General features: G+C 50.0%; 2 protein-coding genes across 4 annotated transcripts; one reads left to right on the top strand and one right to left on the bottom strand.

Moving 5' to 3' along the window:
• Positions 1-37,934: 37,934 nt before the first annotated feature.
• On the bottom strand, positions 37,935-39,959 carry PNMA6E (PNMA family member 6E). Of its 2 annotated transcripts, none has more exons than XM_039464122.1 (2): positions 39,810-39,959; positions 37,935-38,924 (listed from the first exon to the last, which is right to left on the bottom strand). In XM_039464122.1, exons 1-2 carry the CDS (start codon positions 39,957-39,959, stop codon positions 37,935-37,937), a joined length of 1,140 nt encoding a protein of 379 aa, XP_039320056.1. The 2 variants fall into 2 exon arrangements, with proteins under 2 accessions (XP_039320056.1, XP_039320055.2); XM_039464121.2 differs by having other exon boundaries at positions 37,935-39,046; positions 39,296-39,947.
• Positions 39,960-52,260: 12,301 nt separating this feature from the next.
• Positions 52,261-67,662, top strand: ZFP92 (ZFP92 zinc finger protein). Of its 2 annotated transcripts, XM_010331760.3 has the most exons (5): positions 52,261-52,586; positions 59,269-59,319; positions 59,632-59,758; positions 61,147-61,251; positions 61,555-67,662. In XM_010331760.3, exons 2-5 carry the CDS (start codon positions 59,287-59,289, stop codon positions 62,544-62,546), a joined length of 1,257 nt encoding a protein of 418 aa, XP_010330062.1. In that variant the 5' UTR covers positions 52,261-52,586; positions 59,269-59,286; the 3' UTR covers positions 62,547-67,662. The 2 variants fall into 2 exon arrangements, with proteins under 2 accessions (XP_010330062.1, XP_074248193.1); XM_074392092.1 differs by lacking the exon at positions 52,261-52,586 and having other exon boundaries at positions 53,574-59,319.
• The last annotated feature ends 3,465 nt before the right edge of the window (positions 67,663-71,127 follow it).

The following is a 71,127-nucleotide window of genomic DNA, read 5'->3' as shown; positions in this document are numbered from 1 at the left end:
GCTGGGCTGTGTCACTCCTGGGATACTGTGCTGCTAGGTTTCTATCCATCCCTGTCCCATCTCCTTTAACAAACCAGCTTCCTCTGCAACTTCAAGTCTGTTCATCCCTTTCTTCTCTATTGCAAATGCTGCAGTCCTGAGGTGTTTCCTCTGGGCCCCTGCAGCCCAAGGGCTTCTGGCACCACCACCCCTTATTGAGCTGTTTGTCACTGGTGTCTACAGGTGTCTCCCTTCCCCACAGAAGTCTTCTTCACCTTTGAACACCACCCTACTGGATGCCACAGGGGCCCAGACAGAGAAGGCCCTAACCACACCACACCCCTAACTGGGAAGAGACCCCTCCTTCCTCTCTGGGCTCCCTGTGCTGCGAGACCCTAACCCCACAGCCTGGGAGGGGCCGTACCCCCAGACTGGGAGCCCCCAAGGTAAGGTGGAGTGGCTCTCCCTGGTCCCTGCTGGGCACCGGGGCCCTGGATGAAGGTGTCTTTGGAGTTCATGAGAGGAATCAGCTCTTCCACCCCAGGGCCATGTCCTTAGGGATGGGACAGATGGGATGGAATGTAGCCTCAGCCTGGGCCTCCCCTCGCCTCCTGCACCCCCAGAAGGAAGAGGTGGAGATGATGGCTCAGATCATCCACTGGGTGCAGGAAGACGTGTCGGAACTGGGCCAGCCCCGGCTCCAGGGGGTCCCAGCCATGGAGTCCATGACCGTGCCCATGATGCTGCTGAACCTGGTGGAGCAGCTTGGGGAGGTAGACAAGGAGCTGGCGGGCAAATGCTCAGAGCTGGGGGACTGGTGCGCCCGGAGGATTCTGCAGCACGTGCAGGTGGGGGAGCCTGTTGACCTGGGGTGGCAGGGGGCCCTCCACTCCCCAACTCGCCAGGGTGCCCTCGGGCTTTACACACCTAGAGGGGGAGACACGGGGAGGTCCCCACCTGGGGAAGATGGAGGGCTCAAGGGCCGGAGGGAGGGTGCAGAGCCCTAGGCAAGGCCTGACAGCAGGAGATCCTCCAGATCCAAGTCCCTCCCAGACCTCTGAGTGGCCAGAACAGGTTGTGTGAGCCCCTTGAGGCGTTCATCCAGTGCTGTTTCAGAGAAATCTCTATTTCCAACTATTCCTTTATGTTGAAAAACAAGAGACAGTCACAAAACCAAGTTGACCTTTTTGTGTTCCTTAAGCCCAGTCGCGAAGGGCCCTCATGACTGGGCCTCATGCCAAACAACTCATTACAAAAAGAACTAGGATCTCAAACTGCGCCGAAGCTTCATGAGACCTCTCCTCATCTGTGCTCAGATGATTGGCCAACTCTGGAGCCCAGGCTGTTGCTTCCCAGTCTGGTGGTGAATCCTCCATAGTCTGGTGAGTGTGAAAAAAAAATATATATATATATATAATTTTCCTTCTTCCCTTCCCATTGTAATTAGCTTATTATATCAATTTGCTTATTATTATGTCATTTGCTTATTATATCATTTGCTTATTATATCTGTATTGTCATTTACACAGGATAAAGGTTGTTTACCCTTAAAGGTATTGTGTGAGTGTCTTTTCTTCTCCCCTTGCACATTTCCTGCACAGAACAATGTGGAAGTGGCTTTGGAACTGGGTAACAGGCAGAGGTTGAATTCCAATGTTTGGAGGGCTCAGAAGAAGACAGGAAAATGTGAGAAAGTTTGAAACTCCCTAGAGACTTGTTGAATGGCTTTGACCAAAATGCTGGTTATGACATGGACAATCAAATCCAGGCTGAGGTGGTCTCAGATAGAGATGAGGAACTTGTTGGGAACTGGAACAAAGCTGACTCCTGTTATGTTTTAGCAAAGAGACTGGCAGCATTTTGTCCCTGCCCTAGAGATTTGTGGAACTTTGAGTTTGAGAGAGGTGATTGGGTGGAAGAAATTTCTAAGCACCAAGGCATTCAGAGGTGAGTTGGATGCTGTTAAAGGCATTCAGTTTTAAAAGGGAAACAGAGCATAAAAGTTAGGAAAATTTACAGCCTAACAATGTAATAGAAAAGAAAATTCCCTTTTCTGAGGAGAAATTCAAGCCAGCTGCAGAAATTTGCATAAGTAACAAGGAGCCAAGTGTTAATCACCAAGACAATGGGGAAAACGCCTCCAGGGTGTTTCAGAGACCTTTGCACCAGCCCCTCCCATCACAGGCCCAGAAGCCCAGGAGGCAAAAATGGTTTTGTGGGCCAGGCCCAGGGTCCCTCTGCTGTGTACAGCCTAGGAACTTGGTGCCCTGTGCCCTGCATCCCAACCACTCCAGCCATGACTAAATGGGACCAAAGTACAGCTCAGGCTGCTGCTTCAGAGGGTGGAAGCCCCGAGCCTTGAGAGCTTCCACATACTGTTGAGCCTGCAGGTGCACAGAAGTCAAGAATTGAGGTTTGGGGCCCAGCACGGTGGCTCACACCTGTAATCCCATCACTTTGGGAGGCCAAGGCAGGCAGATTACTTGAAGTCAGGAGTTTGAGACTAGCCTGGCCAACATGGAGAAACCCTGTTTCTACCTAAAAATACAAAAATTGGGCATAGTGGTGCATGCCTTTAATCTCAGCTACTCAGGAGGCTGAGATGGGGGAATTGCTTGAACCCAGAAGGTGGAGGTTGCAGTGAGCCAAGAGCACGCCACTGCACTCCAGGTTGGCTGACAGAAAAAAAAGAAAAATTGAGGTTTGGGAACCTCCACCTAGATTTCAGAGGATGTATGGAAATGCCTGGATGCCCAGGCAGAAGTTTGCTGCAGGGGTGAGGCCCTCATGGAGAACCCTGCTAAGGCAGTATGGAAGGGAAATGTGGGCTTAGAGCCCCCACACAGAGTCCCTACTGGTCACTGCCTAGTGGAGCTGTGAGAAGAGGACCACCATCCTCCAGACCCCAGAATGGTAGATCCACCAATGGCTTGTACCATGTACCTGGAAAAGCCACAGACACTCAACAACAGTCTGTGAAAGCAGCCAGAAGAGAAGCTGTATCCTACAAAGCCACAGGGGTGAAGCTGCCCAAGACCATAAGAGCCCACATCTTGCATCAGCATGACCTGGATACGAGACATGGAGTCAAAGGAGATCATTCTGGAGCTTTAAGATTTGACTGCCCTGCTGGATTTTGGGCTTGCATGGAGCCTGTAGCCCCTTTGTTTTGGCCAATTCCTTTCATGTGGAACAGCTGTATTTACTCAATGCCTATACCCCCATTGTAGTTAGGAAGTAACTAACTTGCTTTTAATTTTACAGGCTGATAAGTGGAAGGGACTTGCCTTGTCTCTGATGAGACTTTGGACTGTGGACTTTTGAGTTAATGCTGATATGTGTTAACATTTTGAGGGACTGTTGGGAAGGCATGATTGGTTTTGAAATGTGAGAACATGAGATTTGGGAGGGGACAAGGTAGAATGCGATGGCTTGGCTGTGTCCCCACCCAAATCTCATCTTGAATTCCCACATGTTGTGGCAGGGACCCAGTGGTAATTATTCAATTACCATGGGGGCAAGTATTTCCAGTGCTGTTCTTGTGATAGTGAATAAGTCTCACAAGATCTGATGATTTTTTAAAGGGGCATTTCCCTGCACAAGCTCTTATCTTGTCTGCTGCCATGGGAGAAATGCTTTTCACCTTGCACCATGATTGTGAGGCCTCCCCAGCCATGTGGAACTGTAAGTCCATTAAACCTCCTTCTTTTATAAATTGCCCAGTCTTGGGTATGTCTTTATCACTAGTGTGAAAAAAGACTGTTACAAAAAATCTCCAAACCTAACTGTTGTTATAATGTTTTGCTCCATCTTCATTCTCACTTTCCGAGCTGGCCCGCTGGTACCCAAAGCAGACTCCTGGGGTCCCTGTATTGGTCTATTGTCTGCTTCCTGCTGGCTGCCACGTGACACCTGGTGCTCCTGGAGCAGTCAACTGGATTCCAGAAGACAGGCTTCAGTGCTGTGTTTTCCAGAAGGAACCTGACCCCTAGGATTAACAGTTGGGTCAAACCTCAAAAACTCTTTGCTCTTAATTACTGAAAACTGCCAGCATCTATAGCAGTCATAGTCATAGATTTCCTAAAGCATTTTATAAAGTCTGGCTTGAAGTTTGTTTAGTTAAGATAAAAATCTGTTTGACTGCACTCCAACCTGGGTGACAGAGTGACACACGGTCTCAAAAATAAATAAATAAATAAATATGTTTTTAAAAATGTGTTTGAGAACATCATTTTTCTCTAATGCTTTATTTTTTTCTTTATATTTTCATATTCTTTATTTTGGGGGGATTAGAGACAATTTATCAAAGGCACAATTGTACACAGCTTTGGAGTTCTTCCTCCTGGAGTCTCTCCTTTCTTTCTTGCAAGATGAGAATTCCCCATGGTGCTCTTTCTGAAGACATTTATGACTTAAACAACTAAAGATGACACTCCACTTTTAAAGTTCCTTTATTCAATGCTACAAATGCTGGTGTGCTAAATCATCGAGTGAGATATTTATTCTGTTCTGTGATATTATTATTAAAAATGTATGAATAGGCCAGGCACAGTGGCTCATGCCTGTAATGCTAACATTTGGGGAAGCTAAGGTGGGTGGATCCCTTGAGCTCAGGAATTTGAAACCAGCCTGGGCAACGTGGCGAAACCCGATCTCTATCAAAAATACAAAAAAAATTAGCTGGGTGTGATGGCACGCACCCATAGTCCCAGCTACTTAGGGAGGCTGAGGTGGAAGGATCACTTGAGCCTGAGAGGCAGAGGTTGCAATGAGCTATGATTGCACTACTGCACTCCAGCCTGGGTGACAGGATGAGACTGTGTCTCAGAAAAAATATATATATATGAACGTTGTCTATTTTATATGCAGTTTTATTTTTATTTTTATTTTTTATTTTTATTTATTTATTTTTTTGAGACAGAGTTTCACTCTTGTTACCCAGGCTAGGGTGCAATGGCGTGATCTCAGCTCACTGCAACCTCCGCCTACTGGGTTCAGGCAATTCTCCTGCCTCAGCCTCCTGAGTAGCTGGGATTACAGGCACGTGCCGCCATGCCCAGCTAATTTTTTGTATTTTTAATAGAGACGGGGTTTCACCATGTTGACCAGCATGGTCTCGATCTCTTGACCTCGTGATCCACCCGCCTCGGTCTCCCAAAGTGCTGGGATTACAGGCGTGAGCCACCGCGCCCGGCCCTTTATATGCAGTTTTAATTACACAAACAAAACATGAATATAGTCTCATTTTAAAATATTAAACAAATATGGATAAAATAAAAACCCCTTTTAGTCACTCTCTGGCCACTCCCAATCACGCACCCCATTCCGAGAGGATGTGTCCTGATATTTTTCTGCATATTTACCTGCATATATGTACACATACAATAGACAGTTTATCATGTCATCTGCTTAGCACACTTTCTTCACATAACTAAGCATGGGAGAATGTTGTTAACTACAGCTCAGTATTTCATACCATGAGCATAGTGAAGTTTATTCAACCCTTCCTCTTTTCGGTGAACATGCAGGTATTTTCCAGGGTTTTGCTAATAGGAGCAATGCTGCAAGAGCGTTACTCAGATCTCTTGTGCACAGGTGTGAGCTGTACGACAGAAGCTAAGTGAGTAGAGTGACACTAGATGGCTTCAACAAAGAGACCTGCAATAATGCAGTAGCTTGGAGAAAATTGAGGATCATGTCTCATGGAAGTCTGAGCCGTGTGGTCTTGGTTGATGGGCAGCTTTGCTCCACACAGTCACTCAGGGACGCCAGCTCCTCATATTGCCTTTTTCCTCTCTGTTCTAGAACAGCGCTTCTCAAACTGTTTATGGTGAAAGACCAGTTGATTTCACTCAATTGTGGAGTGAAATTTTTGTAACTTGCAATAAAGATGCCATGGTGATATTCTGTTGCTATAAAAGCCTCAATATCTGTACTAACCTGATGTAAACTAAAAATAAAATCCTAAGTCCCTGGCCGACTGAACGGACCCCCTCTTGGCCAAGGGGACCTCAGAAAACCTTAAAACTGAGTTCACGGCCATGATGAGACAGGAGGTCAGACATGTCTCATTGTACCCCCTCCCTTTTGGAGATTAAACACAACAACTAACCTGCATTCCTGTTAAAAAAAAAAAAAAAAAAAAAAGCGAGCTCATAAGACTGACAGAACAGACTCCTGATGACAATTAGATTCGAAATTACAGACAGGACCTAAGATCATGCACGCAAGGGTTAAGGCCCCTACACTTACACAGAATAAACCGTGCTCTCACTGCCACAAGGTTTTTCTCTAGCAGCTAAACAAGCACTGGCCTTGAGATAAGCAAGATTCTAAACAATTGTAGCTCAGCCAGCTTCAGATATGGATTAACTGAACCCCTGTTCCACCAGGCGTAACTATAGCTTTGATTGGACAAGATTTTGATAACTGATTTCGATAACTTTCTCCTGATAAGAGAACCAGCAGCCACAGGCTGGTTCTTGCCAGTTTACAGACTTCATGCTTGAGTTACTTCACGTCCTGAAAAGACCTTTGGATGTATAGGACCTAACTGTAATACATTTAAATGTTTAAGTCTCCACCCCAAAGTGTACATGGGTCATATGTTACATGCCTGTTTGTTCAGTACACACGTGTCAGGAACCACTTCATTAATATTCGTAGCTCCTCCTGTCATCTGTTGAATATGTACGTTTAGCCCACCTGTCCAGCACCAAGCGCCTAGCCAAACCCCTCCTCCTTTCAAGTGCCTGACTCTGTTCTTGGCCAGAGGCATGCTTCCCAGCCTGCGGGATCAGCACCTTAAAAAGACGTAAAATCTCCTTTCTCCTTTCCAAATTTATAGATTTTTTAAAAAGTTAACATTGGTCATGGACCCACCACTAACAAACAGTCTGTGGCTGCACAGTGGTTCAGGGACCCTGCTATAGCGGAGAGAGGAGCTCGAGGGAGGAGTGGGCACCACACTCACCCCAAGGGATGCTGGGGTCATCTCATCTAGCTGAGCAGCCTAGCGCCCAGGAAGAATATCCATTGGGCCAGGGAGGCAATGAGCGGTCTCACCCACAGATTCCTCCAAAGTGACATTTACTGGGTTCAAAGGGTACAGGCATTTTAAAAATAGATTCTGGCAAATTCTCCTCCAAAACAGCCCGTGCCAAGTGGCAAGAGTTCCCACGTCCCCCCACCTTAGCCAAAACAAATGGACAAAAATGGCAGGTACTCCCTTGTCATTTGCACCTCCCTCATTACTAGTGAATCTTTTCACTATTACAGACCATTCAATGGCCTCTTTTGTGAACTGCTTGTTCATACTCTGCTAATTTCCCTATGGACATGCAGTTCTTTTTATATGCTTGATAGTAATCCTTTGTCCGTTACGTACGTTGCAGATGCTTCTTCCACAGTGTTAATTTTAACTTAGTTAATGGCGCATTTATTGCCCTGCAGAAGTTATATTTTTCACAGTTATGTCCTCAAATGTATCAGACTCGTCTTTTATGGTGTGTGCATTCTGTGCCTTGCTTAATAACATCTTCTTTATCTTCTAGTCTTGTTTTCATAAATCTGCTAGTATAGTTTTCTTTTTTGTAGTTTCGTTTTTTATGTTTAAACTTTTTATTAATCACTCAGGAATGTCATTTCTTCTGTGATACCTAGTTAGAATCTATTATTTGGTTTTCCTTACATGAATATCCAATTGTTCCAACACCATCCTTCTCCCTATTATTTGAAATGCCAAGTTAATCACATAGAAAGTAAGCTCCATGCTTCTGTGAGGGCAGAGGCTTTGTTTTCCTCACCCCTAAAATAACATCCGGCACATCATGATTTGTCAACTGAATGGATGGATGAATCAATGAATGAATGAATGAACTCTAAACAGCCAAATTTTCATGGGTGTGTTTCTGGAATTTCTGTTGTCCTATCAATTAATATGCTGATTCTTGCTTCAATACTCTACTGTTTTAACTACAATAGCTTTATAAGTTTTGATATCTAGTAGGTTCTTTCTTTTAAGTTTTTTTTTTTTTTTTTTTTTTTTTTTTTTTTTTTTTTTTTTTTTGCCAATCTTGTACATTTCTCTTCCAAATTGATTTAAGATTTGGCTCACAGGTGCCACTGAAATTTTGGGGGGGTTATTATTGGGATTGCATTAAAGTTATAGATTAATTTCAGAAGAGCAGATGTCTTTCTAAGTTGAGTCCTTCTATCCAAGAACATAATATATCTTATCATTTATTCAGGCTACTTTTATGTCCTGTAGTGAGTTTTCATACTTCTCTTTATATCAGTCTTATGCATTTTTATACCTTTTAAGTGCAAAGGATCTTATAGTTTGTGTTGCTCTGGGGATTAGAAGGTTTTTTAAAAAATCTTATATTGTTAATTGGTCACTGCTGGAAAGGTAGAGCTTCTGAAAACATATCATATGAACACTAAAGATTCGTCAGGTGCTTCTTTCAGATTCTTTAGAAAATCAGCTCAACATATCTGAATAATTACAGTCTTTTCTCATCCAACATTTATACTCTGTATTTCTTTCTTGTCTCACATTGATCAGGCTGAGTTCATTACAGAAAATTGGCAAGGGTGCTGTGAATAGATGCTGAATTTTATCAAATGTTTTTCCTGCATCAGTTGAGATAATATATTATGTTTCCCCTTCAACCAGTAATGAGGCAACTTACATTAATAATTCCGTTAATATTGATTTATCATTGCATTCTTGGAGGGAACCCGTACTTTGACATGATAAAGGATCCTTGTAATGCCCTTATGGATATGATGTATCTTTGTGTTTTTGTTCATGAGAAAGATTGATCTACACAGTGCTTTTACTGTGCCATCTTATTCCAATTTTGGTATCAGGGTCATAGTAGCCTCATAAAATTGGTTTGGATGCTTTCCCTCTTTTCCAGTGCTGAGAAGGGTTTGTACAATGTGAGAATTACCTATTTCAATTCGGATTTGCAGAATTTAACCATATAACCACCTGGGCCTGATGCAATATCGAAGCATAGGTCTTTAACTATCTTTACATTTTTCCTATGGATAATGGTTTATTCTGATTTTCTGTTTCTTGATCAATTAATATAATTTGTATTTTCCTAGAAAAGTATCCATTTTTCTAGATTTTCTAATTTATCCACATAAAACTGTACTATATATAGTATTCTGGGGTGTTTTTTTTCTTTTTTGTTTGAGACAGAGTCTTGCTCTGTCGCCCAGGCTGGAGTGCAGTGGCGCAATCTCGGCTCACCACAACCTCCACCTCCTGGGTTCAAGTGATTCTTCTGTCTCAGCCTCCCAAGTAGCTGGAATTACAGGCATGAGCCACCATGCCTGGCTAATTTTTGTATTTTTAGTAAAGACAGGGTTTCGCCATGTTGTCCAGACTGGTCTCTAACTCCTGACCTCAGGTGATTTGCCCACCTTGGCCTCCACCTCTCCCAGCCTATATATAGTATTATCTTACAAGTTTTAGAAAAATCGTCTCTGCATCTGAAGCTTAGACCCTGTCCTGTTTCTTATTATATTTATTTGTTTTTTCACCTTCTTTTCTCCTGACCAAAATCTCCATGTGTTTGTACATTTTTAACTATTGGTTTCTTCAACTATTCTGGGCTTTTTGCAATTTATTTCTGTTGTTAATCATTATTTTCAGTATTGGGGGCTTTCTTTTGGTTACTAATTTCTTAATTTTAGTGCTTCAGATTCAGTAAATATGGTTTCTGCCTTTGAACTTGAGATTTTCTTTGTGACCAAATATATGGTCAGTCTGGATAATGTCTTATATACATTTGAGAAGAAAATCTGTGTTATCTGATTGTCAGATGTAGTTATACACACTGTGTACCTCTTAGATCAAGCTCCTGACTTGCATTATTCAGATCCTCTATATTCTTATTTATTTTGTTGTTTCCTTGGTTTGTCAGTTCCTGAGAGAAATATAGTAAGTCTCTTTCAGTCTGATTATGAACTTCTCAGTTTGTTTTTGAACTTCTATCAGGTTTTTGTTTCGCATATTCTGAAACCATATTGGGCACCAAGCCTTTAAGCTTGTGCCTTTTACATATAAGAGTGTCATAGTGGTCCCTGAGAAAGCTTTTTGCTTTGGGCTCCCTGAGTTTACTGGGGGTAGCAGTGTTACAAGTTTCAAATCTACATTCCCCATCCTCCCTTGAGGATGGAGTGGCCAGTAAAATGAGAATGGGAGTCCTTGGGTGGCACTTCTGGAAAGTTCCTGATGTGGGCTGAATTACTAGGAGCTGCCCTTTTTCGTCCCTATACTTTCTCTTTCTCCTAACCTGGAACACATATGTGATGGCTGGAGCTTCAGCAACTATGTTGGTGCAGGAAAAAAAAAAAAGCCAAAAAAATCGTAAAGATCTCTCTTGGCATCCTTGAGGAACTAACCAAAGACAGCAACTGCCTACTTCCAAACATCTCCTTACGTGGAAAAGATAAACTCTTCTGTGTTTAAGTCACTGTTGCTGGTTGTCTGTTACTCCATTGAACACAGTTCGTAATTAATACATTGCCTGTGGAGGCAACCAGTATTACCCAGTTTTTGTTTATTCTTCTAGAGATGTTCTTTTTACTGTCATAATTTTAAGCATATTTTCAACTTTTTATAATGGAAAATTTCAGACATACACAATAAATAGCAAATGATATAATGAACCTCCATGTACCCACCACCTAGCTTCAACAATTATTCATTGGCATGCTATGCGTGTACATGCACATACACACACACACACACACACACACACTCCTGTTTTATACAAATGCTAGCATACTACTCACACTGTGCTTTGCTTCTCTTTCTTAAATTACCAATGTGTGTTGGAGATGGTTTTATATCAGCATCTAATGTCTTCATTCTCTTTAATGTTCATCTAGTATTTTTTATCTTTTCACAAAAATATATCTATAGACTCAATTCCTGCATGTGCAATTTCTGGGTCAAAAGGTAAACACATTTGTAATTTTGATAGATTTGGCCAAATTGCCCCCATAAGCAACATAAGACAGTGCCTATTTGCCCAGACTCTTGCCAACATTGGGTGCTGTCAAACTTTTCTACTTTTGCTAGTCTGATAAATGAAAGCAGGTGGTTTTGGTTTGGATTTCTCTTATTTGGAAGTCATTAAACAATAGGAAAATTAGCCTCCTTGTGTCCAAAAGGAATTGCAAATAATTTTCCTGGTTTACCATTTGCCCTGGACTTTGCTGGCAGGAAGTTTTGTGTTGAAGAAACTTTTTGCTTTTATGTACTGAATTAATCAAGCTTCTCTGTTTTGGCTTCTGTCATATTTTAAAAGGCCTTCTCTCTTTCAACATACTTTTAATGTCCCATATTTTCCTCCAATATTTTTATAGTTTTTTTTTTTTTATCTTTCAATCTGATCCATCCAGAATTTAGTGGGCTGCAGTTATGAGGTGGGATTCAACTTCACATTTTTCCCAGATGGCCACCCACTTGTCCCTACACCATTTATTGAATAACCATCTTTCCCCAAGGAACTGAAATAACATTTCTGTCATATTCTAAATCCTTGTTTGTGTTTGGATGTCTTTTAGGCTTTCTGTTTTTTTCCATTGCTCTGTCATTCTATTCATATATTAGTAGTACATTGTTCTTTTAAATTACTGTCAATTTATGTTTTAATATAATAAGTATTGCATTAAATACTACATCAAACATATATTATTATGTTCTAATAAGTACAGGTATTGATTGACTTACGACCTATGCAACTTACGACCATTCGACTTGACGACCACAATCGCTAGCCACGACTGCTCCACGTCTGGCAGCGCAAACGTTGCCCAGCTGGGCGTACGACAGCACGGACCAGCTTCTGGAAGCACGACCATCTCCACGTGCACCATTTCAACTGTACATAGAGCCTACTCAACTTGCGACCAAATTGTGGTACGACCGTTCCACGGTCCCGACCGTGGTCGTAAGTCGAGCACTAGCTGTATTAGATTGGTAGGACTAGCACTCCTCTCATTAGTCTTCCTTTTCAGAATACTTCTGGCTAATTTTACTCCTTTAATTTTCTACACTAACGTTAGAATCATCTTGACAAATTCCAAAAATTGCTGTGGTTGTGTGTTTGGGATCATCTTTAATTTAGAGATTGATGTAGGGAAAGTTTGCATCTTTATGAAGTTGACTTTTTCAGAGAACATAATAGGCCATTCCATTGATTCAGGCCTTTTTTAATGGCCCTGAGGAACATTTTAAAATTTCTTTACATAGATCTTGCACATTTCTTGTTAAATTTATTATAACGTATTTTATTGTTTTTATTAAATGGCATCTTTTATGTTCTAATGTGTTGTTTGTCTCAATGATTTTGTACCAATACAACTTGCTGAATTCTCCTTCCTCTTCGTAACCTTTTTTAGTAGATTCCCTTAGGTTTTTGCAATGCAGAGACATATAATCTGCAAATAGTCATTGTTTGAATTCTGCTTTCTAATGTTCCAACTTTTCAGATTGTGGAATACAGCACAGACACAAAGGACTGTGTAAATCACATATGTTTTACATGCATTTACTGCACTTTAAAACTCTACAGTTATAAAATGAACACACTCAGCTAACTCCCTGGACCCCAGATCAAGGGCTAGAGCCTTGGCTCCTGCCCCGGCCCAGAGTGTGTCCCTTGCAATACCTTTTCATTAAAATTTTCATAACTTTTTCCTTGCTTTGCATCAGAGTTTTGCCACTGAAGCCGACATCCACCCTTAAATCATATGATTCCACTTTGCCTGTTTTTAAACTTTACATAAATGCAACTGTAATGTATGTTTTTTCGTGTGTCTTGCTTTTTTCATGCATCACTGTGTCTTTAAAATCCATCCTTACTGTAGCATATGTAGAGTATATTCCTTTGCATCCCGGTAGATTATTCCATTGTACAGTGTTACCACGATGTGTTTGTCCATTTCACCCCTGCTGAGTATGTGGTTTATTTTCAGCCACCAAATGCTGTGATGACCCATTGTGTGACTTTCCTGTGGCTGCTGTAATAGAGTACCACAAAGTGGTTGACTTACAATAACGGAAATGGATTCTCCCACAGTTCTGGAAGCCAGAAATCCAAGATCAAAGCATCAGCAGAGCAGCCCTTCCCTGAGGGTTTCAGGAGACACTCTCTTTCTTGCTTCTTCCTCCAGCTTCTGGTGCTCCCGGCTTGAGGCCACATCACTCCACTTTCTACTTCCATATTCACACAGCCTCTTTCAAATGGCCTCGTGCCTTTATCTTATAAGGACGCTTCTCATTGGGTTTAGGGCCCACATGGGTCATCTCCAGATCCTTAACTTAATTACATCCACAAAGATCCTTTTTCCCCAAGTAAGATCCCATTCATGGGGCCTAGGGGTTAGGACGTGGACATATATAATTTTGTTGTGGTTGAGGGGCGGCACCATTCAACCTACTGCAAACGTCTACACACGAGTGTCTCCAGAGTTTGTATATATTTAGCAGTGGAACTGCTGGGTCATGGGGAAGTGTGTCGTCAATATTACTACGGGATGCCAACCCTTTTCCCAACGCACACCCCCATCGGCAGTGTGGGAAGTTTCCATTGCTGCACAGCCTCACCAACTTGTGATTGTGATACTTTTTGGTTTCTGCCAATTGGGTGGGTGTGTAATGGAATCTCCTGCTACGGTTAACTTACAGTTCTGAAATGACAAATGAGGTCGAGCACTTTTCCTATGTCTGTGGGTCATTTGGATTTCTTCTGTTGTGAAGAATTGCCTGTTCAAGACTTTGGCTCATTTTTCTATTGTATTCTATGTCTTTCTCTTACTTTTTGTTCCTTCTATCTTCTAGTTATGAGAACTTAGTTATATGTTTGTTTCCCTTCTGTTCTCCAAATCTCCCATCAAAATCTTTCATGTTGCCCATCTGATCAAAACCTATAGGAAAGGGAATCCTGGAAAACATAGTTCAGGCTTGCCAAGTTGACACATTACAAAGCCACCTCAATCCATTTCTTGAACTCTCGTCAGATTACTCAGTCTGCATGTGACATCCATTTCCTGTAAGGCAGCTGACTGATACAGATGTGGAGCATGTTTTATCATTCAATAAAATATTTCCTAATTCCCATGTTACTGTCCTTGGGCCCTGGGCGATTTCAATGTGCATTTCTTCTTTTCTAAACATGTGGGGATTTTTCTAGTTATCTAAAGTGGGCTTTTTCCTCTCTGTAGTCAGAGAGATGTGCACCATCTCGGAGAAAGTACGTTAGAAAAAAACCTAATCGATTTGGACTTTGGTGGGGTATTTTGAGGAGGGTCTGAGGAAGTTGGGGTTTTCTCTAACCACTGTCAGAGAGTGAGGACAAGCCTATGATTCAGCATCTTAGTAAATCTTTTCTCTGGGGAGGGCTGGAACAAAGTTAAAGCTGTAATTCGTAAAGAAGCAGCAGTCACCCACACTGGCCAAGCAAGAGGAGGACATTTGGTATTTTGTGGGTTGCACATTGACCTTGTTTTTATCTACACTTAGACAAAATAATGAAGTGGCCTTGCTTTGTCTCATTTTCTCATGATCTCCAAGTAACCTTGTCTAAGGTTGGTATTCTGCAAGATTGTTTATGTCCAATAGAGGAACAGCACGGCCTCACTGCGAGCGCCAGGCCAGCTTCCAAATGTCAGGGTCTGCTGTTTATTTTCCCTTTCTCGTGGGTTTCTAGCTTAATTACACTGTGGTCAGAGATCATGCTCTGAATGATTTTAACCCTTTGAAACATGGTAAGATTTGTTTTAAGTTCCAGTTTGTGGTTGGTTTTGATAAATATCCCATGTGTGCCCAAGAGAATGTGCAGGCTGCAGTTGGGTGTGATGTTCCACATATGCTCATTAGGTTAAGCTGCCGGTTGCTGTTCAAAACCGTATCCTAACTGGTATTTTGTTCGCTTGATCTACCAATTACCGACAGAGGTGTGTTAAAATCTTCCAACACTACATATGAATTAGTCTTGCTAAAAAAGCAATGAACTCACATCTGATTGACCTTCTGGATCCAACTACCAATACAGGAAATACAGAGTTTACTACCCTGGAGGGCTGCAGCCATTAATATCCAGACTATGGGGAGTGCCACAATATAAATAACACTGTTTTATTCAACAAATACATTACAAGGGGGAAAAAGAGACAGAGGAAGAACTTGTAGATTAAAAGACACTTAAAACAAGGCCAGGCACAGTGGCTCACTCCTGTAATCCCAGCACTTTGGGAGACCGAGACAGGAGGATCACTTGAGCCGAGGAGTTCGAGACCAGCCTGGGCAACATAGTGAGATTCCATCTCCAAAACAAACCAAAAAAAATTAATCAGCCAGGTGTGGTGGCACATGCCTGTGGTCCCAGCTACTCAGGAGGCTGAGGTGGGAGGATGACTTGAGTCTGGGAGATCGAGGCTGCAGTGAGCCTGGGTGGCAGTGGTACAGCTCTCTAATCTCCCTCAATCCTCACATAAAGCAGAACCGATGGCAGAACTGAAACTCCAAAGACAGCATTTACAGCAGTGCAAAGTGAGAAAGTCTTCCTAATGAGCTCCAAAATACAAGTGGGTGGGTGCAAACCACCAAGAGCCACAAACCCACAGAGCAGCCTCACTGCAGAATTCTGTTTTATGTGAGGATTTGGGGAATTAGAGAGCTACACCACTGCCATCTTCCCAGAATTTCCTGAATTATTTTGAAGCAAAGTCAAGATATCCTATGATTTTGCTCATAGATTCTAAGTGTGGACCTATAAAACATACTCTATTAATATAACTACAATGCCACACTCACAATAAGCCCAGGGAACAAAAGGACAGGTAACTGACCTGAGAACAGGGGACCCCAAAGTAGTCAGCAGGTGCTCATTAGAAAACCAGGCAGGACAATTTGAGAGCAGCACTCAATGTGGGAGGGGTTTTGCTCAAGGCAATGACAAGTAAACAAAGGGGGTCCTTAGTAAGATCTAGCCTCTGTGAGCACCTGAAACCTGTCAGAAAGGGCTCCCTTCTAGGACAGAGCTCCACATAAGGAGAAACAGCTGGAGAGAAGATGAAATCAAGGAAAACACAGATAGCAGAGCCAAAGGAAAAAGCGGCCGGAGGAATTCACCCGGAAGTTTCAGAAGGCACACCACCACATTTTTTATTATCAAAAGAAAACAGTGAAAGAAAGAGGGAGACGGATGAAGTTAGAAAAGCTATCCTGAGCCATGCCTCCTTCTAAAAGTTTAAGAAAAATAATTTCACATGAATAAAGAACAGATTCCTATCTATCTGAAAAGAACAGATTCTTATCTGTAAAGACAGCAAGCACACCAGAAAGCTACGTCCTCAAAACAAATCCAAACTAGAATTATGATTTCCCAGATAAGCAGAAAGAAATTAAAAGAGTAATGAAAGACATGAAAGAAAAACATAAATCAGAATTAGCAAAACTCGGAAATTAGGTGATAGGACTCAGGAAAGAATTAGAAACAAGCTTTTTAAATGTTAAAAATGAAAACTAAATTGGAAGGAACACAAAAATACAACAGATAATGTAATAAGGGACATAAAAGGTGAAAGCAAGGACTTTTTTAGCACAAGAAATAATGAAGAAATAGATTAAAAGGATTTGAGACAAACTGACAAATATCGAAGTGACCTTATGGGTCATCAAGTTAAAATGAAATAATCAGAGTGGACCCTAATCCAATATGAGTCACATCCTTACAAGAACATTATAAGGAAATTGGGGCACAGATGATACGCCCACAGAGAAGATGATGTGAAGAGACATGGGGCGGGATGGCTCAAGCCTGTAATCCCAGCACTTTGGGAGGCCGAAGCGGGTGGATCACGAGGTCAATAGATCGAGACCATCCTGGTCAACATGGTGAAACCCCGTCTCTATTAAAAATACAAAAATTAGCTGGGCATGGCGGCACGTGCCTGTAATCCCAGCTACTCAGGAGGCTGAGGCAGGAGAATTGCCTGAACCCAGGCGGCGGAGGTTGCAGTGAGCCGAGATCGCGCCATTGCACTCCAGCCTGGGTAACAAGAGCGAAATTCTGTCTCAAAAAAAAAAAAAAAAGAGAGAGAGAGAGAGAGAGAGAAAGACATGGGGAGAAGATGGCCATCTACAGGCCAAGGACAGAGGCTTGGAACACATCTTGCTCTCACAGCCCCAGGAAGGAACCCACCTTGCCGATAACCTGGATTCATTTCTGTTGTTGAAGCTCCCAAGTATGTGGTACTTTGTTAGGGCAGCTGGAACAAATCCATCCCTTCCCAAATCTGAGTGAATCCCAACTTTCTGCTCTGCCCACTCTGGTGTTCCACTCATCAATTAAGATTTTATTTCAATGGGCATTTTTACTTTCTACGATTTCACCTTGGCATTTCTTATCTGCCTGTCTTTGTTCGGTGACCTCCTGAATTTCTTGTATGGGTGCTAGTCCTCCTTTCTGTCTTTGGAATTTCCCAGGAGTCTGTTTCAGGGCTCTGGACTTCTGGTGTGTTTTATGCTTGCAGTCTGAGAGTTTGTCCTCAGAGGGAGAGATCTTCCACAGGGGTCCTGGGTATGTTGGTGTGAGGTGGTGGTCCCCCCTATCTGCAGCTTCTCTCTCTACAGTTTCAGTTACCGGTGGCCAATCTTAGCCCAAAAATACTGAGTGGAAACTTACAAAAATAAACAATTCATTTTATGTTGAAGGAACAATTCAATTAAATAAACCACTTTAAATGGCACCCCCTTCTGAGTGGCATGATGAACGCTCAAGCTTGCTCCATCCTATCCAGAGCATGAACCCTCCCTTTTGTCCAGCCGTAATTTCTGCAGCTTCAAACTAGCACAAATTTATTATTCCTTCTTCACTGTTTCATGAATGGAAGATTTGTTCTTACTGCAGCTCTTAGCAACCTCAACATGTATTTTAGGGCCATTATTAGGTAAAAGAGGGGTAACTTCAACACCAGCGCTGTGATACCAGGAAGAGTGGATCTAAGAACCAAGGTGGCTAAGTGGCTAATGGGCAAGAGGGCATTGACAGCGTGGAGCCACTGGACAAAGGGAAGATTTACATGCTGGACGGGACAGAGTAAGACTTCATCATGCTACTCAGCATGATGCACAATTTTCCCCTTTTAATTATTTCTGGATTTTTCCATTTAATATCTTTGGACCACAAGTCATTGAAATCACAGAAAGTAAAACAGAGGAGAGGAGACTACTGTCTTTGGGAAAAGGGTCTTTGCAGATGTCATCAAAGTAGGAATATCAAAATTTGGTCATTCTGGATTAGCGTGAGCCCTAAATCCAATGACAAGGGGCCTCATAAGTGACAGGAGAAGAGAAAGACATACAGCAGAGGCTGGAGTGAGGTGGCCACAAGCCCAGGATGCCTGGAGCCTGCCAGAGCTGGGAGAGGCAGGAAGGAGCCTTCCCTAGAGCCTCTGGGGGAGCGTGGTCCTGAGACACCTGGATTTGGCACTTCCGGCCTCCAGGACTGGGAGAGGATCCACTTCCTCTGTGGTGAGCCACCCGGTTTATGATGCTTTGTTCTGGCAGCCACAGGACAGTAAAGCCCATGGTGTATCAGGCAGAATGGGATATCTACTTGCCAGAGCTGCCCAGTGAGAACTTGAGGTTGGGAGAGAGGCTGATACTATGAGGAAGGCTGCCTGGAAGAGGTAGAATCAGGCGGGATCCTGAAGGAAATGAAGGCTTTGATCAAAGAAGCATGAGCAAATGCTGAGTTAAGCAGGGGTGGCGTGTGTCCAAGGCACATACGTGTGTCACCCTGGTGGCTTCTGTGCACATGAAGGAGGTGGCAGGTGAGGCTGTGGAGGAGTCGAGCCAATTCTGCCACCCCTGGAAAGCCAGGGCAGCTTTAAGCCCAAGAGGGCAGGTGTGGCTCCCAGCGTGCAGGGCTCTCAGTGGCTGCAGGCAGAGGGGTTTGAAGATACTGGCCTGCCAGGCAAGCTGGGAGAAGGCAGTCAGGGTAGTCTGGAAGAGAGAGGGCTGGCCCAAAGGGGAGACCTATGGCAAAGTCGAGTTGGCCAGGTGGCTGGAGAGGAAGCAAGAAAGAGGTCCTCAGGCCTGAGCCACCCTGCCTGGGGTGTGCACACAGCCCTTTAAACACCAAAGAGGGGCCTCAATTTCGTATTGAAGCCAACATGGTTTAATGTGTACTCATCCAAAATAAGCAGAGAAAGCAAGCAAAACAGGAAACACGGCAGTTATGAGAGCTCTCCCCTAACCCCTACCTGGCTGGGCCCCAGGGTAGCTCCTGATGGACGGATTCATCTGCCATGTCACCCCTTTTAGACAGCTGTAGCACGCCTTGCCCTCCATGGGCTCCAGATTAGGCTCAGTGGTTCCCAGCTGGGCCAGGGACTTTCCAATCCTTCCCTGTTCCCAAATAAGCATAATTAAGTCCTGGGTACATTGGACTCGACTGTTACAGGGGTTAAAGCCTCTAGGAGGGCTACCTAGTTCTGACGTTCCATACAGATTGTGCTGCAAATCCCTACAGAGAGCAGAATTTTCCAGAGGGAACAATTCATCCCTGGCTGTGTTCTCAGGCATTTGTCCCTCATGTAAGGCTCAGGGTCCATGTGGCCAAGTTCACTGGACATGTGATGGCCTCCGAAAGATGTTCACACCCTCATCCCTTGAACCTGTGAATGTGACCTTCTATGGCAAAAAGAGACTTTGCACATGGGATTTAGCACAGGACCTCGAGATGAGGAGATTAGTGTGGATTACCTGGGTGGACCCCAAACACAGTCACATGTATCCTTACGAAAGAGAGAAGACCAAGTGATGGAACACGGAAGGTGCTGCTGGCTTTAAAGACGGAGGGAGGGTGCAATCACAACAAGCTAAAAAGCTTCTGCACCGCAAAGGAAACAATCAAGAAAGTGAAGCGACAACTCACAGAATGGGAGAAAATCTTTGCAAACTACCCGTCTGACAAGGGATTAATAACCAGAATATATTAGGATCTCAAAAAACTCTACAGGAAAAATCTAATCAAAAATGCGCAAAAGATTTGAATAGACATTTCACAAAAGAAGGCATAAAATGGCACACAGGCATATGAAAAAGTGCTCAACATCATTAACCATCAGGGGAATCAAATCAAAACTAGAGTGAGTTATCACCTCACCCTGGTTAAAATGGCTTCTCTCCAAAAGACAGGCAGTAACAAATGCTGGTGAGAATGTGGAGAAAAGGGAGCCCTCGAACACTGTTGGTATGAATGTAAATTAGTACAACTATGGACACCTGTTTGGAGGTTCTTCCAAAAGACGAAAAATTGAGCTACCACAGGATCCAGCAATCCCACTGCTGAGTATAAACCCACAAGAAAGGAAATCAGTTTATCAAAGAGATATCTGCACACCCATGTTCATTGCAGCTCTGTTCACAATAGCCAAAATTTGGTAGCCACCTAAGGGTCCATCAACACGCAAAAAAAAATGGATAAAGAAAATGTGGTACACATACACAATGGAGTACTATTCAGTCATAAAAAAGAATGAGATCCTCTCATTCGCAACAACGTGGATGGAGCTGGAGGTTACTACGTTAGGTAAAATAAGCCAGGCACAGAAAGACAAACATTGCATGCTCTTACTTACTTGTAGGATCGAAAACTCAAAATAATTGAACTCATGGAGATAGAGAGTAGCAGGATGGCTACCAGAGGCTGGGAATGGTCAGTTTCGGGGGGGCTGGAGGGGGAGGTGAGGATGGTTAACGGGTACAAAAAATAGTCAGAAAAAATAAATAAGACTTACTATTTGCTAGCACAGTAGGCTGACTATACTCAATAATAGATTAATTGTACATTTTAAAATATCTCAAAGAATGCGATTGGATTGTTTGTAACATGACGGATAAATGCTTGAGGGGATGGATACCCTATTCTCCATGACGTGATCATTTAACATTGCATGCCTGTATCAGAACATCACATGCACCCCATCAATATATATACCTACTATGTATGTACCTACAAAAAATCATTTTAATTACGAAGGAAGGGTCCATGAGCTAAGGAATGTGGCTGTAGGTGCTGGAGAAGGTGTAAACTGGAGAAGGTATGAACAGGATTCTCCCCTGGAGCCTCCTGAGAGGGTGTGGCCCTGTTGGCATCTTGACTGTGACCCAGCGAAACTGATTTGGGACTTCTACTCCCACCCCACCCCGCTGTATGAGCTTAGGGCCCTTCACTGCACAGACTTCTTCTCAGGGCCTTGGAGGGGTCCCAGAAATTTTGTATTTGTAATTTTATATTCCTTTCCTTAAAGAGGGTCCTCCAAATTTATAAACGTTAGGCTCCATTAAACCACCTACCAGCAAACGGAATGAGACCCGCACAGGAGGCTTCTGGTGGTAGGTAGAATTCTAAGATGACCCCCAATTCCCCATCCCATGGGGTGTAAGTCCCATCTGACACCGCAGCCAGTGAATCTGAGGGAGCATCACCCGTATGATTGCGTTATGGTACATGGCACGGGTGACTAAGAAAGGGAAGCTCTCTGCGGTAGGCCTGACCTAATCACATGAGCCCTGGAAATCTGGGTCTAGAGGCCAGACACAGGGAAGTCGGAAAGTCCAGGCATCAAAGGGGTTCAGTGAGACAGCAGCTCTCCTGCTGGCTTTGAAGATGGGGAAGCCCAGAGTGGCACCTGCTGACAGCCAGCAAGGATGGGACCTCAGGCGTAGAGCCACAAGGAGCTGGCCAACAACCTCTATGAACTTGGAAGTGAGTGATTCCCCACGCCTCCACATAGGAGTGCAGCCTGTGAGACCCCGAACCTCGGACACAGCCACTTCACACCCAGCGCTTCTGACCCACAAAAAGGAGTGTTGGTGACAGCTGCTAAGTTTGCTGTAATCTGTCTCACAACAATGCCTAACTAATCCCCTTACAATGGCAATTTGGCCCCTGGCTGGAGGGCTGAGCACGTGGCCTCAAGATGGGATAAGCAGCTGCCCCAAATGCAGATTATAGTGCAAATGTCCCTTCAGGTACGCTTCTCTGGCCTCTCTCCTCCTGGATGACATCGGAATTGCTTTTCTGCCCTCAGAACACCTGGCATTTGCCTATACAACGCCGTCACCATTTGTAATTGCCATGACACTGGGAAGTTGCTTTTCAATGCCTAGATCACCGCATCCCCAAGGTCAGGAAGCTGGCAGACCTGGGCTCACTGCTGTAGCCCAGCACCCAGCATAGTGCCTGGCACACAGCAGGGGCTCAGTGAATGGGGGTGGGGATGGGCGCATTCACTTTTCTCCTCTGCCTGTAGGTCCTTAGCTGTGGTTTCATGGAGCAGCCATGGGGAAGGCAGGGGAACAAGGGGTGGCAGAAAATGCAGAAGGGGGCAGTCCTGGAGTCCACGTGGTGAGGAAAGGAGGCCTGGAAGGGGCTGGGGCCAAGGTGGGCGGGGTCGGGGCTGTTGCTCTCTCCCGTCAAGGTCATGGGGATGTAGAGGAAGGAGGAAGAGGCTTCCATTGAGAGAGGGTGCTTGGGAGTGAGACGTCAGGGGCAGGTCCAGGGTGCACCCATGAGAGTGGGGAACCAAAGGGGATTAACAGCAGGGACACTCCACACACGCATGGCTAGATGGAGCAGGCTGAAGGGCCCGGATTCTACACACAGGGGAGGAGCGCAGTGCTGGACATGACATCACAGGGTAGGGGGTGCTGGCCCCCTTCGCTGTCCCCCTGTGGTATGTGGGGCCAGGGCCCTGGGTGCATGCCAGCCTCACCCAAGGCAGGAGGTGGAGGAGAAGGCAGATGCAAAGGCCAAGGGCAGGGGCGCAGTGAGAGGCCTGGGGGAGGACAAGAGCCCAGGCAAACGTGCAGGGCCAGGAGGGAGTAGTGGGGAGAGGACTGCTGAGTGCCCGCCACCAAGGTGAGGCAGGGGGACCACTGGGGTCACCTGGGGTCCTGCTCAGAGGGCTCCAGATGCGGAGGGTGGGCCCTGCAGGGAGTTTTCCATCTCCTTGGACAAACTCTGAGTTCTATCTCTGTACCATGAGCTCCTAGCCCAGGGCTGGCCCAAGTGGGTGCTCCATGCATGGTGATGTCATTAAACAACACCTACTGCACTCAGGCAGGGGCTAGGGACCGGGGGGGCCCTCAAGACAGAAAGGGATGGGCATCATGCCAGGAAAAAAGTTGGGGCCTGAAGTAATCTTGCTGGTGACAGGAGCTCTGAGGACAGCAAGGAACTGTCACAAAATCCAACACGGTAGAGCCACTCATGACACTCACCAATGTGAGCCTCCGTTTCCTAGCATGGACGAGGCTGGGGCCCATGTGTCCCTCTGCTGTGGAGTACTCTCTTGCCCCACTGAGGTTTCAGCTTCACGGTCGCTTGCTCAGAGCCTCTTCCTTGAGCCGAGCCCCTAGTCATCTTTGTCCTGTTGCATAACCACAGCACTTCCCCCAGTCCATTCTTTTCTGATGACCACCTCTGTGTGCCCCCTGGGCTCTCTGGAACCTCACCCACCCAGCTCACCAGTGTGTGCAGGACCCAGCCATCGATGAATCAGCGCAGGGAACGGCTTGTAAAGAGGAAATGAAGTGAGGAGAGGAACTGAAGCAAGGTGAGGAAAAGTGCCCAGCACTGCATCTGCTACAAAGCGCTGCTGGCATTTCCTTGAACCATGAGATGCAAACAGATTGTGAGTTTAGGAAAGTTGGTAACCAAAGCGGTCGAGCTGAGAGAGTTTCCTGGCCGGCACGCTGTAACCCCTGGCCTGTGCAGCCCTTCCTGGGCAGCCGTGCACAGACCAGTGGCCCTGGCCCGAGTCACAGGAGTCTGAGTTAGAACACGTTTCTGTCCACCAAGCTGTCACCAGGATAACGGTCCTTGTCAGCGCTGGCCACCCTCCCAGTTCTCAACCTCAAGGCCTCGAGGCTCTGCAGTAGAAGCCACCAAGGCAGGGCTTTTGGAAAAGGCTCTCAGGTGGAAGAGAGAACAGCGGGGCTTCAAGGGGCCCCTGAGGGTGGCCTTCAGGCCGAAGCGTGAAACAGAGGAGGCCTGTGAGGGCACCAGGTGCCCAGGGGGAATGTGCCAGGCTATTTGATTGTTTTGACAAAGTCTGTCACCTAGCTCCTCGGCATCAGCAGAAGGGTGACCTCCCCAGGTGACATGAATACAGTGCAGCTGCTCTCACTCTTTCTGTGTCCCCCGGGTCCCCCAGAGACCCATCATCTGCCATTGTCTGGGGTTAGGGGGGACTTAAAACTGATTTTCAAGGTCTCAGGCAGGCACCAAAGGCCTTTTCTCCAGGGGAGCGACAGTGGAGTTGGAGGAGTCCCGGGGAGACGGTTCAGATGTTCACCTTCATGACAACCTCACCCCACAGGCTGGCAGGCCCCGGCTCCTACTTCTCTCCTTCTGCCCAAGCCAGAGGCCTTGGGGGCTCAGACCCACAGACAGCATAATGGCCCCAAGCCCAAGCTTACCAAAATAGAGGACACCCTGCTGCCTCTCTCTGATTTCAGGGGGCCAGAGAAGAGAGGCGTGAGCTAGGAGGTGACGGACATTGATCTTGGGCTGAGAAATTAGGAAAAAGAACAAGATTTTCTTCTAGAACCACCATTCTCCTGCCTTGGTCCACAGTGAGCTCAGATGGACTAGGAGCACCACAGGGCTATGTGCCAATTACATATGTTGAGGGGCACCGGGGCTCTGTGTCTTTTAAGGGCAAGATTCCATATTCCACTGGAGTCAAACCTATTTTATAGTGCAGAGTCGCTGGGCAACTAGTTTTCACTGCAAATCCCATCTCCCATGTCAGATGAGTAGTCTGCTGTTGCCGTGGTGAATCGGTATTATACTGTGACCTTGATTCTGGGCAGAAATGTACGTTGCCTTGACCATGATTACACAAAATACGTTGTCTAGGAAACAGCACAGTTACGAGAACAGGAAGGGCTAGATAATTCTTGGCTTTGACTGGAAGCCACACAGTGTTACCTTGTACCCAGTGGGGTCTCAGCTTTCCTCGGGGGCCTCTCTGCTGTGTGTGTGACACAGACAGAAAGACAGGACAGAGCCAGGGACAGACAGAAAGGGAGAAACGTTGGAAAGTCACAGGCTAGGGTGAGCCTCTGCAGCTGCTGCATGAGAGCTGCTGGGGAGGGGGCCAGGCTTCTGGCCTCTTGCCCAGTCCCTGTCACCCAATGCAGTTCCAGGGCTGGGGAGGTGTGGCACCGGGGGAGGACATCACCCACCTCCAGGAAATGTTGGTTGCCTACAGAACGTGGCCTGGCTCCATCTATGGGAAGCTCTGCAAATACATGTACCACCCTCCACACATCCCCCACACGAACACACACACCACACATAAACACACAAACACACAATACACACATCATACACACCCTACACATGAACGCACAAACATCCCACATACCACATACACCACACATGAACACACATACCACATATGAACACACACCACACATGAACACATAAACACTCCACACACACCACACATGAACGTGCACACAGCACACATGAACACATAAACATCCTACACACACCACACATGAACACACACACACACCACAAACCTCACACACATGAGCGCACACCCCACACACACCACACATGAACAGACATCACACACCCTACTCAGCTCCACACACACCACACACATGAATACATACCCCACACGTGAACACACATACCCTACACATACCACACACCCCACACATGAACACACACACCCTACACATATCACACACACCATACATGAACACACAAAAACCACACACCTCACACCACACACCCCACATACACCACACATGAATACACACACCACAAACCCCACACACATGAGCATGCGGTACACATGAACACATACACACTACACACCCCACACACAAACACATCACACACACCACACACACCACTTATGAACACACACCCACACCACACATGAACACACACAAACCACACTCACACACACCACACATGAACACACAAACAGCACACACTACACACATGAACATGCACAACACACATGAACACACACCACACATGAATATGCACATGCCACACATACCATATGTGAACATGGACATCACACACACATCAACACACACCACACACATCACACACATGAACACACATACCATATACCACCCAAGCCATACACACACCACAAATACCACACACATGAACACACACACCATACACAACCCCACACGTGAACACACACCACACACCACACATACCACACACATGAACGCACATACCACATACCACACATGAACACACACCACATGAACACACACCATACATGAATGCAAACATACATCCCACATGCACCCCACACTCACCCCACATGAACACACAGACACAAACACCCCACAGACACCTTCACATGAAAACACACAGCCCCTTTTCATAAACACACACATGTGAGTACACACCACACACAGCCCCACACATGAACACACACAACACACACAATACACATGAACATGTACACACCACACATGAACATGCACACACAACACATACACCTCAACACAAACCACATGCACCCCACATGGACACACATCACACACATACCCCACATGAACACACACTACACATGAACACGCACACCACACATGAACACACATGACACGTCCCATACATGTGTCCACACACCACATGTGAACACACACACCGCACACCACACACATCCCAGGCATGAACACACACACCACACATGAACAAACACAAATCATACAGACCATGCACACCCCATACACACTACATAGAAACACACAAACCACACATGAACACACAGCACATATACCCCACACATGAACACACACACACACCACTCACCCTTAATACATGAACACAAACACCCCACACACCACACATGAACACACACCCCACACACCACATATGAACACACAAATCACACATGAACACACAGCACACAATATGCACACACCCCACACATGAGCATGCATACCACACACCCTGCACACATGAACACAAACAACCCACACATGGCACACATAAACACAAACACCCCTCACACCACATGTGAACACACACCACACACACCACACATGAACACACACACCACACACATCACACATCCTACACATAAACACACACCACACACCCCACACGGCCCCCAATGAACACACACACCACACACACACCACACTTGAACAAACCACACACATGAAAACACACCTCACACAACCCACAGACAACACTCAGACCACACATGAACACAAACACACCACACAAGAACACACATACCACGCCCCACACAGACCACACACACCCCACATATGACACATAAAGACACATTGCACGTATGAACACACAGAACATACACCCTACACATGAACACACACATCACACAACACCCACACATGAACACACACACCCCATACCCCTCACCCCCCCACACAGCCCACATCACACACACAACACACACACCCCACATGAACACACACACCACACACACTTCCACATGAACACACACACCACACACCCCCACTTGAGCACACACAACACACACCCCCACTTGAGCACACACAACACACATGAAAACATAATCCACACACACCACATGAACACAAACATACCACACATAAAAACACACACCACGTCACACACACACCACATGAAAACATATACACCACACACATGAACACACACAACACACTCTCTACACATGAGCAAACACATTACACAACCCCCACACATGAACACACACCCCACACCACACACATATCACAGACACTCCACATACCCCATACATACCCCACATGAGCACACAAACCACACATGAACACCCATATACCACACACACCCCACATGAACACATAGAGCACACACACCCCACACATGCTCCTATATGAACACATATATGAACACACACCCCACATGAACACACCCACACAAACACACCCTACACATGAACATACATATTATACAACCCCCATACATGAAAACTCATACACCCCACACCCTGCACCCCCATACAACCCACACTACACACACCCCACATACAACACATAAACCACACATGCCACACACACCCGCACATGGACACACACACAACACACACATGAACACACACACCCTCACATGAACACTCACACCACACACACCAAACATGAACACATAGACCACACACACACCACTCATGAACACACACAGCACACATGAATACACACATGAACAAACACCACACCCACACATGAACACATATACCACACATGAACACACACCACATAGACCCCCCCACATGAATACACACACACCAGACACGCCACGCACATGCACACATGCACCGCATGCCAGGGGCAGACTAACATGAGAGCAGCATGTGGAGCCTGGAGTCCATTTGTCCCCCCTTATAAGGCACATACTCCGCCGTCGCTCTCCCAGCATGGTGGCGGAAGTGAGGGCCCGAACCCAGAGGAGAGGGCTGACAAGGTAGGGCCTGTGCCCTGGCAGAGGCTGCCCATGGGGGGACAGGTGGTGCTCTACCTGGTTGACTTCCAGTCTAATGTCTTGCTCATACCCCCCACCACGGGTTCTTCCATGCCGGCAGCCCAGGCTGAATCCCTCAGTGTCATGCAGAACCCCCTACCCCACCCGGCCCCTCTCTCGTTGCTCAGAAACTCCTGCTATCTGGGCCCCTCAGCAGCCCCCACCCATTCACCACTCCTCTCCACACTACTGCCACCTCCTCAGCCCAGGCCCCCCGCCCCACTCACTTGCACGCAGGAGGAGCATGGCGAATACTTCTCGACTCAGTAACTAAGAAGCAGAGAGAGACCACCATGAGCCAACTAGCACGGAGAGCAAGAGAGAGCACGCAGGAAAGCCCAGAGCGGCATTGCGTCCCCTCCACATCCCAGCATGCAGAAATGCCACCATGAACGTCACCCCAGACCCAGGGCTGTGCAAGACGAACAGATTAAGAAACCGGTAGGTGGCAGAACAATTTCCCCCAAATGGGATCATCCAATGTGCTCAGTGAAAGAAGCTGGACACAAAAGGCCGCATACTGTGATTCTATCTCTATGAGACGTCCAGAAGAGACCAGTCCACAGAGATGGAAACAAGTCATTGCTGAGGCCTGGGGCTGGGAGGAGAGGGGAGGGACCCTGCCGATGTGGACAGGGTCTCCTTTAGGGTGACAAAAACGTTCCGGGAGTAGATAGCAGGGATGGTTGCACAACTTTGTGAACATACTAAACACCACTGAATTGTACACTTGAAATAGATAAATTTTATGGTATGGATATGATACATCCCAACAGAAAAAGGATCATTCTATGTATAGACATTGTGTTTAATCAAAAGTAGTATGCTTATCTTATTTGTGGACAAAGAAGACACAAGGCCAGGTGTGGTAGCTCACATCTATAATCCCAGCACTTAGGGAGGCAGAGGTGGGAGGATCACTTGAGCCCAGGAATTAGAGACCAGCCTGGGCAACATAGTGAGACCCTTGTCTCTAAAAAAAAAATGCAAAAATGATCTGGGCATGGTGGCACGCACCTATAGCTCCAGCTACTCGGCACGCTGAGGTGGGAGGATTGCTTGAGCCCAGGAGGTCAAGGCTGCAGTGAGCTGTGATTGCACCATTGCACTCCAGCCTGGGCAAGAAAGTGAGACCCCATCTCAAAAAATTTAAAAAAGGAAACACCCAAAACCTAAAATGCAATAAAAAAAATCAAAATATATATATATATATATATATATTATGAACAAATAAAAAAAAAAGGAAACAAACTGAAATAAAGATGAAAAGATTGAACTTGTAATAATTGTTTCTCCACAAGTATTAATTCCCAAAAAAAAGTCCCACTAAAGGCATAAAACCATGAAAATGTTAAGCTCTTTGAAATATTCTGTTTATAATAATTGCATGTTCTAACACAGTACCTAATGATTCCTTGCTGTAACAGATGAAGAAACCTCTCCTCAGCCTCAGTCCTTCACCTGGGATCTTTGTTAATTTTCCATTGTGAAGGTTTCTCACCTTTACATTCTATAGGAGGTACCGATACATAATTCCACAGTTGTTTAATATTAGATCTGTATATAAATGGATTCAGTGTTCACAATTGTTCCTGCATTTGAGTTCTTTATTTCAATACATTTTTAACTTGGCTCAATTGTATTGTCCAGTAGTAATTTTTCCTTTTTGCTTTTGGACTGAAAAGCCAAGTTGGATGGCTATAACATTCTTGAAGCAAACTGTCTGAAGAATAAACTCTGGACAAACTCCGAAGTTGGTAACCTTGCCCACCATCTTCTGGCATGGAGAAGCGACCTGGAGAAGTTAAAGCCAACATGATTCTTTCCAAGTCTGTTTTCTTCCATTGATTTGTGCTGTTTTTCAGGAATGCCAGACTATGTTTGCCATGTCTATATTTCCATCTTCCATAGTCTCTCTTCTGCTTTGTATCATGTGACTTCCTCAAGTCTCGCCACTAAACCCCTGGATGACCAGTGTGTCTGTGGTTGACTTTCCTGAAATTATCATTGCTGTGCATGGGATTTTCATCCTGGTAATATTTTTATCCTTCTCTTCCACTTTTCTCCCTGAGCTCTGCGACCTCCATTTTATTTCCTTCTGTTTTCTTATCATCCTTCTGTGAACCTGCCTCTCTCCTTTTAGCTGCCTTTTGCTCTGAGAGTCAGGGTTTCGGGACTCTCTCTGAGTCTATGGATGATGTTTTGTCTGGGGGCTTTCTGTGCTTTTGTGTAATTCCCCCTTGTGTGTTTCATCTGCTCTTCGCTTCTGCTCCCTTCCACCTTTATGTGTAAAACCCACACTGGTTTGCAAAGGTGCTGGATTTCGCCAGCATCTTCCCATCGTCTCCCTTGTCCACATCATCTGACTCGGATGTTCCGCCACAACCGTGGCCTGTGGCCTTCAATCTCATTAATCTAGCCGGAGGTTTGTTTTCAAGTGCTCTATTACTTTGGGGACAGTGACCCTTAGCTTGGGGGCGATCTGATTTCTGCCTCAGTTCTGCAGAGGCATTGCTGACTCGGCCCAGCTTGTTCCCTATTCCCTGTCCAGACTTAGCAATGTGTGGCTGGGCCTCTGGCTAATTTGTGGTCTGAGGTTGGAGCAGCTTTCGATGGTATTTTTCTCTTTGAAGTTGTATTTGAAGCAAGGCCAACCCATCATTTTTCTGTATAACTAAAAAGGAGAACTGCCGAGACCCTGAAGGAATGTTGTTTCTTTAGCGTGTATCTTCTGCAGGCAGATAACATCGGAGGCCATGCCTATGTATAATATACAGTGCTCAGCTCCATCTGTTCCCAGGCCACGTCAGTCACTGGGAGGCAAACTGCCAGGAGCTCTGAACAGGAAGGGGACACTGTAGCCCCTGCTGGAAGGCCACTCCAGGCCAGGAAGGCCCAGCCCATCTAAGCTGGGTGAGATGAGGCTTCTCGGGCAACTCTGGGCTGTTCCTTAAACTGTGACCTGGGACGTTGGGTCGAGGACCTTCAATCCACTTGGGAAGACGCTGAAGAGGATGTGGTCTGGAGTAACTCCACAGGCACGGAGAGTGGGCGCCCTCACTGCGAGCAGCTCTCAGGAGCCTCAGGAGTGCGGAGCAGAGCAGGGGAGCTGAGGCGTCCCAGGCGGGGCAGGCCGGGGCAGCAGGCCCCTGCAGGCAGCGTGCATGAAGGTGCTCTGGGAACCAGCTGGACTCCAGCACAGGCCCGTGGGGTGCTGGCTAAAGTTCAGTAGAACTCCCACCTCAGTGACCCAGTAACATGTGGTGGGATCACAGTCATCGCAGAGCTGCAACAGAGCACGCCAAACCTCCGCAGCCAGGGCCAGCAGGTGCTACACCCGTCCCCATGCTGGAGAGGTGGAAGGCGAGGGTGTGGGGGCGGCAGATGCAGGTAGCCGTGGGCCTACCCTGACCTTCTGGGCATTTGGAAGAAAACCAGCTTCGGCTTCATTTCTCCCTTCCAAATCTCATGCAGATTTCTCCTGTGGCCAACCCTCACCAAGGACCACAAAGGACAGGACAGTCTGAGAAGACTGGAGCCAGTGCAGCCCGGGGACGCCACACACGTGACCCTTGCTGGCCCCTCTGTATGCGCAGCTGGGGACACCAGCCTTCTCCTTCAGAGGCTCCCCAAGCCCCCACATCCTGCTTTGCTGGGTGTGCCACCTGCACCGCTCAGCTGAGCCTAATGTCCCCCTACCCAAAGAGGATCCAGAGTTCCTGGGGAGCCACTGAGTGGGGAGCAGTCCACACCCAAGCCACTGGGAGCAAAGCCAGCAAGACAGTTCTGCACTTACACAACAGTGCCGGGGTCTACCCTGCCCAGGAGCAAGGCTCGGGTGGCTTCTCCAGCCCCAAACCTTCAAAACGCATGGAGACATGGGCTCCAGGTCCTACAAGGTGGCCGGTGAGGTGACGGGAGGCTCACCAAGCATTTCCTTCCTGGCCGCCCTGAGCCCCGAGCCCCTGCTCACCCAGAAAACTTTGGCTCCCTGGGTAGGTGGCTGCTAGGAGGCCCTTTGAAGCCCTTCTCCAGTGGACTTGTCACACTCAGGCTCCCATGCCAAACCCGTCTGAAGGAGCCACTGGAGGCCACTTCCCGAGTGTCCCAAGGGGCAGGCACCGAGTCACTCACCAAGCAACTTCTCCACAGCAGGGTCCCAACGGCCCTCTGCTGAACACCATCTCCCCCTCCACAGACGGGAGCTGGGCTGGCACCAGGATGGGCACAGGGCCGGGAGAGCATCCCAGCAGAGTATACGGGGCTTCAAGGTAGGCTGTCCACTCCGCAGCAAGGTGCTTCGCCTTCTCCAAGCTATGGCCCTCAGCCTGCATCGGCACTGTCAGTGGATTGGGGGGCTGCAGGGGGTGCAGAGGTTGCCGGTGGGCGCAGGAAGGGGCCAGGCCAACATGGATTTGGACCTCAATCCAGACGGAGGGCACAGCATGGAAACTGAGAAGGAAATGTGAATGGTACCGTCGAGGCCTGTGGAGAAGCTCTTACTTTGTCCCTCAAAGCTTCTGGTGTTTTACTCGTGTCCCAGAAGCTCAGGGCAGGGACACTGAAGCTGTGCCAGGAGTCCCCCTCCCCATGGCCAGGTGCCACCTAGCTGCCAGCAGTGTCTACAGGAAGAGACCAACTATAACTGGGGCTGGGAAGGTTTCTCCAGCGGGGATCACACTGGACTGGGGGCTCCCCAAGGCTCTCACCTTCAGCTCCGAGAGCTTCCCCCAGACCTGCCTGCCCCACGGGCCTCTGCGCTGGCACCCTGCCCCCAGGTCACAGATGAGCAGGCTTTTGGATTGGCAGCTCTGCAGCCCATGGTGGCCATGGGGTGTCTGTGGCTCTTCCAGGACAGTGGCAGAGGAAAGCGGGAGGGAGCCAGAGGTGTTGAGTTGCTCTTTCTTTCCCCTGAAAGGGCGAACTTGGGCACAGGTGGAGAACTCACCATTGGCAGTGTCGCAACACACCTGCCATCCCCTGGACTTAGTCACTGGCTGACCACTCTGGGGCTCGTGGAGCATGATGGCCCCAGTTGGGATGTATAAGGAGCTTCTTCACTGGAAGAGGGTTGGGGCTTGGTCACCTGAGACTGCCCAGGAGGGGCTGCAAATGTCAGGGTGATTGTGCTCAGATAGAGTCGGCCTGAGCTGGTAGAGTCACCTTCACAAACTCCCCGTGGAACCGCTGTCCCCCCACCCATCTGGCTGTGCCCAACGCAGGGATGAGCAAGACACAGCCCTGGCCTCCAGCTGCTCTCACCTAGGAGACACTTGGAGCTTGTGCTGAGGATTTAGCAGAGTTGAGGGAGGGCAGCTGCCTCAAAACAACCACACGGCAGCACGTGCCAGTGAGCAGCTAGCACTGGGACAGCCTGTGGTTATCGGGCACAGTGGGGACTACTTGTCTGGCTCCTGAGGGCTCACGGGAAAGGGCTGGAGACCAGGGACTGGGTTTGGAAAGCTGGAATTCCCCCGGGCTTCCAAAACCAGAGCAAAGGCCAGGAGCAGGGACAGGCCAGCCAGCATGCTACCGCCACCACCTGGGTCCGGGCCTCTAGCCACTCCTGCCTGGGACCTCTGGTTCAGACTCAGAGACTCAGGACAAGGCATTTGATTAGCCAAGCCCAAGTCACAGGCCCACCACCTGGCTGGGCCCTGGCAGGAAGAAAAGAGCTGAGCACTGTGCCTTCAATGGCGCGACAGCACATTACTTTCCACCAAAACTGGAATTCGTGAGGGATTCTCCCAAAATCCCTAAGAGAACTAAGAGGAAGGGCCGCTGCATTCTGGGAAGCTAACAATACTGGGACCAGAAGAATTGCCAGACCTAGGGCACTATCCCAAGATTGGTCTGGGGAGGGCTGGAGAACCAGGCTAGGACGCTTCGCAGAGAGGAACCAGGTTCCAAACTCCGTGAGTGCTGGGCAGATGAGGGCTCCCTGCGGCTCTCACCCACAACTGTGGGACTCAGGGTGCTGCCACTAGAACCACGATCATATAGTTTGGATATCTTTCCCCTCCCAAATCGCTTGTGGAATTGGAATCCCTGATGTCGGAAGTGGGGCCTGGTGGGAGGTATTTGGGTTATGGGGGCGGATCCCTCATGAATGACTTGGGCCATCCCCTTGGTGATGACTGAGCTCTCTCTCTCTCAATTCACACAAGATCTGGTCAGTTAAAATATGCGGCATCTCCTCCCCAGCGCTCTCTCTCTCTCTGTCTGTTGATCGCTGACTCGCTCCCTCCTGCTTTCACCATGTGAAGTGTCTGTTCCCTCTCCCCCTTCTACCGTGAGTAAAAGCTTCCCAAGACCTCCCCAGAAGCAGATGCTTGTACCATGCTTCCTGTACAGCCCACGTTTAAACCTCTCTTCTTCATAAATTACCCAGTCTCAGGTATTTCCTTATGGCTATGCAAGAGTGGCCTAATGCAGCCACCACTGATCCTCAGGAAATGGGTGACACAGCCCCTCCTGCCAGCAGCCCAGCCTGAACTGAATCTGCAGGGCCCTGCTTCTTCCCACCTGGGGCCTCAGACTCAGTGGGCAGTGGGCGCATCTGATTGGTGGAGCCTAGGTCACGCATGCAAGCCCTCGCTGCAGAGGCTGGGAGAGCACCGACTTGGCATTTCCTGCTGCTCATGGGAGGCCTCAATCGGCCAACAGCATCCTACTACCCTGAGAAGTAAACCTGACTCCTCCCCATCCCCACAGGGCCCCAAATAGTCTCTTCCCCTGCACCCTATTTCCCCAGTTTTCAGCACAAAATTGCCAAGCTCCAGCCCTTCTGGGGGGCCAGGGTATATGTCACGCCCTTGGTCTTGTTACAAAAATATATAATTAGACCATTAGGCTGAGACAGCTCCCGTGCCCTGGATTCCTACACAAGCAAACTGAAGCCAATGTAAACAGTAAAGCAAAACACAAGTTTGGCCCAAGAGAAACTGCCACGGAACCTCTAGCTAGGGACCTCCCACGGCACCACCCCCAAAGGAGGCAAACGCCTCACCGCAGCAGACCCAGGAGGCCCTTTCTCTGCCTCCACATCCGTTCTCCTGCTCTTCACATGGCTACACATAGCTCTCTGAACCTCTCCCCGTCTTGAATGTTGCCTGATCCATGAACCCTTTCATGCTCAAATCAACTTTGTTAAATGTACTTTGTCTAAAGTTTTCCTTTGGACAGACTGCCTGTCTTTGTCTACTCACATCCTCTAGCTCTCGGCCTGAGTGTCACCACTTCGGAGAGCACCCGGGCTCCTGCAGGTCCCCCTTGATTCCGCACCTCCCCGGCCGCTCCAATTCCTGGAGAGCGCATCTCCCATCTCAGGTGGAGGGTGGATGAATGTTTGCACCCATCCTCCCAGAAGCCCCACTAGGCTCTAGCGCAGGCGTCCCTAAACTTTTTACACAGGGGGCCAGTTCACTGTCCCTCAGACCGTTGGAGGGCCGCCACATACTGTGCTCCTCTCACTGACCACCAATGAAATAGGTGCCCCTTCCTGAAGTGTGATGGGGGGCCGGATAAATGGCCTCAGGGGGCCGTAGTTTGGGGACACCTGCTCTGGAGATTTGAAGTTGCTCATTATTGTTCCATGGTGGACTTTTCAAGTTTTAGGATATCTCGTCTTCAAACATGTGGGGGTTTTAGGAAACCCCTGTAACTCTCATACTGGCTTTCTCACTGTGGGCGCTATTGACCTTGTGGGCAGGACTCATCTTTCTTGCATGGCCTCAGAAACACGTGACCCACGTTCGGAAGTCCTGAACCCTGGGGACGGAATGCCAGTGGCACCTTCCCCAGAGAGGAGTCAACAAGCAGCATCATCCCCACACATTTTCAAAAGCTGCAGGGAATAGGACAACACAAATGTAAGGACTAATGAAACCCTGACACTTGACAATTCACAGACAAAATATAAGAAAAGCCCTTGTCATGTCCTAGCCTGCTGGCCACAGCGCTTACTTACACTCTCATTGGAGATGTTCCCCAGGGGCGCTGGGTAGGGATATTTTTCCTCTCCTCCATGCCCACCCCATCCCCAGCCATTCCCCCTCCCCCAGTTTTCCACAGCAGAGGCGAGACCAGCTGGAACACGGAATGAAATTTATTGAAGAGAAACATGTACTGAAACCATTGAAGAGAAGGGAACCACAACACAGAGAGAGTATGCAAACAGCCACCACAGGCCACAGGTCCCAGGCACCCCCCTCCTGGGGTTCCTGGCAAGGCTCGTAGTCTGCCTCCCCTCGCACTGCGGCCCCCCGCGGCCACTTCCCTCCTTCCCAAGGGCCCCAGGTCCACCTCTTGCCAGGACAGTGGACTCTGGCAGTGTCCACTGGCTTCAGGGAGCCCCCTCCCAAGCCCATCCCTACCCTATGGCCCTCACAGGACAGTCACAAAACACTGGAAAACAGCAGGGAACACCCCACCAGGCTGAGGAAACTGAGTCACGAGTAACAACAGGGGTGGAACACCAAAGCACAGTCCCTGGGGAGCCTCACACAGCCCTCTCTGCCCTGGGTCTGGTTCTTCTTCCACAGTCACTGTCACCATCACAGTCACTGGCACCGTGTCCTGGTACCTCCTTTCCGCCATCTCCCGGGACTGTGCTGGGGATCTCCAGGGAGGAGCTGCTCAGAGAAGAATACACACAGCTCCACCAGAACAAGCAGCCCCTGGCCTAGGTCTACACTAGGAAAGCAGAGGTGGTGCTTACAACAAGGGACAGACAGCAGCGAGCAGAGCGTGGGCTCACAGGAAACACATAGCACGTGTCTCAGGTCCAGAGGCGGCTGCCCAGGTGAGCGCACAGCGTACGACTTTGCACAGGAACGATGTCCAGCAGTGAGTGGGTGTCTGCTGGGCACATGGGTCACTACAGGGCCTACATAGGTGAGGGTGAGCTTCCTGGAACAGGGAGCAGCCTGCCCAGGGGATGGCAAATGGGGGGACCCCTCTTGGGAGACCCAGGCAGCTGGCACCCTTGAGAGGGCCTCTTTCTCCTTCTTTCCCAACCTAGGGTCAGGGTGGGGTGCAGACATCTTCAGGTGCCCCCACCCAGGCCATGGCTGGCCTCTCAGGGCTCCCTCTAGGCAGGCCCCCTGTGATGACAGGGTTTGGGGCTGGTGCTGGGTTTGCTGAGTGCAAGGGAGGGAGGGAGGGAGGGGTGCCTCTCCCAACCCCATTTGGAATCATATGTGGTCATCTGGATCATGGGGAAGGGCTGGGGGTGGTGGCCAGGGCCTCTTGGGGAAGGTGGGAACCCCTACTCCTGATGTGGGGTGAGGGACTGGCCCTGGCCTGGCCTCCATCTGCTTCCAGGGTGCCCCTGCCTGAAAGGAGAGGAGGCCCCGGGGCCCTCGGAGCTTATTTGCCCGGGGAGGATTTGGGCTGGCCCGCCCCCCCAGCCCCATCCTCATCCTCGTTTTCAGACTCCTCCAAGATGGTCTGGAGCCCCTCCAATGGGGGATTCCTGGCTTCCTGGCCTCTCACCTGGATGAGGCCCTCTGGACACCAGCTAGGACCTCTTGGGAACACCCAGACAGCACTGCCCACCCAGGCTGGGAAGGAGCCCCAGGGGACCTCTATGGGCCCCACCCCACCTAAGCCTTCCAGGCCAGTAGGAGCATTTTCATCTTCCCCAGTGGCAGGGGCACCCCTGGCGGCCACTTTGGTGACAGAAGTGGCCTTGGCAGCATCTTCCCCGCTGGGATCAGCTTCGCTGGTATCCCCTTGGGCTGGGGAAGCCTGGGCGACATCTCCTCGGGCAGGGGCCATCTGGGCGGCAGATGGTTCTTCACTCTCCGCTGGGGCATCTGGCCAGGCTGCACCGTGCTGGCTCCTCGCTGGGGAGGCCGCCCACACCTCCATCTCCCTGATGAGCCGAAGCAGCCGAAGGAAGCCGGGCGGCCTCCTATCCAGCTGCATCCCCCTCAGGGTATCCTGGGGAGCCTCACTGGGGCGGGTCTGAGACAGCACCTGCCACAGTCGAAAGCGGTTGGCCATGGCTGGGTGGACGGCCCCCTTCTCCACTGCCCTCTGCAGCAGGCCTTCCAGGCGCACCACGAAAGCAAACAGCCCCTCCTGGGGCCCCTGCGTGCAGGTCAGGAACTTCAGCCAAGAAGTTATTCGAGTGTCCCTGTTCCTAAACACCTGCCCCAGCGCCGCCAGGCAGTCCCCCGCAGACAAGTTGGGATCTTCCCCCAGGAGGCCGCTCACGACATCCAGGGCCGGGCCACCCAAGCTCTGCAGCAGCCACCTCCTCCTGTCCCTTTCCGACTCGTGGTACCACAGCTGCAGCATGTCTTTGGCGTGCTCCAGCCAGCTCTCAAGGGACTCTTCCACACAGCCTGGCTGCTCCCTCCCAGAAAAGGGTCTCAGTTCCCGGGAGGCCCTGTTTTCCTGCACAGCCTGCAGGGGGCAGCCCCAGGGCTGGACCCAGGCTCTTGCTGTATTTGTCCCTCCTGCCTCACCCGCAGCTCCTGTGTCACCTGTGGCTCCTTCATATGACTCTCTTGCCTCTTCTGCAACTCTCAATTCATCTTCAGCTCTTGCCTCACCTGCTCCTCCTGCCTCACCTGTGCCTCCTGCCTCACCTGGGTCTCCTGCCTCACCTGCGCCTCCTGCCTCACCTGGGCCTCCTGCCTCACCTGCCTCTCCTGCCTCACCTGGGCCTCCTGCCTCACCTGCCTCTCCTGCCTCACCTGGGCCTCCTGCCTCACCTGCACCTCCTGCCTCACCTGGCTCTCCTGCCTCACCTGGGCCTCCTGCCTCACCTGCGCCTCCTGCCTCACCTGGCTCTCCTGCCTCACCTGGGCCTCCTGCCTCACCTGCGCCTCCTGCCTTACCTGGGCCTCCTGCCTCACCTGGGCCTCCTGCCTCACCTGTGCCTCCTGCCTCACCTGGGCCTCCTGCCTCACCTGGGCCTCCTGCCTCACCTGCCTCTCCTGCCTCACCTGGGCCTCCTGCCTCACCTGCACCTCCTGCCTCACCTGGGCCTCCTGCTTCACCTGGGCCTCCTGCCTCACCTGCACCTCTGGCCACTGCTTGCCCCTGGGGCTGTGCAGGAAAACTGGGCATATTCTGAAACTCAACATCAGGTACCTGGGGCAGGGAGATCACTCTCCAGGGCCCCCCTTTGCCTGGTATTTTACAGGGAATCAAGCTTCGGTTTAAATACTCAGCAAACTCCACAAAGGCTACCTTGGCCCCGAGCTCCTTTCTGAAGTGCTTGGTGAGCACTCGGTACCTGCCCAGGGGTGACAGGGCAGCCCGCACGGCCTCCTGGAACTCATGTTCCTCGCAGTCGTCAGGGATATCCAGGATGAGCAGGGAGCGCTCTGCGTTCGCACCCATCCACCTGCACCAGTTCTGAAGCATTGCCCGAGCCATCGCAGAGGACTTGAGGGAGGGAGCTTGATCAGACAGGAATGCGCGATGACTGTTGCAGCCTCTGATGCAGCCTGTGCATGCAAAGAGAAAAGCTTATTTGTGCCACTCACTCCCACCACTCATCTGCCCCTACATGTGGGAGGGGGACAGGGCTGGAGCTCCTCTGCCTCCTCATTTTAACTCTTTGATTTTAGTGAAATTTTCATGGCAAACTAAATTTATTTGCAAGATACAGGGCTAGTCACATTTTCTATGTTACCTGGTGCCATTTGTAGTAAGTTAGTTTTTTCCCCACAAAGGAACTGGGAAATTTATCTAACTTTTCAAAAGTTTTGACAAAAACTTGTTCACAACATTCCCTCGTTATGTTCTTAATGTCTGCATGGTATGTAGCAATATCCTGTCCTTCATTCCTGATATTGATTAGTGTTCATTCTCTCGTGTGTGTGTGTGTGTGTGTGTGTGTGTGTGTGTGTGTGTGCTGAGACAGGGTCTCTCTCTGTTGCTCAGGCTGTAGTGCAGTAGCTCAATCTCAGCTCAGTGCAGCCTCGACCTCCTGAGCTCAAGTGATCCTCCCACCTTAGCCTCCTGGGTACCTTGGACTACAGGCACACGCTAACACACCTGGCTAATTTTTTGTATGTTTTGTAGAGGAAGGGGTCTCACTATGTTGCCTAGGCCAGTCTTGAACTCCTGGGAGAAGGCAATTCCCCCACATCAGCCTCCCAAAGTGCCAGGATTACAGGCATAAGCCATTGTGCCCAGCTCTCTCTCATCTTAATTAGTCTTGCTATGATTCATTAATTTTGGTACTCTTTAAAAAGCCCAATGTCAGGGTTTGCCGATTGTCCTTCATATCTCTATTACTTCTTTATTTGACTCAGTCTGTGTTTACTTTTCTCTTCTTTTTCGAGCTTCTTTAAATGGCCTGTTTGGCCACTGCTTTTATGCTTTCTTTTTTTCTGTTATGAGCACTGAAAGCAAGAAATTGACCTCTGACCACTTCCTTCCTTCCAAATGTGTAGGAATTTGGATAGGTTGTATGTTTTGTGCGGTTTGAAGTATATGTAAGTTTCCTGTGTGATTTCATTTTTGAGCCATGGATTTCCAAATATTTAGACATATGTTATTGTTATTAATTTCAAATGGCATTCCACTGTGATCAGAGAACTTATCATGTAAACATGCGATCCTTTTCAGTTTCTGAAGATTTTTCAATGGCTCAACATGAGGCCTGTCTAAGTGAATGTACAATTTGCCCTTGTAGTGAATCCGCATTTTCTAAAGAGGCCAAGGTCCACCCCCTCCAGCCATTGCAACTCCTGTCGCTATTCCACAGGAAAGAGGCTACCTGAAGCCTTTCCAATTCCACCTGTAGGGGGCCAGGCTCCTCACGGCACTGCCACGTCCACAACCTCCAGGGGGCGCTCACAGTCGCCTGTACCAGTGGCCGCTAGGTGGCTTCCGGCTTCGCACCCTCAGGCATTGGCGCTCCTTCCAGAGCATCTCTCACTGCGCACCGGAGACCGTCCCCTCCTGCCCCCAACGCGCCCTTCCCCACCTGGCTCTCCTATGCACAGCTGGCAGGATTCCAGTCTAGACCCGGGCAGCAGGGCGTTCCACATGCTTAGACACGAGCCTTTCTGTGGCCTCCCCACAGCGGGGAGCTCAAAACTCCAGCCCCGCACCCCCAAGTCAGGAGCCGCCATAGCCTGCAGTGGCAGGGCACCCTCCGCTCCGTTTGGCCCTCCACCAGGCTTAGGAATCATCTCTGCCCTCACCCGCCTGCCCCGGGACCTGCGCACGGCGCCCGCCGGCAGACCCGGCCGCCCTCCATTCCTGCCACCCCATGCTGGGAGACCACCAGAGAGCTCTCCCCCGCAGCGCTCCAGGGCTCCCTCACCTTCCCGCACACTATGCCCAAACCAGGCCAGGCAGGACCGCTGGCCCCCGGCTCCACATCCCACTCATCACCACCCACCACCCCCGCCCGGGCAGCTTCCCGTGCCTCCACCCCAGACTCCAGTGACACCTCCCAGGCCTGGGTCCTAGCAAAGTCCCCACAATCTACTCACTTTCTCAAACTCTGGGCAACTCCAGGTCTCTCAGTGGGAAGTCAGATGTCTGGGTCTCTCTGAAGGGTCTGAAGAGATCGCCTCAGCTCCGCAGCGTGGAACTGTGTGGCTCTCTGAGGCACTTGGCGCCAACAGCCACCCGGGCTCCCAGAAACCCCAGGTTCTCCCAGAATCCACAGGGAATTCCGAAAGAAACTTCTAGGCCAGTGTCACTATACAGCGCAAATGATTGGGTGGGGAGAGCAAGACACGGGATCACGTGGGAATGTACTGTTGTTACCATGGCAACCACGCTGAAAGGTGAAAAAGTTGGAAGCCCAGAAGCGGCAGGCACACTGATTGACCCTCCACCATGAAAATGCTTGCCCACGAGAGTCAGGGGAGTACATTTGCAAAGTGAAAGTTCGTTGTGGTAAATCGGTCCAATTCGCTCCCCTGTTTGCTTTCCAATATGATTGGTAATGTCATAAAGAGATCTTATGTTTGTATTGATCCCTTTTCTTTCTTTCTTTTTTTTTTTTTTTTTTTTTTGAGACAGAGTCTTACTCTGTCGCCAGGCTGGAGTGCAGTGGCACAATCTCGGCTCACTGCAACCTCCGCCTCCCGGGTTCAAGCAATTCTTCCACCTCAGCCTCCCAAGTAGCTGGGACTACAGGCGCATGCCACCACGCCCAGCTAATTTTTGTATTTTTAGTAAAGACGGGGTTTCACCGTGTTGGCCAGTATGGTCTCGATCTCTTGACCTCGTGATCAGCCCGCCTCGGCCTCCCAAAGTGCTGGGATTACAGGCTTGAGCCACCGCGCCCGGCCTTTTTTTTTTTTTTTTTTTTTTTTTTTTTTCTTTTCTTATTATTGATCCCTTTTCTAGTAGTATCAATGACTGGGGCAGGAATGTTAAAATATTCAACTGTAATTGTGAAAATGCCAATTCTTTATTCTACCAACTTTTGTTTTATAAGCTCTGAAGCTCTGTTATTGAGTGCAAACATATGAATTCCATGTGTCCTGATTAATTGATCCTTGTATCATCATTACCTTTTATTATACCTTTTCAACAATAACTCTTCGCACTGTTTTCTACTGGTGGCTCTGGAGATTCCTATATATATATATTTTTAAACTTTTCACTCTCTAATGATAGTTTACATTGTACCACTTCACCTAAATTTAAGACCATTTTTATTATGTAAATTACTCCACCTGAACCCCATTCTTTATGCTATAGTTGTCATACATATGATGCCTACATGTAATAAACCCTGAAATATATTATTTATAATTTTACCTTAAACTGTCACGTGTTATAAAGAACTCATAAAGAGAAAATAAATATCACTTAATATGCACCCACATATTTTGTTATTCATTTCTACCAAAGGATCAAGGTTTCCCTCTTTTCCTTCAGATCAAAAGACTTCCTGTAGCATTTAAGTCTCTTGATGAATTCTCTTAGCTTTCATGTATCTCAGAACATCCTTATTTCATCTTCATTCTTGAGGGGTATTTCCCCTGGATATAGATACAGAGTTCTTGGTTTAAATGGTTGGTTTTTTTCTCTCACCACTTTAAAAGTCCTGTTCCATTGTCTCCTGGTTTCCATTATTTCTGATGATAATTCAGTAGAACTTGTGAATATTCTCCTCTTTTTTCACTTAGTTCCATTTTACTGTTTTCACAATTCACTCGTTACTCTTACTTTTCAGTACTTTGACTACAAATGTCCCTACACATGGTTTTTCTTTGTATTTATCTTCCTTGGAATTCACTGATCTCCTTGAATCTGCAAATTATGTGTATCTTCAAATTTTGGAAATTTCAGTCATTATTTCTTTGAGTAGTTTTTCTTCCCCATTCTCTCCCTTCTCTCCTAAGAGGCCATATACACATTCGTTAGACCTCTATATATTGTTCCAGAGCTCACTGAGATGCCCTTTTCATTTTTTGAAAACTGTTTTTCCTCTTTGTTTTTCAGGATGGATTATTTCTATTTATCTGTAAGTTTGCAACTCATATGTCATCTACAATGTTATTAAGATCATCCAGTGAAGATTTTACTTCCGATACCATTTTTCAGTTTTAGAACTTACACTTGGTTCTTTTTAATATAGACAGTCCTTGATTTATGATGGTTTGACTTACGATTTTTCAACTTTACACTGGCTTTACTGGGACATCACTCCATCCTAAGTCAAGGGGCATCTGGGTTTACTGGGATATTAAATGCATTTCAAATTACCACATTTTTTACTTACTACTGGTTTGTCAGGACTTAATCACAGTAAGTCAAGGAGCATCTACAGTTCCTATTTCTCTTCTGAAATTTCCTATTTTAAAAAATTCATAATCAGTGAGCAATGAGATGGGAGTCACGGCACCAAAAAAAAAAAATTGTTAGGTAGCTGGGCATAATGGTTCACACCTGTAATCCCAGCACTTTAGGAGGCTGAAGGGGACAGATGGCTTGAGGTCAGGAGTTTCAGACCAGCCTGGGTAACATGGGGAAACCCCCTTCTACAAAAAATACAAAAATTAGCTGGGTGTGGTGGCATATGCCTGTAGTCCCAGCTACCTGGGAAGCTGAGGTGAGAGGATTGCTTGAGACCCAAAGGGGAAGGTTGTAGTGAGCCATATACACACCACTGCACTCCAGCCTGGGTAACAGAGCAAGACTCTGCCTCCAAAAAAATAATAATAAAGTGTTGGGAGCATGTTTCTTATTTGATTTATTTATTTATTTTTCAGACAGTGACACGCTGTTGCCCAGGCTGGAGTGCAATGGTGTGATCATGGCTCACTGCATCCTCCACTTCCCAGACTCAAGCAATCCTCCCACCTCAGCCTCCCAGGTAGCTGGGACTACAGGTGCATGTCACAATGCCCAGCTAAATTTTTTGTAGCTTTTGTAGAGATAATTTCACTGGGTGGCCCAGGCTGGCCTCGAACTCCTAGTCTCAAGCAATTCACCCACCTCAGCCTCCCAAAGTGCTGGAATTACAGGTAGAAGTGTGCTTTATGTCCTTAAGAATTTTTTTTTGATATTGTGAATTACTAGGGTCACCTCAGGGGTTGGTTTCTCTTGAATGCTTTTTTCCTTGATTAACAGGACAATTCTTGTTTCTTTTAGTAATCTAGCATTATATCCTGGACACTGCCCATGATGAGTTCTAGTAGCTTTGACTTCATGGTTTCTGTTCTATTTCTCCAAATATGGGTCGTTGTTTGTTGTTGTCGTGGTGGTAGTGGTGGTGGTTTGTTGTCTTAGTAGACAGTTAACCTAGCTAAACTCACACTAAGTCTCCCCAGTGTTGGGTACCAACTGCAAGCCCCAGACTCCGTTTCCAGGGTATTGGGCATCAGCTGAAACCTCTGCTCAGTTCTTTTCTTGGACTCTGCCCCATGCATGCATAGCTCTGGGGTCAACCAGAGATTTGGGCAGAGTGTACAGGCCAAACACGGGGCTCCTCCACACGGTGCTTCTCTGCTCCCAGGTATTGCCCCTCCTGCTTTCCCTCTGCCATGGCCACCCCAAAGTCTGCTCTCTGGGTCTCTGAGTTTTGGTCACCCAGCATGGCGTCCTCTATGGCCCATGTTCACATGCAGACAAGCAAGAAAGTCACCTAGTGCCGGTCTCTTCTTCCAGATGTTAACCCCCCTATGGTATCTGCCTCTACCACTTAGTACCTCACACCATCAGAAGGTTTTGTGATTAGTATTTCATCCTGGTTTCATAGGAGTCATCTGCAGGAGAGTTGGTCTGATTGGAGTGACTCCACCACTGCTGAAGACAGAACCTGACTGAAGCTTTAGCGATATTCCTGGGGCCGACACTATGGCAAGGGCCTCTAATCCGCCCTTCACTACAAGTGTTGTCGCCTCTCCAACCCATCCTCTCATTCATGGAACATGGTGCAGTTATCAAAGGTGTCTAAAAAGAGGATTTCAAGAATGCATCCACAAACTCTGTGACACTCCCCTTTGCAGAAGTGTAGCTTGATCCCTGCCCCCTTGAATGGAGTCTAAACTTAGTGACATAGAGTTCAGCAGAATCCACGGCCTGGAACCAGCAAGCGTGGCTTCTCAGACAAGGCACATGTGTCTTGGGTGCTCTCTCTTACCCTCTTGCACTTGTTTCCCCCACCTTTTCTCCCTCCCTCTCCCTTTCCCCACCCCTTGCTCGGTCTCCCTGCACACACACAGATCCCCCTGCCTCTCTCACTCTCTCTCTCTCCCTCATCCCGTAAAACAGATCATTGTTTTGCAGGAAGCCCTGCTATGAGCAGCCCTATGGAGAGGCCCATGTGGTGAGGAACTGAGCCACGTAACCAAGTGAGTAAGCCTGGAAGTGGATCCCTCAGCCCCAGTTAAGTCTCAGAGGCTGCTGTCCTGGATGACAGTTTCACTGTTGCCTCGTGAGTGACCCTAAGCCAGAACCTCCCAGCTAAGTCACCAGGTGTCATTTGTTACGTAATGATAGATAACTAAGACTACAATATCCCCCTAATGCCCAGCAGTCTACAGCAGCATGATGAGTTTTCCTCCAAGCCTACTCTTTTGAGCAGCATTGTCTTAGTAAGTGGCACCAAAAGTCGCCCAGGGAGGCACTGTCAGGTGGGCCAGCAATCCCACAAGTAATATGAAGCCTGTTCATAACCAGGAACAGACACCAATCTTAGAGGAAGGATGGAGTATGAAGAGTCAACAAATGACTCTGCAGAGAGCTGCTGTGAGTTCTGAGAAGCAAACCAATGGCCGATGTCATCCTGAGCCCAGGGAGGGGAGCATTTAAAACAGCGGGAGATCCCACAGCATCAGCGGAGAGCTGGCCCCTCGGGGTTCTTAGTTGCACACAACAGAAACAGACTGGCTGATGGAAGCCCAGAGGGAACCAGCTAGAGGGTGTCCCATAGGCACTTGGGGAGGGCTGGAGAACCAGGCTGGGTGGCTTTGCAGAGAGGAACAAGGTTCCAAACCCCACCACTGTGCTAAGTGGTGAGGGCTCCCCTGTGGCTCCCACCCACTACTGGGCAGGCACTGTGAGACTCAGAACGCTGCCACAAGAACCACAGCTTCCAGTGCTTCTCAGGGAATGAGCGGCATGGCCCCTGCCACCAGCAGCCCAGCTACAGTGAAATCTGTGGGGGCCCTGCTTCTTCCCACCTCAGGCCGCAGACTCAGCGGTGGTGGGTGCATGTGATTGGTGGAGCCTGGGTTAGATGCCCATGCCGTAACTATGAGGAAAACTGGGAAAGCCCAGACAGTTTCCACTTCTCTTTTGGGAGAGAGTTGCATGCACAAAGGTCCTGGGGCTGGAAGGGACATGCAGAGTATTGGGCTGAAAGAGGGTCAGTGTGATTGCAGGGATGGGGGGTGCCACGCACCAGTGCTGCGGAGGCCAGACGGTGCAGGCCTCGTGGACCTTGGAGGGGTTTCGTCTTCATCCTGACAGAGCTGAGCACTCACTGACAGATGTGAAGCCAGGCCTGCATGTGCACGCACAGACATGTATTTGCATGAGTGACAGGCTCTCATTGCATTTTAAGGCGATACCTCTGGTTTCATTGTGGAGAAATTATGTGGAGAGCAGAGTCGATGCAGTAAGACTAGCGAAGGGTAGCTGGGGTTGTCCCGTGAGAGATGACTGTAGCCTGGATGACAGCAAGGTCAGTGTCATGGAGCAAACAGACAAAGTCCACTTAGCAGACCTAAAATGTGCAGAGAACTAGGAATGATGGGACATGGAGGGTGAGCAGCAGACGTAGCCCCACTGTCTGGCCTTTGACATGGGTGTGTTCCAGTCACTGCAGCTGGGGACTCAGTAAGAGCTCTAGCCCTGGCGCAAGGGCACAAGCTCAATTTTGGACGTGTGCATTGGCACAGCGAAGTGCAAATAACAAAAAAGCAGGTGCATTCAGGTCGGGGGATGCCACGCGCTGAGGCTGCAGAGACCGACCCAGAGGCCGGCCTGGTCGCGCTTCAGCTCAGCCTCTGGGCCAGGAACTCTTGGCAAGGCTTGACTCTTCAGCTCCTTACCTTTGGTGATGCTCCTGGCTTTGGTCCCTGTCACCTGAAGGAATGTCTGGAGACTGGACGTTGTTGGTGGCCCTCCCAGCAGCCATCCCCTCTCTTTCTTGTTTAGCATCAGGGTCTCACTCTGCTGTCCAGGCTGGAGTGCAGTGGGGCCATAATAAACTCCTGGGCTCCAGCGATCCTCCCACTTAAGCTTCCCAAGTAGTTGGACTACAGGTGCATGCCACCGTGCCCAGCTAAAATTTTTTTTTAATGTTTTGTAGAGATGGGGTCTCGCTGTGTTGCCCAGGCTGGTCTCAAGCTCCTGATCTCAAGCAGTCCTCCTGCCTCAGCCTGCCAAAGTGGTAAGATTACAGGTGTGAGCTCCCATGCCCAGCTAGAACCTCCTTTTTGTTCCAGCCTCCATGCCTCCCCCATGTGGCTCAGGGCAAGGTGACTCCCGTCCCTAAATCAAGAGGCGGCTCCTGATTCATTTAAATGCAGCTGCACACATGTTCCTGCGGCAACTGTTAGTGATTAAAGCAGTCCATGACCCAAATGGCCCAGTCAGACCAAAGGGAAGGATTCAGATTTTATCCAAGAAGAGGGGCCTCTCTTTCCTTGAGCAGGAACAAGGAAGCACATGGTCCCAGCAGACACTGACAGACACTCTCCAGCACACAGGCAGCAGCCTGAAACCAGAGCCAAGAGTTGAGGGTGGAAAGAGGCTGGGGCCTGGGTGACAGCTTGGGACAGTGAAGCCACTAGAGGGGGCACAATAAGGCTAGCTGTGGCCACACTGGGAGGGATAGTTGAGAGACAGTTGTGATCAGACTGGGAGTGTCAGTGAAGGGAGAGGAGGTTATCCTGGAAGGGACAGTGAGGATGGTAGTGGCCACATAGAAGAGGGTCAGCAGTAGCCCCCCTCTGGGACATTCAGAAACCAGATCCACAGCTGCACCCATGAGAGAAGCTGTCACTTAGGCAGCAAGTGGAGGGCCACCTCCTGGGGCAGGTGCCCAGGTGAGCTGCAGGCCCTCTGGCTTCTGAAGGCCAAGGCATCCTGCTCTGAGGCCTGGCCACTGCTCCCTCCCGGCACCCAGGCCTGACGCTATTGCACCTACCAGCCTCACCATGAGGGTCCCATCAAGCCCTAGGGGTCCCAAGGGTGGACGAACTGCCCCACGTGGCACAAGACATTCTCCATGCCATGAGCCATGCAGTACTCTGACCCTTCTGCAGGCTCAAGGGACCTGAGGTGCTGCCGAATGCATTTCATCCCCAGCTTCTCCAGAGCCACCGTCTCCTGGGACTGCAGCATGGACATCCCCCTCCTCCACTCGCTGGCTGCACCCCATCTTCAGCACCTTTCCGGCAGGGGGCAGGAACAGGAGTTGCGCAGAAACAGCTCACCCAGTCCAGACACGCAGCCTGTCCCCACAGCCTGTCCCCACAGGAGCCCACAGTCGCTATCATCCCCAACGGGTATCTGAGGCTGGCAGCACATTCTCAAGGCTCTGCACGCAGCCCCAGACCACCTTCCTCCAAGGGCATGCCAGCAGAACAGTCAGCCACAGCCTGACTGACTCCTGGGAGAGTGCCGCCCTCACCCCTGCCCCGCTGTGAAGGTGGTCTAAGCCCCCTTCGGCCTGGCCTTCCCCCACTTGTGTGCTCGCTTCCCACAGACAGCTTGGCTTCGCCCTGGACCTCCCTGTTGGGCCCCTGGGCACCTGTCAAAGCTTGGGGGAACTGCTGCCAACCTGCCCCCAGGAGGGGGCTGCCTGTGGCTTGGTAGGTGCCCACGGCACAGAGGGCAGCACCACGGCTGTGGGACAGCTCCCAGTCCCCTGTGCCCCGCCCAGCTACCTTGCCTGCCTGTCCTGGGCCAGCCTGGGCCCAGGGGAGAATGGGAGACCGGAGCTGGGGAGCAGCCAGACTGGGAGAGGGCTAGGGGTGGCGGGGACCCATGGAGGAGAGGAGACCTCCCAACTCCCAGACCCCCACCTTGCTCCCCAGGTTCAGAATCCAGGTTTGCTGCCTGAGAGGCTGCATCCCTGCTGAAGTCAGAGGGGGATGCCTCTCTCAGGAGGCCCCAGGCCTCCCAATCACAGTAAGAGGAGGCAGAGGGAGGAGACAGGGCCGTGAGAGGACCTCTGGCGGGTGGCAGGCGGGTGTGTGCCCTGTCATCCTCTCTAGTTTGGGTGTGTGTTTGAAATTCCTTACAGGAAAAAACCGAAAACATGCTAGAAGGCAGACTGATCTCCCGACGGAATCGTGGGCTTGTCAAGGTCCCCTTCACCTGCTCTAGGGGTGACGCTCTGGCCGTGGTGCACCCCCACCACCAATGTGTCCACCCACACGCTGCAGACAGTGGCACACATGGCAGCCCCTGCGCCCCCATTTCTAGGCTTGTGTGGGACCCGCAGCCCAGGGCACACAACCCTTCCTCCTGCAGTGCAAGTGGGGCACACTCCCGGGGTCCCCGCCCGAGGCACGCACTCTCCAGCCTCCGTGTGGGCAGATGCCTGCAGTGATGGCTGGTGGGCATGTGGGCAGACGCCTTTCTGCTCAAGCTGGAAATGACCCAAGGACGATGGGGGCTGCCTTCCCACGGTCGCCCCAGCCCCCACCAGGTTACTGGATGAGGTAGGTGCAAAGGTCCCCCCGCCCCCCGCCTCCACGGCCCTGGAGGACTCGGGGCTCAGCCCATTCTCTCGCGTCGGAGTGGCCTGGGCTGTCTCGGCATGACCGCAAACCGTGTGGCTTCAACCAGCGGGATTGATTCTCCCAGTTGTGGAGGCCGGAGTCCGACATCTAGCGCTTCCTCCGGGGGCTCTGGGGCGGGGTCCTTCCGCCTCTTCCAGCTTCTGGGGACCCTGTGCGTTCCCCGCCTCTGCCTCCACATGGCGTTCTCCGTGTCTCGTTCTCCTGTCTCTTCTAAGGGAGCCGTCCGTGGGGCCCCCTGGGAGATCTAGGTTGCCCTTATCTCCACATCCTCAATGTAATGACATCTGCAGACACCCTTTTTTTTTTTTTTTTTTTTTTTTTTTTTTTTTTTTGCATATAAGACAGTGTTCACCGGGCCGGGAGTTAGGAAGCCGATGTATCTTTCAGGGGGCACCAACCAGTCACGTCACAGCGTCTCAACAGCCCAGGCCCCAGCCTGCCCAGCCAGAGCCCCGGTGAAGGGACAAGCCTGGGCACCAGGACCCACAGCCGAGGGCCACCGGGCGCCTCCCTGCCTCTGCTCCGGGAAAGGGGCACCGAAGCTGTGTCTGCACTGGGCCCCCTGGGGGCCCTGCTTCCTGCAGCCGGAGCTTCCCTGAGCGGCGTCCGCCCTTCCTCTAAGTCCAGGATGGACGGCTTTCCTCCTGGGAGCACTGGCCTGCCGAGGGCTCCTTGTTGCGAGCCAAGTGCTCCAGGCCAGGGCCCTGGGTGACGGAAGAAAAGAAACCCCTGAGCTCTGGTTTCTCAGCCGCCAAGAGGGCGCCTGCCTCGCGCTCAGCTCCCAGCGGCCAGGGCTGGGACACCCGGTGTGACTGATTTTTCCCTGTTGCTTTTCTTTTACGGTCTTTTTCATATGCTTCACTATTTGTCAAGGATCTCACAATTGTCAACAGAGCAATATCCCAACCAGCCTTGGATTTCAATCCCAGCTCTACCACGTGGAGCATGACCCATTGGAAAATGACAAACTCCAGGTGGATCCCTCCGGGAACCTGAGGGAAAGCCAGATGCACCCAGCAGGTCTTGCCTTCTTGCACGTCACTGACCTCTTCTTTCTCCTCCTCCTGTCTCCACACCACCCTTCCCGAGTCACCTTTCACCTCTCCCCCACTTTCTGATCCTTGCAATCCTGGGTCACCAGAGATGCTCCCTTACGGGGCAACCATGGCTGGGCCACTTGATGCTAGCTGCCCGGCAGAGGTCCTGTGGACCCCAACGATATGAATAGCTGAATGAATGGACGTAATACCCAGAGGTCTAGCCCATGGGAGGTGTTCTGCCAACGTGGGTCCCTCCCCTGTCCCCTTCAGGGACAGCGGTGTGCTGACCATTTCCACCCCAGCCTTCGGAACAGCCCAGACAAAAAGCGGAAGTGCCCTGGGGCGCGTGGGGAGAGAGGCCAGACGCCCCTGTGGGGCGGGCGCGGGGCGGGCCGCCTCCCGCCGCGCCGCGCATGCTCCGTGCCCCCCCTCCGCGCCCCGTTCCCACGCCGCCGCCGCCGCCGCCCCGGCCCCGCCCGCTCCCGTCCCGCTCGTCGGCGCACCGGACGGACAGACTGCCCCTCAGGACGTGCCTCGCGAGCGGTACCCAGAGGCGAGGTCGAGACCCCGGCCGGGAGTCCCCCGATACCCCCGGCCCCGTCTCCTGGGGACACGGCCTCGGAGGGCTTCTCGGAGGTGGCGGCGGCCTCGGCCTCGGCCTCGGTGCGGCAGGGGGAGGGAAGGGAGGCCGACTCCCTCCGCTACCCGCTGAGCCCAGGTAGAAGGGCTAAGCTGAGCCGCCCGCTGAGCCCAGGTAGAAGGGCCGAGCTGAGCCGCGGGTAAGGGGGTAAGGGGTCCGTCTGGGCAGGGTGCAGGTGGGGAGAGGGACGAAGGAGCAGCGGCTGCGGCGACAGACAGGGACGCCCTGGGAGGCGGGCTAGCGCTAAGTGGCCGGATCAGCCCTCGGAGCCGCCCCCTACCAGGGGCGTTAGGGGAGAACAGCCTTCCAGGGCTGGGCGCTGGGAGCCTCGGCCCGCGTTTGTCAATTTCTCTCCTGATTGGTTTCCAGCCACCCGTCGCTCATTGCCTGGTGAGTTTGGATTTTGCACCTCTGGGTTTGAGAGTGCCAGGCAGATTGGCATTGTGAGGTTGTGGCACTGCTGCCCAGCCGCCGGCCCTGAGTGTCCCCAGACGCGGTCTGGATGCCCAAAATTGTGCTCCACAGGGTATCAGGTGTGTGCTGGTGCCTCGTGGTGGCGCGGGTGTTGACTGGGTGACTGGCATGCCATGGAAAAGCAGAAGCTTAGGCAAGCCTAGGAGGAAGGGAACGGCAATGGAAGGTGGTGGGCAAGGGTGAGAGAGGAAGCCAGCGAGGTGGGCAGCAAGCGGCGTCCCGCTCTTCCCTGCAAGCCTAGTTGTGACTGGTTCAATCCCACAGATATCTCCTGAGAACTCTCCAGGGGCCAGGCTGCTGCAAGCGTTTGAAATCTGCCAGGGACACAGCGGCAGAACGCCCTGCCCTGTGGCTCTCGTTCTAGTGGCTGAGCGAAGAGAATAAACAGAAAATGTTTTCCAGCAGTAATTACCGAGTCTGTTCAAAGGCAGTAAGAGCCAGGAAGGGAGGTCTCGTTGCAAGTTTAGGTGGTGTGGTTAGAGTAAGTCTCATTTCAAAGCAACATTTCTACGAAAACTCGAAGGCGGTGAGAGAGCAAGGCATGTGGTCATGTTTTGGAAGAGCATTCTAGGCAGAGGGAATCCCCCGTGCAAAGGCCCTGGGGTGAGAGGGGCCTGGCTCTCCAGAGCAAGAGTGTGGCGGGAGTGGAGGGAAGCGCAGAGGTGGCAGGAGGGCTGGGCAAGGTCAGGAAGGGATGGGTGGGTTTACTCTGAGTGACACAGGCATCCCAGGGATAACTGTGAGCAGAGAAGGACAGGACCCGACCCACCTCTTCGAAGGACCCCTCAGCAAGCAGCCTGAGTGGCCGCCTTTTGGGTGGGTTAGACTCTGCCCCCAGAGGGAAAGTCCTGCCAGCTGCAAGGAAGTTCCTCAGAGGTGTTTGCCAGGGTAGGCTGCATGCAGGGCCCGGGTCAACCCACGCAGCACCCAGGCTGGGCCTTGGCTCTAGTTTCTCCAGTTTCCCTCCCCGGCCGTTCTGCCAGGTGGGCAGGTGACTAGGGCCTCAGGCCAGGGCAAGCCGGTGGGGCTGAGAGAAGCAAGATCCCTCAGGACAGAAGCCCAACCACAGTGGCGATGCCTGTCCCTTGCTGTGGACGAAAAAGCCCAAATTCCTGCTCCCCACGAGTGGGACTGCTGGTTGCTTCTCTCAATGTTGTTTGTGTGCGTTCTCTTTTCTTTTTCTGGGAATCTCTCCCCATCTAGTGGTCGCCTTAAGGCATCCTGCTGCTGCCGGCTCTCCCCTTGGTACGCCAGGCTTCCTTGTAGGCAGTGGCCCTGCTGTCACCCCTTTCCTGGCCCTCCCCGCATGGACCACCCTGCATACTCAGTTCCACCCATAGGCTAAGATCCGCAAGCAAGGGTCCCAGGTGGAGCAGCCCTCGAGGGGCTGCCAGTGGCACCAGTCACCCAGGTTGATGGGTTTCCTGGCTTCTTACCTGAGGCGCCAAGGTCTAGTGGAACCCTTGCCTGCGAGCCCGATGCCGTGCCTCGGGGAAGCCTGGCTTCAGAGCGCACGTTTATCCTTCCACTTGGCCTCTGCTCTGCTGGTCCCCAGAGCTCTTGCCAGTCCAGCTGGAAGAAGCGACTCTGGAGTTCTGCCGGGCACCTTCCAGGTTCTCCTGCCCTCAGATGCACAGAGCGGTGCTCAACTGGAGATTACTTGAGTTCTATGGGCACAGAGTTTGTTGTGTCTTTCTTTCCAGGAGTTGAAATCATCCAGGAGATGATTTTCGAGAACCTGGCACTCAAGGATAGGCACTGCTCTGGGTGACAGTTCGGTGTGGCTGGCACCTCCGCTGAGTCTTCCGATGCTGCACTTGAGTGTGGGTCTCCGTCTCTGGGTGGACTCTCGCTGATGGGGTGTTCACTCGGGGGTCACCACTCAACAGTGCTCTGCTCCCTTGGGGCTCAGACCTGCCTCAGTACATCTTGGGGTGGAAGGACTAGAGATAACTCCTCCCCCTTTCAACTTGCCCAAAATGGGTAGTGAACGAAATTTCAGTACTGTTATGGTAGGGGAAAAAATGAGCTTATGTTGCTTTCCAAAACAATAATTTCATACTAGTCTGAAAGCCCTGGCAAATTCTCAGTAACACCTCCTCACTCACCTTTAGTTTTGCAGGGCTCCCAGTCACTGATGACAGTGTGTGCTAATGAAGTCAGGTGTGGCCTGCGGACATCAGGTGATTACCTTACAGGATCACTTCTTTTCCCCTCCTTTTTGATTGAGGTGAGACTCGCACAACGTAAAAGTTAATTTTTTGAGACAGAATCTCACTCTGTCACCCAGGCTGCAGTGCAGTGGTGAAATCACAGCTGCTGCAGCCTCGACCTTCCCAGCTCAAGCCATTGTCCTGCCTCAGCCTCCCAAGTATCTGGGACTACAGACACGTGCCACCACGCCCAGCTAATTTTTTTGTATTTTTGTAGAGATGGGGTCTCACTATGTTGGCCAGGCTGGTCTCCAACTCCTGAGCTCAAGTGGTCCACTCACCTTGGCCTCCCAAAGTGCCGGGATTACACGTGTGAGCCACCGCACCCAGCGAAATTAACCATTTTAAAGAGAACAATTCAGAGGTCATTTAGTATAGTCGCCCTGTTGTGCAGTCGCCACCTCTATTTAGTTCCAGAACATTCTCATCACCCCATAAAGAAACCTCCAGACCCATTAGCAGTCCCTCCCCATCCCCTCAGCCCCGGGCACCCACCGATCTGCCTTCTGACACAATGGATTTACATGTTCTGGACAGACATGTTTTATGAGAGTTAAAGGTTCTTTGGATGGCAGGACCCTGGGATAGATGAAAGGCACAACTTTTTGTTCTGTATAGCTCTGAACGAGAGAAGACTGCCAGGCAGGGCCACACAGGGGTTAGACCCGGCGGGGACAGGGAAACAGCACCTGGGGCCGAGGGGCCAGTAGAGGCGGGTGGCTTGGTTTCTTGGGCTTCCTGTGGATTGATTGAGTTGCATAAGGTTTCAGGCTCCAGAGCATAGGGGCTGTCCCCAGTTGTCTGGTGCCTGGCCCCAGAGTGTGGGGGTTCAATGAGGCAGGGGCAGTTGGGGTGTGTGTTTGGTGACCTCAGAGAAAGGGACCTTGTAAGAAAAGTGGTGGGAGTGGGGACTTAGCAAACTGCCCTCAAAGGGCAGACAGATGAGAGATTTTAGCCACTGTTTCAAAACGAGGTCAAGCCAGCTCTTGGGAAATGTGACGTTACATCACAAAATGGAATCAGACAATATGTGGCCTTTCAAGTCTGCGTCTGGCTTCTCTCACTGAGCAGTACCCTCGGGGTTCAGCCACATGGTAGCACGTGACAGAATTTCCTTTCTTTCTATGGCCAAATACTTTTCCGTTGTATATATAGACTTTACGGTGTTGGTCCACCCATCTATCGATGGACGTTTGGGCTGCTTCCACCTTTGGCTGTACGATTAATGCTGCTGTGAACACAGGTGTGCAAGGGTTTGTGTGAACCACTTGTCTGCAATTCTTTGGGGGTGTATACGCAGAAGGGGAATTGCCAAATCATATGGTAACTATGTTTAACTTATTGACAAGCCACCAGTCTCTTTTCCATAGTTTTTTCCTTTTCTTTTTAATTTTGTGCACAGACAAAAAAAAGAGGGACTGGTCTGAGGACACACAGGTCACCTGCCCTGCAGGTTTGGCAGTGACCACCGTCTTGCCTTGTTTGCATCAGCTTTTCTCTCTTTCTCGTTCTGAAAGGTTTTAAAGTAACTTGCATGCCATTTCCTCCCCCAAATGCTTCAATGTGCATTTGTTTAAATGGGGACATTTCCTTTCATGATCCAGTGCCACTATCCATCCAACACCTGAGCAGTAACGATCCCCTCCTGTTTTCTGAGGGCCACCCCATAGTCACCCCCTCACATAATCCCCAATGCCTTTGACAACTCTCATTTATGCCAGCATCTCATCGACAACACCTCTTGCACTTGGGTGTTGGTCCCCTTAAATCTCTTTTCATCTAGAACAGTCTCTACCCCGAGTCTCCTTTTCCCCTCATGACACTGATTTGCAGAGGACACTGGACCGGCTCTATGAAATGGCCCACTTCCGGGGTCAGGCAGGTTGTTTCCTTGTGGTGTCATCTGTTCCTGAGGGCCTCCGGACACTGGACATTGAGTGCCAAGACTGCATTCCAATCCAGTCATATGGCTTTGGTACGATACCTTCCTACTGTCCCCCGCTGTGTCCCGCTGCTAGCTTAGATGACTCTCATGCAGCCAGCAAATAATCACAGGATGACATTTTGATATGTGATAGCCCTTTCTCCCTCAGTCTTTAACCTAATGGTTCCAGCATCCATTCCACCCTCAGGGGCTCAGAGCATGAGCTTATGTATCATGGACCAATGTTGGCTGGCAGGTCATCATGGATGATAAGGGACTTTGGGGCAAGTTAAATGCTAGGCGAACACTATGGCCGTCTTTCTCTATGCTCCTAGGACCCTGTCCCCTCTCCCTCTCTCCTGTGGCCCTGTTGTTGCCACAGACAAACTGTAGTCACCTATTGGAACATCAATCAAAGCTTGGAGACCAAGCAAATGGAAGTCCCAGGCAGAGAAGCAGAGAAGGCAGGCATAGCTGGTGGGGACGGTAGCCGGTGTGCTGAGAAAGGAGCAATCTTTGACCTGCCTGTCCCAGACATCCTGTGTTGCTGTGAAGGCATACCAGAGGCTGGGTAATTTATAAAGAGAAAATGTTTCTTTAGTTCCAGATTTTGCTAGCTAGAAAGTTCAAGACTGGGCACCTGCATCTAATGAGAGCCTCAAGCTGCTTCCACTCAGGCTGGGAGTCCAAGGGGAGCTGGTGGCACACGGCATATGCAGAGATCATGTGGCCAGAGGGGACACAAGGTGGGGGAAGAGGCCTTTTAACAACCAGCTCTCACAGAGCACGGACTCACTCACTCACTCCTCAGGGAGAGCATTAATCTGTTCATGAGGGACTCACCCCCATGACCCAAACACCTCCCATGAGGCCCCACCTCCAACATTGGGAATCAAATTGCAACGCCACGTTTGGAGGCTCAGATATCCAAACCACAGCACTGACTGTCTTCTAGCATTGAGAACTGATGTGGAGAAGCAGAAGTCCTGAGGCCAAGGTGCATTTTGTTCACTTGGTCAATTTCATGTTCCCCACTCTTAGCCTGAAACTAGCTTCCTGCTGTCCCCCCAGGGTCCCACATGGTGTCATCCTCTGCACCTGTTCCCTAATTTTCAGCATCACAAATGCCAAGCTCATGACCATTCGAGGGTCAAGGTGTGTGCTGTGCCATTGGCTGCTCTCTTTGCCGCTTGCAAGCCTCCAGTTCTCTGCCTGAATGTCACCCCTTCAGAGAACACCCCTGCAACTGTGGGTCTCCTTGATTCTGAACTGCCCTCTCCTCTCTTCTCTTCCTTGAGAGCAAGTCTCATGTCGCAAGGGGAGGTTGTAAGTTGCATTTGGAGTTTCCCTAAGAATCCTGACTTGGCGAAAGGGGATTTGCAGTGGAGCTTCCAGGAACGGCTGGAAAGCTGGGGTCAGGGGGTGCTGGCCACATGGGGAGAGAGACCCAAGAAAACAGCAAAAGAAGAAAAGAAAGGAAAGAAGGAATGGGCTCCCTTGACAGCCTGGTCAGGCGAGAGCCAGTGGGCAGTGGGCATGGGCACCCTAGCTTATGGCCCACTGCACAGGGGAGGAGACATGGCAGCTCAGTTGCAGGAAGTGTCCTGGATTTGAACGGTGTCCCCCAAAAAGACATAGTGAAGTCTCAACTCCTGGTATCTGTGACTGTGACCTCATTCAGAAAGACAGCTTTGCAGCTGTAATCAAGGTAAGATGGAGTCACCGCTGTAGGAGCAGGTGGGCCCTAATCCAGTGACTGGTGTCAGACCAGGGACTGGTGACTGGCATCCTTAGCAGACCAGGGACATGTGAACACAGACACAGACACAGAGAGGATGGCCGCACAAAGACAGAAGCAGGGAAGGATTGCTGGCAGCCATCAGAAGTCAGAAGAGGCAAGGAAGGGACTTTGGCAGAGTGGGGGCCCGCCAGCAGCTGGGTCTCAGATTTCTGGCCTCCAGAACTGGGGGAGAAAAATGCATGTTGCTTGAAGGCCCCAATTTGTAGTACTTGTTATGGAAGCCATACAGAGCCCATACAGACGGTCTGATGGTCAGGGGCCCTTGGTGAAGCTGCAAGAGTGAGAACAGCACAGGTGGTCCGTGCGCTGCTTATTTCACAAGAAAAACTAAACAGGGTGTTGAAGCAGGTCGCCAGGCGGCTGCTCCAGGCTGACCTGAGCTCACAGGGGCTCTTTGCATTTCCCTCAGCTCCTCCACGCCCTGGGGATGGCAGCCATTCTCCTGACCACGAGACCCAAGGTGAGTGGTGGACCTCTCCCTGGCCTCTGCCCCCGCCAGCCCCCATGTGCTGCCTCCTCATGCCCAGACCTCTCCAGCTGGGCTGAGCTGAGGCTGCCCTTACCATTGTTTTCCTTTCCTGAGGTCCACAATCTGGGCTTCCTGCCTCTGTTGGCTGTGCCTCCTGTTTTTCTCTTACAACTCGTGCAACCCCAAGCCCTTCCACCTGCTGAGCCCTCCAGGGCTCCCCCCACCTCACATTTTGTTTCTGTAGCTCCTCCAGGGGCCCAGGGTGTTGAATTCCCCTGTGGCCACAAGAATGGCTTATTTTAGGTGCCAGTATCTTTTGAGGACGTGTCCGTGTACTTCACAAAGACAGAATGGAAGCTTCTGGACCTCAGACAAAAGGTCCTCTACAAGCGGGTGATGCTGGAAAACTATAGCCATTTGGTGTCACTGGGTAAGTGACCCCCCCCATGACATACACACACCCAGTCCACCTACTCTGTCTCTGGGCTCAATTTGTTTCTGACTGTCCTGTTTGTTGGTTGCTATGAGCCCAGGAATACATGAATTTCTCCATCAGACCAGTAATACCACTAATCCATTGCAGGCCAGCTCTGCCATCTCAGTAGGATAGTTTTTAGCTAAGTGGCCTGAACCCATAAATGTTTTAGGTAAATGCGTTGGCCTGTGAGTTTCAGTGTCAGACTTATCTTGTGTATAAAATCATGAATTGACTAAATGTCTTTCTACTCAAAAGAGATGCAAATTATACTGGCATATTTATGTGAACTATTTTAGACTTAATTCATTTCTATGATGGCTGCATTTTGCATCTGTTCCACTTTATAAAATTTAGCAACATCTTTTGCTTCCATCGACCAGGGAGGTCCCACGTAAGGACAAATTGTACACTTGGATTTCAAGCCTTGAGAAGTCTTGGAAGGAGCAGGCTGCTCTCCCCCTTCCCTGCCCGTGCACCCCCACTGCTGGAAGGGGCTGCAATTTTGCCAATTAAAGGACAAATGCAGAATTCACAGGCTAGATAGATGGGGGCCAGAGCACTCAGGAATGCTTTCTGGTGAGGCGCAGAGCCTCTGGGGGTGCCAGTGAGTTGCCCCGCCTCGCACAGCTGATGAAAAATGCATGCGTGACGGAGCGGGACCCGGCCTCTGGCATTTCCCCCAGTGCACCCTGCAAGGCTGGCTGCTGCAGCTGAGCTTGGACACTCCACTTTCCAGTGGAAATGGAAACACTCCATTTCCCCTCGCTGCCAGAGGGGAAATCCAGAAGGGCTTCAGTATTGTACCCTACTGCCTTCGGGGTTGTGTGGGTCTGACTCCCCATAGAGGGGAAGCAGCTTCATCCCTTGCTTCCTTCTGACCCTCACCAGACAGACCTGGGGTTCCAGGGAGGTGTCTGGGATCCTCAGTGGAGTTTGATGATGAAACAGGGCACTTCAGCTTTTGGGGCGCATGGCTGTCGGCCTCCCAATACTCCCTGGGGCTTACAAGCCCTTCTGTCCCTCAGGGTCCCCACACACATGTCCAAGTTCTCATGAGGTTCTCAGCCTCCCTGCAGGCCAGGGGACAAACACAGTTGTCCCCATGGCCCAAATTGCCAGACACTGAAGCTCTCTACGCCCACCTGGCCCTGGACTCGCAGGACTCGCAGGAGCCCTTGCCTTCGTAGAGGGACTCTGCCCTTTCTCTGGACCTTCCCGGTGGTGCTTTTTAGAGAGTTCTTTATTCTCTGTTACCTGAAGATATTGAGAATGACCTGAGTTCAGGAGCGGCCATGTCCTTAGCCACAGTGGTCCTGACCCGCTTTGTATTCCACACCCAGGGTTTTCCTTCTCCAAGCCTCACCTGATCTCCCAATTGGAGCGAGGGGAAGGACCCTGGATAGCAGACGTCCCCAGAACCTGGGCCACCAGAGGATTGCTCATAGGTGAGTGAGAGGTGCTCAACTGGCTCCCCATCTGGGGAAAAGAAATAGCAGTGGCAAAGGGGTGGGGGGCGCTGCCATTTTGGATGGAAAATTCTCTTTGAAGGCAGACATCAGTCTCCAGGTGTCACAGCAGCCCTGCTGTCTGCAGCCCATCCTCCCACCCCTTCATCTCTCCTGTCTGCCTGTGTGATCACTTTCTGCTCTGTGGTCACCTTGTTCCGTCCCACTGTGTCCTCACCTCCTGCTCGTTCATCTCTCTGCCTTGGCATGAGGGTGACACTGCCTGGCGCTCTGTCTTTCCAGGTGACAGGACACAGAGCATGACATCAACTTCAACGGAGAAGCATTCTGGACGACAACTCCCCGGGGCTGATCCACAAGGTGGCAAGGAGGGGCAGGCAGAAAGGTCGTCTGTGCTGCAGAGAGGTGCCCAAGGGTTGAGGCCCAGCTCAGCCACAGGGTCGCAGGGCCACAAAGGTGCAGAGAAGCGGTACCTGTGCCAGCAGTGCGGGAAGGCCTTCAGCCGCAGCTCCAACCTCATCAAGCACTTCATCATCCACAGTGGCGAGAAGCCTTACGCGTGTCCCGAGTGCGGCAAGCTGTTCCGCCGCAGCTTCGCGCTCCTGGAGCACCAGCGCATCCACAGCGGCGAGAAGCCCTACGCCTGCCCCGAGTGCAGCAAGACCTTCACGCGCAGCTCCAACCTCATCAAGCACCAGGTCATCCACAGCGGCGAGTGGCCCTTCTCCTGCGGTGACTGCGGCAAACTGTTCCGCCGCAGCTTCGCCCTCCTGGAGCACGAGCGCGTGCACAGCGGCGAGCGGCCCTACGCGTGCCCCGAGTGCGGCAAGGCCTTCAGCCGCAGCTCCAACCTCATCGAACACCAGCGCACGCACCGCGGCGAGAAGCCCTACTCCTGCGGCCAGTGTGCCAAGGCCTTCAAGGGCGTCTCGCAGCTCATCCACCACCAGCGCAGCCACAGCGGCGAGCGGCCCTTCCAGTGCCGCGAGTGCGGCAAGGCCTTCCGTGGCCGTTCGGGCCTCAGCCAGCACCGGCGCGTGCACAGCGGGGAGAAGCCCTATGAGTGCAGTGACTGCGGCAAGGCCTTCGGCCGGCGCGCCAACCTCTTCAAGCACCAGGCAGTGCACGGCGCCAGGCGCCCAGCGAAGGCCAAAGCAGAGATGGCGCGGCGGCGAGCGGGATCCAGGAGCGCCAGTCCTGGGAGAGCAGTGGCGGCCAGTAGCCCCCCGCGGGTGAGCGCAGCTTCCAAGCCTTCCAGGCCCAGCCGCCGCTGACTCCCTGCCAGCGCACCCAGGGCGCTGCAGGCCGCCGTGGGGGGCCTTCCCGGGGACGTCGAGGCTCAGCCCCCTTCGGGTGGGAAGAACGCCCTCCCAGGGCCGCGACAGCAGTCACAACCCTGACATCTTTGGCCATCAGAAGACCCCAGGCAGAGCCTCACCCTGAGGCTGAGAAACGCGCGAGGGACTCAGAACAGAGGAATGCACCCTTCCCACGGGGCCACCTGCCCTGGCTCCTCTGCTGAGGACGGTGCAGACTGCCGACAGAGGCCTCTACTCCCTCCAGAGTCCTGGGTCTTGCAACTCAGGCACAGAGGCGGCACCTGGGGCACTCGTCCCCAAGCCACAGGTACTGTGGTGTGTGCACAGGCCTGCGTGGAGGGGATGCCTGCTGCCGGTAAGGACAAGGCCACGTGAGGTCAGTGAAGCCAGCCAGCCGGGGCACGCTGGCTTTAGGTTAAGAGGAGTGATCCATTTCCTCCCTGAGGGTCGTTCCCCTCGCCCTAAAAGTTGTTAAGTGTTCCCAGGTAGAAGATACTGAAAGCACTTTAATCCTTTAAGAGCTTATATTGTGGGTGGGGGAGGCTCCCTGAATGTGGGCACCAGACGGAGGACTGTGCCCGAAAACTCATACCTTGTCTGGGTGCCCCCAGCTGCTTCTGGGAGGAGGAGCAGTGCCTAGAGCCCGTCATCCCTGAGCACAGTGGCTCTAGGAATGGCTGGCCCAGGACCCGCAGAAAGGATAAGACCCGGGGACTCTCAGCATCCCCTCTCTGGGAGAGGAGCCCTTCCCTTCTGGTCACTCACATTTGGACATTTGCAGCTAGCCATCCTGCTGGCTTCGGTTTCCCCCCTGCCCACCCACTGCCTTCTGCCACCCAGACCCCACCAGCAAAGGCCACCCTGGCCTCTCTGTCCCTTGTCCCCTGCCCTGCCCTACCACCAGTGCCTAAATCTTCACACTTACCTGCTCCTCCCCGTCAGGCAGCTTCTCTTTTGGCTGGGGATGATTAGGAGAAAAGCCAGATGGGTTAGGAATTTGCACTTAGGCAACAGAGCAAGCCCAGTAACGGATGTTTCATTGAATGTCTTTTAGTGACATTTTGTAGAATATTGGACGTTCTGTTGCTTTGAATGTTTTTTGTGTTCAGGGTTAATGTACATTGAAAATAGAGATTTTGCCATATCAGAGTGTCAGGGAATCACTCCCTAAATAAGAGTCCCCCCAACCCTCTGAGAAGGAAGACCTCAGGCAGGAGAAAGGGAGCCACTCCAGGCCTGCCCCCGATGAGTATGGTGGCAAGCCTGGCCCCTCTTCTCCCCACAACAATGCAGTCCACCCTTCCTCCCCTTAGCCCTGCAGAGACAGGGAAGACCCTTCAAATGTCACTTTACTGAAAGCCAAGGGGAATTCTCAAGGAAAAAACTCAGGGCTGACAGACGTAGCTGCTGGCAGACCTTGTCCTAGCCCCCCAGCCCTGTCCCCAAATCTGGGCCCAGGAACTCTGCCCCTTGGTGCTCTCAGCCCAGTGTCCTGGTCAGCTGCCACCCCCTTCCAGCCCTGTCCCCTCCCAGGGAAGAGGGGATTTGTCATCTACAAGGGCTGAAGGCAGGCGGATGGTAGGTGCGGTGGAGAAGGTGTTCAGAGACAGCTGCCTCCGATCAGGAGAGTGTGGGAAGACCCGAAAATACAGGATTCCCTCAGAGAATGCTGCTTTGGAGTGCCAGTCATTTCTGGACAACTCCAGAAACGTTACACACACACACACACACACACGAGCGCACAAGCACATGTGTTTTATATATATAAATATATGAATTCTTTGATGAAAACTTCTAGAGTTCTTGTAAGCTGCTCTTGTTCTGATGCCTCCTTCAGTGGGTCCCTATCCCCGTCCTATGATTGTGTTCTCGTCTATGAGCCTGCCTCATAAGCCTGCAAGTGTGTGTCACACCTGTCCCTGTGCCCTCCATGCCAAGCCCAGTGCTGTTAATCAGTAAGCATGAGTGAAATGGGCCTTGTAGTCCTAACACCTCAGACTCAGTCCTGGGACCGTCACTGGCTCCAGCCTTGCCTTGAGGCAATCCGAAGCATCTACAACTTTGGGTTTTCCAGAAAAAGAAGTCTTAGGAATGGTGTATTTGAAGTCCCTGGTGACGCCATTGGGAAGTCTGGGTTTTTCTGCCATGCAGTCTTTGCAAGGGCTGGCATGGGTCCAGAAACGCAGTGGTCATGTGGAGCAGGTGCCCATGGTTCATTCAACTGAACCAGAAAGGAAACATATCCATGCAGTCTGTTACCCATTTCCGTCACTCTAGGAAGTAAATGATTCCATTCCTACAAGCCAGACAGTAGCTACTTCCACTAAAGAAGAGTCGCCTCCTTAGTAACATGTCATGCCGTTGGTTCTGATGCATAGCGAACTCTATTTTTAAAGGAAGTTCCTTTTCTCACCTTGAGACCTACACCCAAGACTGACTAGACACAGGCAGGACAAGGTACATGAGTTGTCAGCAGAAAGTGGAGTTGCCAAGAGAGAGGCTGGGCACTTTCACTGTGACTTTAGAGTGCCCGGAAAAGCTCCAGGGTCCCCAGTGCTTACTTAGATAAACGGCATTTGAAATAGTGTAGCCCTTTGTCACTGCTTGGTCTAATTTGGCTCCCCTTAATGGCATTCTCACTGCAAGGTGGTCATTGCTATCATTTTCTTTGGGTGTGGCAATTAGGTATGCCCCGTGAACTGAACAGGTATCACATGGAATCAAAGTCAGAATGTCCGAAAAGGACATTTGTGTTTTTCCTTCAATGGTGCCTTTAAATTGAGCTCCCTCCCTCTTGCTGTGTGGGGAACTGGGAGGGTAGCCTACGCTTGCTTTGCGATGGACACAGCTAAAATGTAAAAGCTTAAACTATGGGGAAAGTCTTGCCTATTTTCCAGGGCTTCCTCCACCCCGCCACCCAAGAATTTTCCTGGATAACAACCTGGGACCCCTTTGCCTTTGGGCTTCTGCCCTTTGAAACTGTGAACACTTCAAGAGCCAGGTAAATGCTCTGGCACTGTCTCCGTGTAACTAGTAACTTATCTGGGATGGATTCATTGCGAAACGGAATTGTTCCCATTTACTCTGGTTGCAAATAAGGAAGGTCTATGAGCAATGGCCTGGAAATGAGCCCTCCAGTGCAGAGGGGCTATGCTGAGGCTTTAAACTATACGGATTATACTCAAGGTTACAGGAATGGCTGTAAGTCTGGGACTCTGGGAAATGGCCAGAGCTGGTGCTTGGGTGTTCTTTGGGGAGTCCCTGTGAAGGTGAGACAGAAAGGCCTTGTGGGTGAGCTGCCTCGGGTCAGCCCAGGGGTGCAGACTCCTCTGGCTGGGACCACAGGCAGCCACCGGAGGCCACTCAGACACTGTAACTCTGAGACCAGAGGGAAGGGAGGCTGCACCTGGTACCATGTGTTCCCCAGCGAAGTGCCATATCAGTCTCCTGAGAACACAGACGCGTTTTTTTCCAGTCATTCCTGTTCCCAGACTTTAGGCAACATGGCAGCTCCCACGCTTGCCATGTAGCTGCAAGAGCAGCTCTGGAGACAGGAAGTGGAGGCAGAGGGACTTCTTACGAGGGAAAGGAAGTGCTTGGGTTAGGGTAGGGGAAGAACGGAAAGGATGGGGTGTGTTTGGGGAAGCCTGGAAGGGCAGAGAGATTGTGGTAGGACAGGTATGGGCTAAAGGGTCAGTTAGAACCAGAGTGTGGAGACTCTGGGATGCCATATGCAAAAGTTTGGGCTCTAACGGGTTCCTGATGAGGAGCAACTTTCCAAAAACATGAAAGAATTATTGTAAGATTGACAAAGGGAAGTTAATGGAAATGATAACTACCACAGGGTTTGAATTTACACACTGACCACCTCAAATGTTATGACTATAGTCATCTCTATGGTTGTGATGCCCATGAGGTGTTGGGCAGGGGGCACAATGAGGATGAGGCAGCATGAGCTTTGACACAAGGCCTCCAGCCATGAGTCTCAGGGGCTCGCACTTGCCATGGGACTTGCAGCTGGTTCCGTCTAATGCCAGCCCAGTGCATGTGTCACTGTCTTCAGAAAACGGGGGTCCTCCGGGAGTTCTGGACAGCTGCTCTGCAGATTCTTATATTGCATTGGAAGTACCTTCAATTCAACGCCTTGAACTTTTGAAAGGAGCACAGTGCCCTCCTTCTGTGTTCAGGAAGGCCAAACTAGGTCCTTCTCCACCACCAGGCCGTGGGAAATGGAGGCCTGCTGCAGACATGAAGGTCGGTGATCGTTTCCTCTTCCTTTGACAGCTTTATGAAGGTATAATAGGCGTACAAGAAACCGCACATCTTTAAAGCATACAGTTGGAGGGTTTTTGGCATGTGTGTACACCCGTGAAACCCCCCCCACAATCGACACGGTGAATTTATCCACCACTCCCAAAAGTGGCCTCGTGCCCCGAGCGACCTCTCTTTCCTGCTCCTCACTGTCCCCCTTCCCCACCGCCACTGCTTGGCTTGCTGTCTCTGTAGACTAATTTTCATTTGCTGGAGTTCCCTAGAAATTGACTCATATAGTGTATGTCTGGCCTCTTTCACTTGGCACAATTATTTTTTCATCAGATGTTTTTGTGCATATCAATACTTCATTTTTTTATTCTTGGTAGGATCCCATGTTATGGGTGGACCACAATACCTGTTGAATGCCTGTTGATGGACATTTGGGTTATTACCAGGTTTTGGCCATGACAAATAAAGCTACTGTGAACATGTGTGTACCAGTTTCTGCGTGGACATATGTTTTCATTTCTCTTGGATATACTGCTAGGAGTGGAATTGCTGGGCCATGTGGTAATTCTGTGTTGAGCTGTGTGACGAACTACCAAGCTATTCCACAGCAGCTGCACGATTTTATGTTCCCAACAGCAGTGTACAAGCGTTCCCATTTCTCCACATCGACCAACTGATATAGTTTGGATCCGTGCCCCCGCCCAGATCTCATGTTGGAGGTGGAGCCTGGCGGGAGGTTACTGGATCATGGGGGCAGGGTTCTTACGAATGGTTTAGTATCATCCTCTTGGTGGTGTCCTCGTGATAGTGATTGAGTTCTCACGAGATCTGGGCCTTTAAAAATGTATGGCACCTCTCCCTTCTCTCTCTTGCTCCTGCTCTGGCAGTGTGACTTGCCTGCTTCTGCTTTGACTTCTACTATGAGTAAAAGCCCCCTGAGGCTTCCCCAGAAGCAGACGCTGCCATGCTTCCATGCTTCCTGTACAGCCTACAGAACTGTGAGTGAATTGAACCTCTTTTCTTTATAAATTACCCAGTCTCAGGTATTCCTTCCTAGCAATGCAAGAACTGACTAATACATCAACACTTGTTACTGTCTGTCTTTTCACTATAGCCATTCCAGTGGGTAGGAGGTGGTATTCATTGTGGCTTTGATTTGCATTTCCCTGATAACAAATGATGTTGAGCATCTTTTCATGTGTCCATTGGTCATGCATATGTCTTCTTTGAGGAAGTGTCTGTCCAAGTCTTTTCCCTATTTTAAAATGAGGTTGTTTGTCTTCTTGTTAGGTTGAAAGAGCTCTACACACAAGGTCTTCGTCAGATACGTGTTTTGCAATATTTTTCTTCCAGACTCTGGCTTGCCTTTTTATTTTCATAACAGTGCATTTTAAAGGACAGAAGTTGTGTTATCTTGATGGAGTCTAAGGTATGGACTTTTAAATTTTATAGTTTGTGCTTTTTGTGTCATGGTTAAGAAAGCTTTGCATGGCCGGGCGCAGTGGCTCAAGCCTGTAATCCCAGCACTTTGGGAGGCCGAGGCGGGTGGATCACGAGGTCGAGAGATCGAGACCATCCTGGTCAACATGGTGAAACCCCGTCTCTACTAAAAGTGCAAAAAATTAGCTGGGCATGGTGGCACGTGCCTGTAATCCCAGCTACTCAGGAGGCTGAGGCAGGAGAATTGCCTGACCCCAGGAGGCGGAGGTTGCGGTGAGCTGAGATCGCGCCATTGCACTCCAGCCTGGGTAACAAGGGCGAAACTCCGTCTCAAAAAAAAAAAAAAAAAGAAAAAAGAAAGCTTTGCAAAACTCAAGTCACTAAGACTACATCCAGTGTCTTCTTGTAAAGACATAGACATGTTTCCTTATTGAAGTTGTGTAATCTTAGCTTTGATGTTTAGGTCTATGATCCATCTGGCATATGGTGTAAGGCAAATTCACAATTCATTGTTTTCTGTATGGATGTCCAGTTGAGTTGCCTTGGCCCCTTGTCGTGTGTGTGCGAGTCTACTTCTGGACCCTTCATGGTGCCCCCTCAGTCAGCACTATGGACCGAATGTTTGTGGCCCCCGAAAATTCATCTGTGGAAGCCCTGATCCCCAATGGTAGATTAGTCCATTTTCATGCCACTGATAAAGACATACTGAGACTGGGTAATTTATAAAGAAAAAGAAGTTTAATTGACTCACAGTTCCACGTGGCTAGGGAGGTCTCACAATCATGGTGGGAGGCAAGGAGGAGCAAAGTCACGTCTTACATAGTGTCAGGGAAGAGAGAACTTGTGCAGGGGAACTGCCCATTATAAAACCATCAGCTCTTATGAGACTTATTCACTATCAAGAGAACAGCGCAGGAAAGACCCACCCCCATGATTCAATTACCTCCCACTAGGTCCCTCCTACGACATATGAGAATTGGGGGAGCTACAGTTCAAGATGAGCTTTGGGTGGGGACACAGCCAAACCATATCACATGGCATTAGGAGTGGGGCCTTTTGGAGCTGATTGGGTTTAGATGAGGTCATGAGGGTGGGATCCTCATGATGAGATTAGTTCCGTAACAACAAGAGGAAGAGACACCAGAGCTTCCTTTCTCCATTGTGTGTGAGGATACAGCAAGAAGGCAGCTGTATCCAAGCCAAAGAGAGCCATCACCAAGAACCAAATCTGCTGACATCCGGACGCTAGACTTTTAGCCTGCAGGACAGTGAGAAATAAATGCCTGTTGTTTAAGCCACCCAGGCTGTGCTATTTTATTATAGCAGCCCAAGCAAACTGAGACAATGACTATCTTGATGCCAATGCCACACTCTCTTGCCTACTGTAGCTTTATAACACATCTTGAAATCAGGCCATGTGAGTTCTCCAGTGCTGTTTTTCATTTTCAAAATTGTTCTGTCTATTCAAAGTTTGTCACACTTTCGCATGAGTTTTAGAATACCTTGCCAATTTCTGTGGGGAAAAGAAACCCTACTGGGATTTTTATTGGATCACATTGAATCTATAAATCATTTGGGGGAGGATTAATATAGTTAACAATATTGACCCTTTCAATCTATGAGCATGGTATATCTCTCCATGTCGGGAGCCTTCTTTAATTTCTCTCAACAATTAGTTGTAGTTTCAACTTCTAGACCTTGGATATGGGTTGCTAGAGAACCTACTGTAGTGGATTAAATAATTAGTAGGTCCTACATACGGTTATTGATTTCAGGGGTTTTTTTTTCAACCCTTCCTATAACCCTGCATTTGCATTTAGTATTCATTTATCTAACAGATATATACTGAACATTTAACTGTGTGCTGTGATATGAGGATGAGGATGACAGAATTAGGTGAACTTGTTTGTTTCTATGATGTTTTTGTTTAGCCCAGCCCATATTTGACAGCAGCCTTGATCATAATATAAAACAGAGCTGTTTTTTGTTTTGTTTTGTTTTGTTTTGTTTTTGAGACAAGTCTCACTCTGTCGCCCAGGCTGGAGTGCAGTGGCACAATCGTGGCTCACTGCAACCTCCGCCTCCTGGGTTCAAGTACCTCTCCTGCGTCAGCCTCCCAAGTAGCCACAGCCAGCTAATTTTGTGCTTTAAGTAGAAACAGGGTCTCACCATATTGATCAGGCTGGTCTCAAACTCCTGACCCCAGGTGATCTGCCTGCCTCAGCCTCCCAAAGTTCTAATTATAGACTTGAGCCACCTTACCTGGCCACCTGGCTAATTTTTAAATTATTTTTTGTACACATGGGGTCTCACTATGTTGTCCAGGCTCCAAGATTTTTTAAATACTATTTTCTGTAAAAGGCTTCTAATAGAACCTCACCAAGAATCAGATCTGCGGGCGCCTTGGTCTTAGACTTGTAGCCTCCAGAACTGTGAGAATGCAAATCAAATCAAAATAAGAAAGTAAGAATCAAATTGATTTTTTGTTATTTTCAATGAACGTATTCCTCACCTACTATATAATGTATTTTTCTTCCATATTCTAGCTAGCTACATGTGGTGAGAGGAGGTAGAGAAAGACAAAGGAGGAAGGAGGAGAGCAGCTTTGCAGTGACAGAGCACTCGGACCACAGGGTCTCCTTTGGTTATGGGAATGGGATGGGGGAAGAAACAAACACAATATCAGTTAGGAAAGTGGCCGCAGTAGTAGAAAACCTGACTATGGTGAATTAAAGAATTATAAGCTTTATTTCCTCACCTAGGGACTCTGGGGTAGCTTTCTGGCATTGGTTCAGCAGCAGAACTTTTGGCATTACCTAGCGTCTTTCTGATT

This window comes from Saimiri boliviensis, chromosome X, assembly GCF_048565385.1.
Source record: "Saimiri boliviensis isolate mSaiBol1 chromosome X, mSaiBol1.pri, whole genome shotgun sequence".
NCBI lineage: Eukaryota > Metazoa > Chordata > Mammalia > Primates > Cebidae > Saimiri > Saimiri boliviensis.
The sequence above is the reverse complement of the archived record's forward strand: the minus strand, read 5'-3'. Positions and strand labels throughout refer to the sequence as shown.

What these genes read in the sequence shown, in the direction of transcription:
- PNMA6E (XM_039464121.2), bottom strand. Translation starts at nt 39,947, where the DNA reads ATGCTTCAGAACTGGTGCAGGTGGATGGGTGCGAACGCAGAGCGCTCC. An exon ending in AGAGCCAGGTGAGGCAGGAG is followed by an intron (nt 39,047 to 39,295) that starts GTGCAGGTGAGG and finishes GTGACACAGGAG; the next exon opens with CTGCGGGTGAGGCAGGAGGG.
- ZFP92 (XM_010331760.3), top strand. Translation starts at nt 59,287, where the DNA reads ATGGCAGCCATTCTCCTGACCACGAGACCCAAG. An exon ending in TAGCCATTTGGTGTCACTGG is followed by an intron (nt 59,759 to 61,146) that starts GTAAGTGACCCC and finishes TTCCACACCCAG; the next exon opens with GGTTTTCCTTCTCCAAGCCT. An exon ending in CACCAGAGGATTGCTCATAG is followed by an intron (nt 61,252 to 61,554) that starts GTGAGTGAGAGG and finishes CTGTCTTTCCAG; the next exon opens with GTGACAGGACACAGAGCATG.